Source organism: Myripristis murdjan, chromosome 22 (genome assembly GCF_902150065.1).
Source record: "Myripristis murdjan chromosome 22, fMyrMur1.1, whole genome shotgun sequence".
NCBI classification, from domain to species: Eukaryota; Metazoa; Chordata; class Actinopteri; order Holocentriformes; family Holocentridae; genus Myripristis; species Myripristis murdjan.
The window spans coordinates 15,496,225-15,568,313 of NC_044001.1; the positions used below are offsets into that span (position 1 = coordinate 15,496,225).

General features: G+C 40.9%; 3 protein-coding genes across 4 annotated transcripts in view; 2 read left to right on the forward strand and 1 right to left on the reverse strand.

Annotated features, from left to right (window-relative positions):
* The first annotated feature begins 11,122 nt into the window (after positions 1-11,122).
* Positions 11,123-13,380, forward strand: htr1b (5-hydroxytryptamine (serotonin) receptor 1B). 2 transcript variants are annotated; one of them, XM_030044705.1, is made up of 2 exons: positions 11,123-11,146; positions 12,358-13,380. In XM_030044705.1, the coding sequence occupies exons 1-2, from the start codon at positions 11,123-11,125 to the stop codon at positions 13,378-13,380; spliced, it is 1,047 nt and encodes a 348-aa protein (XP_029900565.1). The 2 variants fall into 2 exon arrangements, with proteins under 2 accessions (XP_029900565.1, XP_029900564.1); XM_030044704.1 differs by lacking the exon at positions 11,123-11,146 and having other exon boundaries at positions 12,247-13,380.
* Positions 13,381-31,135: 17,755 nt separating this feature from the next.
* On the forward strand, positions 31,136-53,493 carry impg1b (interphotoreceptor matrix proteoglycan 1b). The gene is made up of 19 exons (XM_030081760.1): positions 31,136-31,522; positions 34,662-34,877; positions 36,073-36,239; positions 36,744-36,772; positions 37,374-37,408; positions 37,935-37,981; positions 38,697-38,846; positions 40,022-40,080; positions 40,446-40,639; positions 40,779-41,210; positions 42,408-43,063; positions 43,535-43,624; positions 48,177-48,396; positions 48,923-49,133; positions 50,671-50,856; positions 50,954-51,137; positions 51,821-51,904; positions 52,207-52,225; positions 52,817-53,493. The coding sequence occupies exons 1-19, from the start codon at positions 31,456-31,458 to the stop codon at positions 52,834-52,836; spliced, it is 3,066 nt and encodes a 1,021-aa protein (XP_029937620.1). The 5' UTR covers positions 31,136-31,455; the 3' UTR covers positions 52,837-53,493.
* Positions 53,494-54,422: 929 nt separating this feature from the next.
* myo6b (myosin VIb) overlaps positions 54,423-72,089 on the reverse strand; it is a 43,202-nt gene continuing 25,535 nt past the window's right edge. Inside the window, exons 21-33 of the mRNA XM_030044730.1 lie at positions 71,760-71,890; positions 71,044-71,121; positions 70,750-70,879; positions 69,371-69,461; positions 68,427-68,577; positions 67,162-67,370; positions 66,952-67,030; positions 63,607-63,767; positions 63,434-63,484; positions 60,361-60,464; positions 58,716-58,850; positions 57,022-57,240; positions 54,423-56,188 (exon numbers count right to left, since the gene is read on the reverse strand). Coding sequence (XP_029900590.1) covers positions 55,989-56,188; positions 57,022-57,240; positions 58,716-58,850; positions 60,361-60,464; positions 63,434-63,484; positions 63,607-63,767; positions 66,952-67,030; positions 67,162-67,370; positions 68,427-68,577; positions 69,371-69,461; positions 70,750-70,879; positions 71,044-71,121; positions 71,760-71,890 — 1,739 coding nt within the window. The 3' untranslated portion in view covers positions 54,423-55,988. The remainder of the gene's footprint in view (positions 56,189-57,021; positions 57,241-58,715; positions 58,851-60,360; positions 60,465-63,433; positions 63,485-63,606; positions 63,768-66,951; positions 67,031-67,161; positions 67,371-68,426; positions 68,578-69,370; positions 69,462-70,749; positions 70,880-71,043; positions 71,122-71,759; positions 71,891-72,089) is intronic.

Here is a 72,089-nt window from a genome sequence, read left to right on the forward strand (position 1 = left end):
GGGCAGCGTGTTCCCTCTTTGGTCATTGTTATTGTCTTCTGTATTTGCTCTTTGAGCCAACGCAGATTCAAGGTTACACTGCCCTTTGTTAATGTAGCCCATTCCTCAACAATAAATCAACATAACTACAAAACGAACCCATTACAAACAGCCGTGGATGACATTTAAATTCAGTTATAGTTGTGAGAGCTTTTGAGTGTGCTCAGATCACCTGGCAATGTAATGAGAAATAACTACTTCTCTAGTGTCATAATACTTAAAGCCACATTGTACGGTTGTACAGCCTCTCAAAGTTGGACTGCTGCAGCAAGACTAAAGGTCAGCTTATTTTTGGATGTCTGTGTCTCTTGCTTTATTTTGTGGATGGATCAGAGCTGCTATCATCATTCTAAATCTGTAGAAGGCACTGCAACGTAACTCTGCACCAACACTGAGCAGTTTCCAACAGAGACATCATTCCTGACAGTCACTTTTTGAGTTACATGGATTTCTTGATCTCTGTTATATTACATAGCTCTGGATAAAAATGACTGTCCAATGGTGAAAACCCCCCAGGTCAGCAATAGAACCAAATTCCAGGGAAACCCAAAATTTCAAGGAAATCCATTTATCTGTTTATTCATTTAGATATCCTGCTGACAGACAGACAGACAGACAGACAAGATATGCAAAACATTCATGATACTCCCTTGGTGGAGGTAATGAGGGGGATGATAGGGAAGAAATTGTTTGTTTTCTTTCGCATTTCCTTTATACATCTTTGATCCTCACTTCAGCTGCCTCAAAAATGCAGACTAATCTGGGCGATTTACTTCTACTCAACTCACAGATTCAAGAATAGTTGGGCTTTAACTCATAATTAGTGTTTTGCTTATCATATCACTTTGTCCCAGCAATCTGCCATATTATGTTTAGAAAGAGAGACAGAGAGAGAGAGAGAGAGAGAGAGAGAGAGAGAGAGAGAGAGAGATTCAGTGCTGAGCTCGAGCTGGGAGTGAAATCACTATCAATCAAACCTCACATAACAACACAGCATTTTGAAAAGAGCAGATAAGCTTACAAAAAATTACAGGTCCTAACGCATGATGACAATTGCAATAGCTCATTAACAAAAACACCAGCGTATGATTGAATGTGATGTGCATCACCGCATAAAGGTCTGCATTTTTTATTCATGAACCAGTCTCATCAGCCTTCATGGTTCACCAAATGAACCCCTGTCATCTAGGCATCCTCCAAGGTTCACGGGGAGGTTGCATACAAGGGGCAGCATGTGAAATGTGGGTCAATGCTGGGATAGGTGGAAGCAGAGGCTCTGTTTACGGCCAAAGTGCAGGTTGAGTAAAATGAAAACGCAAGACTTTAAGAGCTTACACGTGAGCCACTTATTCAGCCTGCGCTCATGATTATTAGATATAATGGTTACAGGTGCTTCACCTTTTAAGCTGTGAATCATCGTCAGTTTGTATCATTGTTAATCACCCATTAGTCATCGCCAATGCAGGAAATCTCAGTCAGCTCAAGCTGCAAATCATATCTACTTAGTTTGAGTGGATACAATACACATATACTCCCGCGCAACCACAGTTAACACCACTGCATATGCTTCATAGACGCATGACACATGTGCTTTCCAAGTTTTTCATGTTGACACTGCCGGGAATACAGACAGTGCTATGTACGACCAGTGTCACCAAGAAACCGGTCTGGCTCATTAAAAGTGAAGTGGGTAGCCTTGATGTGCAAACGGCTGGCAGGGGGTGCTGCACAACATGCCACAAAAAATAAAAAAGAAATAAATAAATGAATAAAATAAAATAAAAACTAGTTAAAGTTGGACTCTGATGCAGTTGGACACAGTGGCTGACATAGTTAGACAGATGGCTTTGTGTTTGTTTTCATACTCGAGACACATATGTTGGCCTCGGCTGGCTGCTACTTTACTTGGACTCTTCTTGTCATTTGATTTAGGATTTTGCATTGCCTATTAATTTGTTATTCTGTTGCCAGGCTTGACTACACGACCTTTAAAAATGCCACATAGGGTACAGGATGAAATAAAAGTTTTCTTTAAAACATAGATATGGCTGTACTATTTGTGGGTGGTGTGAGGATACGCATTCAGTGGTGGAAGAGTTTGTACTTTAAGCTTAAGTCCTCAAATCTTTTGCTCTTCTCTCTCTCTCTCTCTCTCTCTCTCTCTCTCTCTCTCTCTCTCTTTTTTTTTTTTTTAAACCCAAAAGTGCTTAAATGGTGCTTAAATGGACAAGACAATTAAAAGCAGTAACACTACTTAGAGAAACATGTTTTAACTCATGGAAATCACAGGTCACGGTTACAGATCGACAGTGGCTGATACATAGTGAAGAATACTTCATGGAGCCATGTTAATGAATGAAGTCAAGTTCAACCACAAACAGCGCTCATGCATATATTGATATCAGCTTTATTCAGCCTCTGGAGAGGTAATAAAACCCTTTGTCCGGTGAAGTATTGTTTTCTACTGTTTAGTGCTCCACTGGAGTCCAAAAGCACTTTCTGGTATAGATCCTCACTGCAACAACCTCATCATCATCATCTTTTGGGATGAGTAAACTTTCAACACCTCAAACTCCAATGTATTTCTGTAGCTAAACCAATAAAGTGGGTCGATTTCCGCTATCCTTGATGGAAGTGGGATTTTGTGGCTGGTCAGATGAGAAGCATTTCACCAATACATCATCTGCTCAAGTGCTCTTGTGCATATCATTCTTGAAATGCAGCAGCGACTCCAGCCAACAAGCTTCAACTAGATATCTGTATTTCTATCAGTGAGATGGTGTATGCATAACTAAAAAAAAATGTTACTAAAGTGTATGTAAATTTGTGGCATTTCTGTGAAGGTTGCTGCTGACACACAGAAAGTGATACAAAGCTGAACATCAGCTTTGTCCCTCTCCTACCCACTAACCGTCCTTTTCGCACTCCACTGGCCATCACCCACACCAGTGCTGATGTGTGCTATTAGCACTTGTCTGTTCACAGAGGATTAGACCAATCGCCTCCTCTCACCATCACTCTCTCCCTTTCAGCACACAAACATACTCAAACACACACACACACACACAGCATGTGATACACATATGCATTACACACAAATGTAAGTAGGCACACAAACACTGTGCCTCTGTTCTCAGCGGCTTTAAAACCAGACAGGTTTTACCTCCAGGAGGGAGTAAATAAAGTGTCATCTCTCACATGGATGCCTACAAACAACCTGAAGTGAGTGCTCTGGTGCCAGTTTTCTGCTAGAGGCACTGGCTAATAATGACCATTTTTTTCTCTGGATTAGCAAATCTTCATACATGAGGACAGGATACTCTTCATTTCCTCACATTTGACAGTAGATATGGGTCATGATTGTTGTGAATCCTGCAGTTAAGAGTCATTTACAGCTAGTTCCAGTCCTGTGAACCTCCTCAGTGACCTCACACCTCATGTAGAGGTACGAGCACTAAGACTTTATGGATATGAAAGAGCCTAAAGGCTCCCGTGTCTCATCATAGTCTCATCCTGCAACAACATAGGGTAAAAGAGAAAAAAACAGAATAGTGGGAGACGCAAGTGGGAGACCCCTAACCTCTGAATACTTCTGGACATTCAGGGTCATGCTATATGAATAACTATATGAATAAATATGATACTATACTATATGGAAAACAAGAGAAACTGAGTCTGTCTGGCAAGGTGTGGCAGTGAAATTTTACTTGTGTAGGCTCAGTAATATTAAACTGCCAGACCGGGGTTGACAGGTTAGGTGGATTCAGTTACTGGATGAACTGATGTGCCTCTCAAAAACAGTTGAGCTGTCTCTCTGGTTTTTACATTGACACTTATGAAAATGCCTATAAAACCACCTAAAATTTTTCCAATTATAGGATACAACTAACATGCATACAGCAAATTCTAAATATCTCATGACAATATTAAAATGCATAATTGCCATTATCATGACCAAAGACATACCAAGAGTGTTTGTCCAACTAGAACATGTTCACAAACAATTCAATGACTGCTGAATTTACAAATTGGGTGATATTTGATATTTAGTGATATTTGGAAGTCCGCTGAAAGATTGATTTGCATTATGCAACAAAATCTCACTGATTCACACAACAATATCACCACAGAATCATTATCAAAGCTTAGTAAATCAGTTCTGTCCTTGCTTTCTCCTGGGCAAAGTGTGGACCGGCTCCAAAACTTCAAAAGTGCTGATAAGACGCTTAACCTAGCTCCAGTGAGTTTTCTACCCAACCATTCCCTTCCTAAATGCACTCTCCCACTTCCAGTCAAACCAGAATTACTCTGACCTCAGTGAAAAGCACAGACCTGTCTTCCATCAGCAGACCACATAATTCATTTCCCATCTGTCACGTTCTCTTTCGGGTAATGAAATTCAACTTTACGGAATGTGAGTCGACCGGGGTCCCACCTGTGAAAAGACTACCCATCACGCCCGTCAGCCCACCCATGACCCTTTCTCCAAGATAATGTCGAACATAACTTTGTGTTCAGCTGAAACGCCCTACAAAACACGGGGTTTCAACTTGATGAGGCAACCTAAAACTTCTCTCTATAAGGGTTTCCTTGGTACCAGAGGTTGAATGTTTAAGCGTTCTAGATGCGACCCACCTCAGCTGAAGCTCTTATCACAATATGCAGACCCGGGGTCTCTTAAAATGGGACATAAGCCCTCCAAAAAGTGGCACAGTCCCATGCATGTGGTGGCTCCACCTAATTTGAATGATCATTAGATTTGGAAAGTTCAAACTCAAAAAACACCAGTTGTAAATAGAAGCCAATCTCTCTCCTGACACATTTTTAGCAGGAGGCCTTAGAGAGCTGATTGGCGGAGCAGAAGGCACCATATGCCATCAGAGCAGACCGGGACGTACTGCAGTGGGAGAGGCTCTGCAGCTCAACATTTGTGTCCTATATTTGACTCTCTCATTGTACTATGAAGCTGCTCTCAGGTTATAGTAGATGATGCTGTGGAAATGACAGCTAAATCATTAGTATGTCCAGCATGATTTAACTAAATTAATATACCATATTTCCACAAGCAGACTTGTGCTTTGCCATAAATTCTACCTTTTAAGAAAGTTTATAAAAGGTTTGCACTGGACGTCATTTGACTGAGTGGTGTTTCTAATTTTTCTGTCCTCATGTCCTCGTGTTTTCTGCCCCCCTCATGCATTTATATACAGTTTAGCAACATTCATCATTAGTTTACCATCAAATCAGCCTTTCCAGATCGTCAGCTAACACCATGTAGCAAAGCAAGCTGGTTAGTCCCAGTAATAGTAATAGTAGTAGCTTTATTTGTACGGTATTACAAATAATTCTTACACGACAAGCCATGACATGGGACATTTGATTTTGATTTTTGCATTGCCACTAATATACAGCCTAAGCACATCTATAGTTTGGAACCCCATAGAGTGGGTGGGTCGCTAGTTTGATTTGATGGCAAGAATACCTGTTATTCAGATAAATATACGTGAATGTGTAAATGGTTTACACAAATAACCATTTTTAAATTCAAAATCATACCAGATGTGAGTGCCAAATATGTTTATTTATTAAAGTTTAGCAATATATCAGCTTAAATTATTGGAAAAATACATTGAATCTTTTCATTTTTGACCCACTCATGGAGGAGTGTAGGCTCTGATCACTTTTGTATCTGCAAAGGACACAAAAAAATGTCTTTTTGCTGCTATAATGTGATTCTGTCTCCCTGCTCTGTGTTCATGTGAAGATCACAGCCACACAGCTGTAGAGATGAGATACTTTTAGGGTGCAGATTCCAAACATGGATGACCCAGCTGCTCAGCTTGGTCATTTCTCCCATGTCTCATGTCATAAACACTTGGATTGGAACAAGCCATTCCCTACAGTGATGGGTTTTGGGTGGGTGGGAGGGAGGGGGGAGGGCGGTGGAGGCATCTCACATTCCATCCACACAACGAGGGATCTGCCCTCATTTGGGTTTGGCCTATTTGGTGTCAGTTGCTACAGCTGTCAGTTATCAAGGATAGCAAGCGCCAGCCACAATAACAAAAAGGTCACCCCAAATATTTATTAAAAGAGCCCCTGGTGAGTCTGACTTCAAACAAGTGGAAAGAGTGTCTGCCTGCAGTGTTTGTAGAAAAGCTCTCTACTCTGAATTACATGCTTATATAACTTATCACCTTCATAAATTGCCACCGTCATGTTTAATTTGAGTGGAGATCCTTTTTTTTTTTTTTTTTTTTGATGTAAAACCATTTTCCCAAAGGTCTTATGTGCATAATCATACTCAGAACCCTGCACAAAGCAGACATGAAGAAAAGAAAAATCATCTAAGATGCTTGTGCCATTTGAAGCTTTACATTTACGTCCTCAGATGTCTCCCACTGCCTTGCAGTTGGTATTGTACACTTTCTTAAATGCTGTCATTTTCCCTGTTCTCGTCCGGGAGCAAACCCATGGCTTCTGGGCACCAATTTGCCATTTACTGACTGAACCATTCAGGCTATGTCACAGCTTTCTGAAACACATTGGAACAAAGATGAGGGTGGACTTACTATCCAAATGGCATAATTACCATTTTCCTACCAGGGATTCAATGCTTATAGTAGCAGTGGTGTACTGAGAAGGCTACACAGAGATAAACAACAGCAATTTTGAGTCAGTGAAAGAGTATCAGCTAAAAGAAAGAATAAATGGAGGATAAAAAAAACCTGCAGATCATCATCTCCAACATAATGTTTCTAACTCTGATTGGATTCCTTTGATAACTTTTTTCTTGTCTCCATTATAAGTTAGCTTTACCTCAACGTGCTCTCAAGACCAAAATGAATTTCTGGACCCTTATTTTTAGCATTCATGTATTATTTCTCACACCCTAAAGAAAAAAATCATATAAGTCCTGTGCTTGCATGTGGTATAATGTGGTGACTTTGAGGCTTGCTGGATACCTTATTACCTGACTAAAAATAACACTTTCAGAGCCAGTGTGAGATTGGATGTAGCTTGCTACTGTGCTGCACAGCAATGTATTTAAAGATGAGGGGAGATAACAGAGACAGAGTCAGAGAAATTGGCCTGCGCTGCTGCCACTGAACTGGGTCACCCACGCCAAGGCGTCTTCACAGAGAACAGCTCAAAAACAACAAAACAACACATTAGGACTCTCCTAAACCTGTGCCTACAATGATTTGCTATGACAGATTGTAAATCTACATGGATTGTGCATCATGTAATATATTAAATGACTGTTTTGCATGTGTACGGTTGAGTGTTTTCCTCTTCTAATGTGGCCAAGCCAATGCAGCTTCTGTCAGAGGGGGGCTTTTAGATCCTGAGGTCTGAGTTTACAACATCGGCTCCCGCTGCACACAGCGCCTAATGAGAGGAACGGATGTAAAGGAAGGTGGATGAAATGTTCTAGCCCACCTCATCTTGGCCAGTAGACACTGTGGTGTGTGTCTGTATGTCTGTGGATTTGCTTGTCTGTGACAAAAAGAGAGAGAACAGGAGAGGTTTTGTGTGCAGTGGTAATGGCGTCTGTGCCCATGTATTCGTTGTGCCAGACAATCATGATCAGGCAAGGGGGGCAATCATGAACTCACAGCAGGGCTTGTTTCACACAGCCCTGCCTGAGGAATGTCTGGTGTCTGTTGTTTCCTGCAGGGGCATCAAAGTGTGAAACAATGGTCTTGGGGATCACTGTTCACAAAAAAGCAAGTTTAATTCCGCCAGTTTTAAGCAAGTTAAGTTAACTTCCACATGCAAGGACAGGCTCCGGCCCCCTGAACAGGAATAAGCAGGTTTGAAAAATGGGTGTATGGATGGATGGATGAAGTTATTTTCCCCCAGGGGACTTGCAAACTACCAAGGGAAGCAACAGCACAGAGCAAACAGAAGGCTCCTGCACACTGTCGTCTTACTTGCATGGAATTTTACTAACAAACAATGTTTCAGTCCTCAGACTTTCATCAGGTAAGAGGACAGTGTGTGGGAGCCTTTCGTTTCCTCTGATCTGCACCATTTCTCTGACGCACACATCCTCTTGTAGGTGTACATAAGCCTTTTTTAGCAGTAAGCAAAAGATCAGTAAAAATTTAGTCACTTTGTTTACACGCACACAAGAAATCAGATTATTGCGAGTAACTGGGTTATGGCAGGAAATCTGGTAATGTAAACCCCTGTACACATATGCTCCTCCAGTAATTGTGTTTCCTACCTGCCTGATGTTCCCATGACTGTACTACTGCTGACAGCGGTGCTTCAGCCAACTCACATCTGGGACGAGCACACATCAGCCAGCCTCTTGTGGGGATTTACAGGCAGCAGATGTATTTATCATTGTCTTATATTTCCTATCAGAGGTAATGTAGACATGCAATTGTAAAGTGAACTTCAATGATCGCATAGAACAGTTTCTACTCTACTGAACTTTGTACTGTGCGTATATATATATAATGTTTATCCAGACAGTTTCCTGATCTGCTCCCTTTTCCTCCACATGAGCACACGTAAATCACAGAAATCAGAGAAGGGCTTTACATGACCCAGTGATCAAGTTTCTTCGGTAGTCTACCTGTGTTAACCAGATTCCTATTAATCCCTTGACCTGATTATAGAAACTGCTTCTCCCATTTAAATGGTGTTTGAAAAATCAGAAAACACACGTGGCAAATAAGATGTTTACTAGAGTGCAGGGAAAAGCCAGGAATGATAGCTTTCTGCCACAGAGTCCATCTCTCACTCTCAATTCAATCATTTTTGGTGGAGGCAGTTTCTGGAACAGGAAAAAAAAAAACAGATTGTTAATGATTTTTTCCAAAGGTGTTAAAATGTTTTATATGTGTTATAGATTATTATAGTCTCATAAGGCCCGTTTCCACCAAAATGTTCCTGGTAGTATTTAGGGGGCAGGAGCTGCTACAGGAACGTCCTCTCGCTCGGCCCTCTCACCTGCCGTGTCTCCACTGAGAGGGCCGAGTAGGAGGAAGGTTCCTGCAAAGTTACCGGGCAGTTGTGTGACCATGAACGGGGTATCAAAATGCGTGTTGTTAGCGTTAGCTAATGTCCGCTAAAGCTAACGTTAGTGTCCCTAAAATGCCGGCTAAATATATATATAAGATATTTTTCGGGGCCGCTCAGAGTCCCTACCCCGAGGCAGGGCCTTTTTTTAGCCCCTGTAAAAGTTCAGGAACTCTCTCCTTCGGGGTAGCTCCGGCGGTGGAAACGGGCCTATAGAGGAAAGATTACCAGGCTTCTTAATATTCGCTCTGCTCAGAAAAGTCTTGCATGGCTTTCTAACTGATAATGAAAAAGGCTTTTTAAGGAGTTTGACCTTTTGATGCTAGTGCACACATGTGGGTAATGTGTGCTGCCATATCGGTGTTCACTATGCACTGGCATAGACATTAGAGAAATAACAACATGAGATACTAATATTCTGGAGGGATTAGCACTATAATTTAAACTATAAACTATTACAGTTTAAATTTAAACAAAAATGAGTGGAAAACAACTCTGTCTTTGAATGACTTTGAGGGTTGATATCGTTTTTCCTCCTGAAACTCTTATAAGAAGTTTAGATGACTACATCATTAATTTTGACCTCACTCTTGTTTTCAATGGCAACTTCTAACGTTTGTAAGTGAAATTTTGCTTCCTGTATAGAATCCAAAATCTCTGTACCTTCCTGGTCACCTCACCTTATTGATCTGCAGTCACTGTATGTTTTCCTTCATACTGAATATTTTTCTCATGAAGCGCAAATCAAGCATGAGGAATGACTATTAGCACAGGAGCAAGCAGTCAGTGCACTCTACAGGAAAATGCCTCAAAGCAGAAATACCACAAATAGAGAAATCTGCAAGAGAAGAGAAGAGAAGAGAAGAGAAGAGAAGAGAAGAGAAGAGAAGAGAAGAGAAGAGAAGAGAAGAGAAGAGAAGAGAAGCTGTCCATGGTCCTGAAATATCAACTACTTATTTCATTCTTTAAGGTAAAAGTTAATGTCTATAAAATATATGGAGCAGAAACAACCATCCCCAGCTGTCTACACTTTGATTGTTTTATTAGACATTACCTCCCAGGGCATTATGTGAATAAAGCACCCATTCAGCAACCAACAATTTGATTTTTCTAAACAGGCCTTTCAACAAATCATTTGTTTATACAGGTAAACTAGGACCAACAATTTAGAGCCAATTGAAACTGGGTATCCCTGCTGTGAATCCCCCGCCTACTACTGTTAAGTTTGACTTTGATTGTTACTTCTTAAGGTAATAATACATGACTTTTCTTGAGTGTTTACCAGAAATACTGGAATGGGGTGATGAGGGACACAGCATGAAGACTACCACGACAATTTTTCTTTCCTATTTTTGATGCATCTATCTCCTGTTTCAGCCAATCTTTTAGCTTTCTGTTGTGTGTACTACTCTGCTGCTAGTTTCAAAGTGACAATGAAATGCCTTCAGGAGACTGAAATGTATGTGTACAGGTATTATCCTTCACAATGTCACAGTTTTTCCTTTGTTCTTTTTAAACTATGGTTGCTGACATTTTTGTATTAGCAGACATTCCTTATTTGCTATTAATTTCATCTATACAAATAAAAAATTGAATTTGTATCATCATTTAATGGGAGTGATATTTCTGTCTGAGTCCTTAATCTGAAATAAGAAAAGAGAAGAACATTATGAAGAAGAATTGCATTTCAACAGAAAAGCAGTAACATCATAATTTAAAAATATAGATAATCTAGTTTTCCACACTGCAAGGTCAGAACACCGAGCTGGGCTGTGATAGGGTGACAAATAGAAATTAGAAAGATGAATAGCACACTATCTCAGACACAAGTTCATGTCACCTGACAAATTTGACACCAGGTGAGAACCACTGATGCAGACAGGTGGAGGAGTAAATCGGTAGAGAGCATTTTAGATGCACATTTGGACAACAGAAGCAACAACACAAGTAAATTTCAACTAAAAGTTTGAGATGAGACAATGAATAAAAGTAGTGGAGCAGGTGTGATTGCTATTGCCATTGAAAAAAATGGACCCAGACTAATTACATGGAGTCATTTCAATTCTTCTCGGTTAGGTAAAAGAACATTGTCCTGGTGTGTGTATGGGTGGGTGGGTTCATAGACTGCATAATTTATACCTTTCCTGACTAGACTAAAAATCAATCTATCTCACGAATATCGTTAGGCAGTTAAATATACTGTTACCTCATTGCAACCTCATGAAGGCGACGAATAACCCTGGTATCACACATTACATGAGAATGAGAGGTTCACAGCCACATGTGTAATGTACACACCATGGTGTGACTGCATGTCAACTACATGACAGCCATTTTCACACATGAAAGGTGTGGAAAGTGGCAGAATTCAAGCTGAAATGACACTGTTGTGTCTCAGAAATTATCATTAAGAGTGTCAGTGCTGCCTTATGGGCCTAATTCAAAATGATATGATGTTATGCTTTGGGCAAAAGTTGTGATAAAGGGACGGGAGCAGCAGAGTTTGAGGGAGACATTTTTATTCAAATCAACCCCCCTATAGATGTTAATGTGGCAAGAAGGAAACACTGGGCACTATGACCCAGCAGATAGCCTCTTCAGTAATACACACACACACACACACACACACACACACACACACACACATTGTGATCAGTGCAGCTTGTTTGATGTCAGGGATGGAGTCTATATAAAACCAAGTCTTGGGGTTGGCTCACTATTCAACCACAGGGGGCCTGAGGAGACGCAGCTCCGGAGAACTTCTGCCCTGCACGGATTATCTATGACATTTTGCCAGATGTCTGAGCATCTGCAGGACGCACTGCTTATCGTTTTCATTCAAGCCAGGACTGTCTCAATCGTCATGTTCAACCACAGTTAAGAATTGTAACTTTTTTTCCTTTTATGGCTAAAAAACGGAAAAGTTTGGGTTCCTGCGTGTGAAATGGATATTTACTTCGCACTTTTCTGCATCTCACGTATTAAGTGTTTCCTCAACGGAAGAAAATGAGGAAGAAACGAGTTCATTTCTTTTCCAAATTGGTAGTCATTTTTCTAACCGGATGGCACAAATAAGGAGACGCCGTGGAGATAAACAGTCGCATCAAGAGAGAGGGAATCTCAGAAATCTGAAAAGTTGATTTTAAATATGAACGCAATTCACTAAAAGTGATGGAGGGCTCCGGTCAAGTCGAGCAAACTCAGACGCTGAACACAACTAATGACACGTATAATACAGATCCATCAACGACGGACGAAAGCGCAGAGAGTCTCGCCTACCAGATCACCCTAGCAGCGATTCTCTCCGTTATCACCCTTGCCACCACTTTATCCAATGCATTCGTCATTGCAGTCATCTCCCAATCTAGGAAGCTTCAAACTCCGGCGAACTTTTTGATCGCTTCCCTCGCCGTCACCGATCTACTGGTGTCTATTTTGGTGATGCCCATATGTGTCCTGTACACGGTGATTCACACCTGGACACTGGGGCAAGTTATATGCGACATCTGGCTCTCCTCAGACATAACGTGTTGCACTGCGTCGATTCTCCACCTGTGCGTAATCGCCTTGGATAGGTACTGGGCCATCACTGACGCGGTGGAGTACTCCAAAAAGCGCACGCCGGGACGCGCAGCCGGGATGGTGGCTACAGCCTGGGTCATCGCCATCTCCATCTCCCTGCCTCCGCTCTTCTGGAGGCAGGTGAAGGCGGAGGAGCTGACGAGCTGCAGCGTCAACACGGATCATATTTTCTACACCATCTACTCCACTTTTGGGGCGTTCTACATCCCCACCTTGCTGCTTATTGTCCTCTACGGACGGATATACGTCGAAGCGCGCAAGAGGATCCTGAAGCAGTCCCCCAAGAAAGTGGGGAAGAGACTCACCTCGGCGCACCTGGTCACCAACTCTCCAGGATCCGTGGCGTCCACCACGCCTCTGCAGTGCGGGAGACACGACGTGCACTTCAGCGACACCGGGTCTTCCGCGAGTGAAAACCAAGTGAAAGTGACAGTGTCAGACGCACTTTTGGAGAAAAAGCGCATTTCAGCAGCCAGGGAGAGGAAAGCCACAAAGACACTGGGGATAATCCTCGGCGCCTATATAGTTTGCTGGTTACCGTTTTTCATCTACACGCTGGTGGTGGCGACATGTGATGCATGTTTCTATCCCGAGTTATTTGACTTTTTCACCTGGCTGGGCTACCTGAACTCCCTGATCAATCCCATCATTTACACAATGTCCAATGATGACTTCAAGAAAGCTTTCCACAATGTTGTGCGCTTCAGATGTTGCAGGTCGTGAAAATATATCATCACTTTTATTTATTTATTTATTTATTTATTTATTTATTTGATGACTTATTTTTCATCATGAAGTGGTGAGAATCTTATGGAAGTTTAGAATAGTGAGGATACTATAATAAGACGTAGATCAAGAGACTGTATCTAGGACTTAATTAATAGCCAATTTAATGACACAAGTCAAAATATATATATATATATATATTGACAGATTTGTCATGACATGCTGAAGCTGCGTTGGTCCCATGGTGGTTGGTCCCATTAACACGCCTGAGATGAGCTAGATCTTTAAGCAGCAGAAACCATAAAGATACACCACTGGCATGGCATTAAAGTCAAAAATATGTTTTTTTATGTACTCCCATAGAATTCTGTTGTTTGTTAAATGACATCAGAATTGTTTTGGCATACACTGAATGTTTAAAAATCATTTTGAATTTGAAAATTCATAGATCAACAGTATGTCTTGTATTTTATGCTATGGAGAAGTGATAAGATAGGTATGTACTTTGATCATGGTCAGAGACTGGTTGCTTCTACCCCGTACGTGTCATATATCTTTCATTTAAGGCATAATAATGCAACTAAAATAACCTGTCTGCTTGCTGAACCAGGCAGTAAGAAAAGATTCATATAATATCAATGTCAAACAAAGAAACAGGCTGTCTTTATTGTAGGTGATATTTGCCCAATGGAGCTGAAAGCTGATGACAAATAAGTTCAATTTTGCTGAGCAAACAATGCATTGTTTTACTATGTGCGTGTGTATGTGTGTGGGTCTGTTTGCTGCTACATTTAAAGTGTATCTGTGTATGTTCTTGTCTGAAATGATTTGCCATCTTGTGGCTACAGATTCATGTCTCGCCTTGAATAACACAATATAGAGCCTGGCCTGCAGAGATACAAAAATAATGCTGGGGATTTGTCAGTATTGATATGTGAAATAAATTGTTCTGGGAAATGTTTGGAATTTATCCTTTCTCATTCAGAGATGCTGTGCAATAAATGCTTTCAAGGATTTGCCTGGCACATTTGTTTTATGAATGGTTTTAGCTGAAAAAAAAAATCACACTTTTTAAAATATCCTGTATATATCAGTTACAATGTGATCAGGGCTAAAATGATATCTATAACTTAGGGTTTACAGATGATGATGACTGCAGCATCCTGTGGTCAAAACTGTCTGGCCAAATGCTGTACAGGGCTACTCTCTCATTATCTTTGGCATTTTAAAGATGATTTGCAGTGTTTTGACAGTTCTCCCCATCAACAATGATACATGTACTATATCATGTTATGAAGTGTGACATTTAAATGTAATGAGATATTAAATTAATAGATCAAAACATAGATTTATTTTGATTTGAGGAGAATGCATGGATCAGTTGACATCAGCATCTCTTCCTTTAAACTCCCCGAAGAAACTGCAGTGATGTGGTGGTGCTGTTTATCAGAGAGGATGAGATAAGTCATGGTTAGGACTTTCGCTGAGTTGCGAACTCTCCACAGCCCTCTAATCTGGCCTCTGTACTTTTGGGCCCTCTCTGCAGCCTGCCTGCCTGCCCATGAGGACATGATCTATGCCTGGTCTTGGGCTGCAACAGTTCAATAAGTGATGAGGGCGGCAGAGGAAGGAGGCACCACCAGGGAGATGCTCTTCTGGCCTGCTCACGCACCAACAACTTCACAGTGAACACACACGGAAAGGGCTGCTCATACTGTCACACACACACGCACACACACACAAAGAGGTGCTGAGTGGTGCATGCATGGATTTTCACATGGCTCATCATGCATAAGAGATGCCACCTGAGCAGCCAAACATTCAAATATCTTCCAGGTTTTTTCTCTGTGGCTATATGGCAGTGTCGTCATATTCATCCCCTGATATACTGGAGCAATATATGAAGGCTTTGCCTGAAGTGTTGATATTTTCACAGATATTACTGTTTGTCTTGTAAATCTTCACTTTTGAGTATGGAAGATTTAGCGGATTTAAAAAGAAACCAAGCACTAAGTCCTACAAAGGACAATCACAAGTCCTCAACCAGTCAGAGGATTTTGTGAGGCTTAAAATTAATCAAAGAACAGCCATAATACAGCACAGCAGAATGTGAAAGTCCCAGAATACAGTGATAAATGGTACAACACATTATATTTAATTACGTATTACATAAATTACATGTGTTATGTTCGGTTAATTTTATTCATCTTAACTGTTGAAGACCTCTCCTTTGAAAAACACATTTTTCATCCCATTGGAACTATTTTGGTTAAATATAGATTAAAGGTGCACAATGTAAAACTGAGGACCATTTAGAGTCAAATGACAAAACCCCCCATAGAATTATCACATAATTTATCAGTGAACCTTGCCGATGATGAGGAAAATGAAGACGCAATCATCAAATAATAGGCTTATTCCACTTTTTCTTAGTTGAGTCACAACTCACTTCGTCCCCACTTCAGGCAATTTTGCATGCAGTGCAGCTTTAAATTACATAAAATGAGGAACACAATGCAAATAAAATGGGCATGCTGCTCTCAAAGAAGACAAGTGTGAACACAGAGGCACCATGGTACACTGTGTACTGTGACTGACCTCAGAAATACATTACGCATGAACATTAAGCCTTCCACCACAGCACTACATGTAGTGCAGCACAGCAGCACGTACTGTAGGTGTCACACAGACCTTTTAAATGTGAGGAGAGGACGGTACAGAGCACGGTTCGCCCCATAATGGACCGAATGAATATTTCAATGCAAGAAGATTGGTGTTGTCTAACAAACACGGTTTATAAGTTTGTGTAGCGAAAGAAATGTTGCATTGCTTATTTACCATACACTACCACAAGCTGCAGCGTGGTGCTTATTATCACGCTGTTGACTCTGGATGATAACAAAACGCTATTAATTACACATCATCTTTTTCCTATATGTGTGTGAGTGTTTTGCATTTCTGGTTTAGCATAGGAGTGTTGTGGAGTGAAGGGCGCTGCTGTTGTATGAACTAGTGAGGCTGAACACAAGGATAATGAGCCTATAAAATATTCCTTCAATGAATGTAGCTTTAGTTAACAGCTTTATTGCTTCACCCTTTCTGATCTAAGAGGGTTCAGCGCATTCATCACTTCAAAATGAAGGCACAAGGTCTTGGCTGTTGTTAATAAATTACCTTACCAGTGTGATAACAATTGACCTTGGCAGAAAGGAAAACGAGTCAGCAAGTCGTCCATTAAAGCAACACTGGAATGTAAGGAGAGTGAAGATAAATGACAATTAGAGATGGGCGCAGATATGAATATCCCAGACAAATATAGACAACAATCACCATTCTAGCATCAGTAATGATCATTTTGAGCAAAATCCTTTCAGTGCATGCACTCTCAAGACAAGAAAGAGTTGGTAGGAAAGTAAGAGTTCCCATTAAAGATTTAACTTTGACATTTAAGTCTGACATTTTCTTGCAAATGTATCTATGCAGATTATCTGTGTTTTGAAATGCTGACTGATGAGTTTAAGATGTCAGTTATTTACCAGACTAGATGTATAGTGTTTGGAAGTGAAACTATTTCCCTTGCATTGCATGGAAGGTCATTGCACAGCGAGCACCAGTGATTTGGATCCATTCATCTGTTTACACTAACAAATGTAAGGGAGTCAAAACTGAGCTGTTTCCAAATGAGTATTGTTTTCCACAGCTGAATGCATCATATGAAAAATGTTTGTCTTTAAGGTGAATATTCAATATCCATTGGGAGAGCCATGAGTCTTGAGTCTACCTTCACCAGTGCCTTATAATAAAAGTGTGACAGCTCAAATCAAGTTAAAACTGGAATGGCTGATTGCAGGTGGCACCGTTCGCTGCCTTATTTCCATCCCCTAACACTTATAAACTCAGCCGCTGTGACGATAAACTGGGCTAAACTTTCTATCCAAGGTGAACACTGATTGTGTGTATGTATGTTTAATCACATGCTTTCTCCTCCACTCATTGTTTCCACGCTTCACAGCAGAGCTGCTGTCATCATGCAAGCAGATTTCATGGCTCCCAGCAAAGCGAGGCATTGCGGTGGAAGATGTTAGCTCTACGGCTCGCAGCGCTCTGCAGTGCTCTTTGATTAGTTTATCCCAGAGCTCACCTATGTTTAATATGTTTCTCTACTGTTCTGATTTGTAAAATGAGACTCTCTTCAAGAATCCAATTTAGAGGAGAGACAGTTCTTGGTTACCTTTAGGAGAAAAAAAAAAGATTAAGAAAAAAATCATGTCCATAGAGGAAAAATAATCTCTTTTTGTGCTGACGATTCATGTGACCGGCTGTGTTTACACATGTGGGGCCATCACTGTTGGAGCATAGTGCATCTATCACACTTAAAATCCATTGCGCTTTGACATGCAGTATATCCTCATTAACTGCTAAGTAAGTGCTAAGACAGTCATACATACGGATGGTTAAAGAGATGTGCATCCTGCTGAGAATTTGTCTATCACTATAATCAGGCCACCTTAATATGCATCAGTAGTAATTGGTGCTCAATTACCCAGAGAAAGAGATGGGTGTACACTGCATACCTGCATATCACTGTTGTTATGTTAAAATAATATTTTGACAATTTCTCTTGGTTTTTGAGAAGCTCACATTTTGGAGGTGTAATTTTTTCCCTGAAAGCAATAAGATGAGTGCGCTTTATCAAATTACATATTATTCTCTACCATGTGTTTACTAGCTACAATAAATATACCGTTTTTTGGTGGCACCAGTGGAGAGACATGTCCACACTTCAGCTAGAGAGCCAAATGTTGCAGGACATGTTACACTTGCATTGCCGAGCTACCGAGTCCCATCTTGCGTCAAAATAGTGCACACACTTCAGGATGAGGCAATGACGGGAGTTTGCACATTACAGGACACTGCACAATCGCAGGAGAGCCTGACTTCAAATGGGAGCTGACAAGATGTTGCAGACTTGTAGGTCTGGCCTTGTGGGACTAGAACCAGCAAGACCAAAAGCCCATAGGCCATTAGTGCAGATATTTAAGTTGGGTTAGGTTAATCGGAATTACAAAGAGAATTGGAGGTGTGACATTTTATATAATACAAGGTGCAATCATGCCCTCTCTCTCTGTTTGCCTGTTTGATTTGCAGTAAACAGAGTGATGACGTACGCTGCTGCAGTGTAACTGGCCAATGTGACATCCTGCCTGGAATCCTCTCACACTACAAGAGCACCAACAAAAATATCAGATATGTTTGAAAATAATCCCAGACAGTCCCCCACTGCAGCAGGACATGAAATGTTGACCCTCTCACACTATGCAACCAGCTTTGTGCCATCTGGGATTGGCTGTGTGCGGTATGGTGCAGAGAATATATAACATTACATATCACACACACAGTATCTATATACACTATATTGCCAAAAGTATTCGCTCATCTATCCAAATCATTGAATTCAGGTGTTCCAATCACTTCCATGACCACAGGTGTATAAAATCAAGCACCTAGGCATGCAGACTACTTCTACAAACATTTGTGAAAGAATGGGTCGCTCTCAGGAGCTCAGTGAATTCCAGCATGGTGCTGTAATAGTAATGTAATAGGATGCCACCTGTGCAGTAAATCCAGTTGTGAAACTTCCTCGCTACTAAATATTCCACAATCAACTGTTAGTGGTACTATAACAAAGTAGAAGCGATTGGGAACGACAGCAACTCAGCCACGGAGTGGTAGGCCACATAAAATCACAGAGCGGGGTCAGCGGATGCTGAGACGCATAGTGCGCAGAGGACGCCAACTTTCTGCAGAGTCAATAGCTTGAGACCTTTAAACTTCATGTGATCTTCAGATTAGCTCAAGAGCAGTGCGTAGAGAGCTTCATGGAATGGGTTTCCATGGCCGAGCAGCTGCATCCAAGCCTTACATCACCAAGCACAATGCAAAGCATCGGATGCAGCGGTGTAAAGCACACCGCCACTGGACTCTAGAGCAGTGGACACGTGTTCTCTGCAGTGACGAGTCACGCTTCTCCGTCTGGCAATCTGATGGACGAGTCTGGGTTTGGTGGTTGCCAAGAGAACGGTACTTGTCTGACTGCATTGTGCCAAGTGTAAAGTTTGGTGGAGGGGGGATTATGGTGTGGGGTTGTTTTTCGGACGTTGGGCTCGGCCCCTTAGTTCCAGTGAAAGGAACTCTTAATGCTTCAGCATACAAAGACATTTTGGACAATTTCATGCTCCCAACTTTGTGGGAACAGTTTGGAGATGGACCTTCCTGTTCCAACACGACTGCGCACCAGTGCACAAAGCAAGGTCCATAAAGACATGGATAAGCGAGTTTGGTGTGGAAGAACTTGACTGGCCTGCACAGAGTCCTGACCTGAACCCGAGAGAACACCTTTGGGATGAATCAGAGCAGAGACTGCGAGCCAGGCCTTCTTGTCCAACATCAGTGTTTGACCTCACAAATGCACTTCTGGAAGAATGGTCAAAAATTCCCATAAACACACTCCTAAACCTTGTGGAAAGTCTTCCTAGAAGAGTTGAAGCTGTTATAGCTGCAAAGGATGGGCCCACATCATATTAAATCCTATGGTTTAAGAATGGGATGTCACTCATGTTCATATGTGTGTGAAGGCAGCTGAGCGAATACTTTTGGCAATATAGTGTATCTCTGTTCAGCATCTCCGCTGATCTTCTAGTGAATCATGAATGAGCAAGACAATGAGCCCCGACTGAGTGTCTGTAACTAAACTCAAAACAGCAATATGAGTCCTCAAATCAGTCTGATTTAAGGACTTTTATTGCTGTTTTTTTTTTTTTTATGTCTGCTATAACTGAGGCTGATTCATTACCATTTATCTAAAACAGCAACCGCAAATGTAGCTGCAAATCTACTTCTGCTAATGGCACTAACACTTTGCAGAATCTCTCCATTACTTACTGAGACACTCAGGCCACAAAAAGTTCACTTAAAACACCAGTCAGATGCAAGACTGCTCCATAACAAGGAGCTGGTGTGTGTCTTATCCAGGGCGGGGGTTGGTGCTGAACTTAAGATGCCCCTGCCAAAACTTTATTCATCCTGGCTTAAAAGACAGAGTGGAGATACTGCTGCATCAAGAAGAGAAATGTAGATCATCATATAAGATAATTCTCTAATTTGCATGTACCAACACACATGCACTGATGTATTATTTCAACGGATTGGTGGTGTAGAGGGGTTTTATAAGCTATTATGATTGGCTGATCAGCTCTAATTCAATATTAATCCTCCAAGAAAATGATCAGGTGAGACCCTGGCATTTGTAAGTGAAGTTAAGCTGTCTCATAAATAGCTGCTTTTGCACTGGCGAGACATTGCTACCTCTGAGACGCTCACTGTCCCAGTGCCGCATTGATTGTTCAAGCTGAGCTGGTCTGAACCAAACAAAGAGGGCAAACAGAGTGTGTGTGTTTACCAATTCCTGTTGATCCTGCAGGAAGCTAAGGTTGTGCTCAATAGCCAGTAAACCTTATGTCACTTTATGCCTGTTATGCCGCAGAGAGGGTCGGACGAGCTCATACACACACATCCCACCCACACACAAACACACACAAACACACACACACACACACACATACAAATGCCCCTGGTTTGAGTGACATATGCTATAGTTAAGGACAACAGTCAGATACAAGTGATTTTTCGCATCGTAATTATTGCATACATTTAGCCGCACTGTTCGTTAAATGTCAAAGATATTATTAGAAGATATCTACCCAATAATAAAGAAACACATTAGGGAAAAAAATCATCACACATAGATGGCATTTTGTCTAACCAGGAGCCTTGAAGAATATAAATGAGGGTTTTCCTTGACCTCGGGGATAATTTACATATTGTCTATTAACCTTTTGATATAAACCATGAGAAGCTGCATTTATTTAAACCTGGCTAGGATGTTTGTAATTCTCTCTCTTTTCATGAGAGATAACAACACAAAATGTCACTGGAGCTATTAGCATGAAATTTGTTTGGTAAAACTTAATTCTGCCCCTTTTTCCAGTCACATAAAACCTATTAGACCCCCCTTGCTCCTTGTCACTTGCTGTATTCACAAGGTGCTTTGTCTTATCAGGCTCCCTGTCCATGTCAGACACTGGACACTGTCGGATGTTCCGACTCAAGTGCCATTTACTCAGAATAGCTGTATATTAACCTTACACTTGCCCCATACCAACCTTTCCTATCCTTTGCTTTCCTTGACTCTTCCCATGAGGGTCTCTGACCTTCTCATGCAGCTCATGCAACTGCAGGCATGTCTGCTCCTACCTGCCCGCCCTACCAATATCATATATCCTCACACACTGTCCCTCTAAATGGTAGTACATGTACAGTAGTAGTACATGAGTCCGAAACTGACTAGATGGTGGCACTGTAATTATAGCTTTTAAAATATTTGAGTTCCTAAAGTTTAAGTTTGATTGGCATGACTGTCATTGCAAATATTCATCTGAATTTGCTGGGTATCCATCATAACTGTTGCAATGGCAGTTCCACGATTTTTAATTATTTTAATGGCATAGCGTTAAAGGAACAGTTCAGCCAAAATACAAAACAAAAATATATTCTCATGTACCCCTTGTGCATTCTATCCATTCATCCTTCCACCCTCAGTTTACATTTAGGGTGGATAGATGCAGTTTGTTGGTGTTATTCACCAAGAAATGCTTGCCAATGAAATGCTTTGCCCTTGAGTGCTGTGGATTATGTCAGGTATCTCTGTCTTTATTGAAAGAGTTGTTGTTGTTGAGGATTTTCAATTTCAATGTCAATTTTTGACAGTTTGAGTCCCACAAACAAATACCCATCCAGTGTGATTTTATCGTGGTGAAGGGAGGCAGAGAAGATTGCACAGAAATCTCACTAAATCACAGAGGAAGTATCTGGTTGGATATCAACCAATGGAAACGGGGACATAATGTCGTTGCAGTTTGTCTAATCTTCTTGAAACTTGGCTGATCGCAGAGCCTTGGGGTTTAAGCCATCTTTAAACAAACCAGTAGGAGGCACCACAACTGATACTTAAAATTGGGTTAAACCAACTTCATGATGTTTTTTTTATGAATGCTAAATGGCCAAATTATATTAAGAATATGAAGTTGGGTCATGATTGATCAGCGTTGTCATGCAATATCGCTAAATGCACAATAAAACTTACCATGGTTGCCAGACTCTGTTTTAAGTTTTCACCATTCCTATCATTGGACCTCTGACATCTTCTGTTTCTTTATTTTGCCATTAATGCTTTATCCTCACCATTGACAGCCATATTTTTAAACAATATTTTTTTCCTGCAGTGCTCAGTAAAGCACTTTGTCACAAGCATTTTGTACCTCATGAATAACTTTGACTTGATTTGATATGATGAGTAGGGCAAAATCATTAAATACAGGTGCACAATGGCTTTCCTTTTAAAAAATGATTCCTAAATAAAATCATTAACAGTCAGTGAGTGTTTGTAGATTAACACAGTGTATGATAGTTATTATTTAAACTATTTAATGACAGGTAAACTAGTTTTCTTACATATCTGGATTCTCTCACAGACAGTGCAATAAGTTTATGACTCTGCTCAATTTATAAGCTCAATTGCGACTGCTGAACATCGACAGTTTCCATAAATAAGCAACACCATTTCAGCCCAGTAGCGAGATTCTCATGTTGTGAGGAAAATGAGATCCGCAAGCCACAGAGCAGGTCTCTCCTCTCTCGGTGATGCCACTCTGACATGATCAGAAATATGTCTGATCCAGTTCATCTCAAAATACCCCTGCCCACCCACACACATAAACACAAACAAACACAAACACAAGCACGCAAATGCGTACACAAGAGGGAAATGCAACAATCTCCTGCTTTGCCTAACTCAGAATTCATCCCATTAATTTCTGAATTTATTTTGGTTATAATACTTTTTGTTACTTATATGTGAGTTGTACCTACTATATTATGACTAACCTCATCTAAAGGCATTACAACTCCAGGAGGTATCTGTGGCCAGTGCAGCTTTGACAAGTGTGTATCCTGCAGTGGATTAGTCATGGCTGCTGTGCTGCGTCTGTCACACTGCAGTCGGCTTTAAGCAGGTGTGGAGCTGTCGAACAGCACAAGCTCGGTGACACTTCATGTACCTGGACGTCCCTGATGGTCTGTCAATTGGCCTGACCTCTGCCTCTGCCTCTCCCCACGCTCTGCCCCCCCTCCATACCTCCTTCTGAATCAAGGTTCATCCCGCTCTTTTTCTTTTTCATCTTCTCCTCCCTCCGTTCCTGCTTCTTACTGAGTTGTAACCCTTGCTCCCTGTTCTCTCCCTCTCCTATTTCTATATTGCTTTGCATTGACTTTTTCTTCCTCTATTCCCACCTCTAACTCCTCACTCTACTCTTCTTGCTCTTTCTCCTCTCCTCTGCTCCCTTTTCTTTTTCTTTTTTCTCCCCTCAGTCTCTGTACTTCACTCTGACCACCCCGACTGTCTCCCCCACCGCTTCATTCCCTCCCTATCAAGTAAAATAAAGTCTGCCTAAGAAGAACTTTGATAAATGGGCTCCATTTTACCGGACGCCAGGAGCCACGGATCCATCTCTCACGTACCAGCATGAGAATGCAGCCATTTACCGCTTCTTCAGCACAGACAGCTGGAAGAAACCCTCCTGAGCCCCTCTGAGGGAACACAAAGACATATGCGATTAATCTCCACAATTCAAGCTGTCAACTACAGAAAGCTTTGGAAATTTCAGAGAACATTTTACCGGCAAAACTCATCACAGTGCCACATGCTTTATTTAGCTTATGAGTGCTCCTGTCATCACCTGTATCAAGTACATCTACATATATTGTGTGACAGGAGTCGGTCAACATAGGCCATTTACTGATGATCTTATTCCTTCCAACACAGAGGAATCCAACTGATGCCAATATTTCATCATATGCCTAATATGCAGGCCAGTCAATCACTATTTCTTTAAGTGAGATTTCCTTAGTGTATAGAATTATGCCCTCATTGCCTATTCAGGACTGCTCCGTCCTTAATCAGTGCTGGATATTGCTCACCATCGGGGATATGAAGTGTCTGCTTATACTTTGTTGATCTGCAGCTTTGACACATAAGCTGTTATCTTGCTCATTCATCCCAGGTCTTTTGAGGTTTGAGAAGCCCACTCTATCTTCCCTGTTGTTTTGATAGGCCTTGTTAGGCAGGGTAATTGTCCGCACTCTTCCTTGCCTTATGCGATTTCATCTTGATGAAAGTGTGATGTGATTTTGAAGCCTTTAAGTGAGTTAAGGGTCATGATGTACATTCATGCATTTTAATGCAGGCCGTGTGTTTTTCATTTCCAGGGCCACAAACATCACTAGAGACAAATTTCACTTTGAGCGTGGGACCAAAACTGTGTTTTGGTCCATCTCGGAGCATCGATTACTTAGCTCTGACTAATTTCTTCTCCTCTTCCCTCCTTTTTCTACAGCAATGATTTTGCTGCTTTTTCTAAATGGAGACAATCCTTTTTCTTTGATTAGTTGTTAGATGATAGCTGGGGAGGTGAAAATTGCATTCTGTGTATCTCTTTGTGGAAGACACAAAAGTGTGAATGAATCTGTTAAAAGTGTGAACAACTTTATTATTATATATTGAAACACACTGCGAGAACACTGTTAAAGGCAAGTTTTTCTATGAAAATGGATTACTAAGCAAGCCATTCTTCTGTAGAAGGAGAGAGGAAATAATTTGTCTTCATATAAATAGGTGGAAATTTTTGTTTATCTTCCATAGAAAAAATATCTATATAACTCTAAATGACTGCAGTTAATTTGCTGATTTGGGGCTTTAACCGGTTTTATAGATTCTCCACTAGGAAAACATCTTAGTCTAGGAAATGTATTCCATTTCTCTGAAGCTGAACCGATATTGTAAACACTGTGATGTGAGATGAGCTCCAGTCAGGTGGAACCGGTGCATGGTGTTGGGCAATGTACTGTGGTGGCAGTGACACAGAAGTCAAATGTCCAGAGTGCAATACTCTATTCTACTCTATTTTTTACAGCTCCTTGCATAACATAATACGCTATGCTCATATTTTGTGGCTATACCTGTATTCAGGTTAATTTTCAGAGAGTAGAGAAGAGTAGATGTTATAAGGAGATGTCGATTTCCATTTTCAAGCATGAGTTTAAGTTTATGGCACATTAAAAAACAACACCTCACTGTACAGTACTGACTGATATGATGGTTAAAATTCACAGAATATAAGATGGCAAATCACCATCCTAAGATATAGAATTGCTATAATTTGTGTTGCACAAGCACTGAGGTGTAAATCATCAGTCAGCACATGGTAATGAAATGAAATTCACGCTCTGAGAAGGAAACTCAAATATTGAAATATGTAGGCACCTGATGAAGTACACACTCAGAAAATGAGTCATTCAGTATTTGGTTTAAGGTATTTCTCACCAACTCTAAATAATCCATCTACTGAAAGTTTCTGACTTCAGTTCTTCAACAGAAATAATTGACTTCTGCATTTTTCTGAAATACGCGGTGCAATATGCAATGCATTATTAAGTGCTTAGAAAATAAAGTGGGTCATGCGTTTTAGGCAAAAGTGGCTTGGGAAATAAGAGGTTTATTTCTCAATGAGTTATTTGTACTATATATCTGCAGAGACTGAAAATTACTTTCCTCCTCACTGACTTCAAACAGTTGTGCTTTTGCCTCCTGCCGGGACCATTAGACATGCTGCCCTCTGTTGGTGTCTCAGCACACTGTGACACACTGTTGCACAACAGCATGCATGGGGAGCGATCAAACCCTCTGTGATCCACTTAAGTGCCGGGTTAAGACAACTACCGTTGACTTGTAAGAGTCAACAAGTCAAATAAGGTCACTGGTAATGCTCTAAAATGATCTTAGAAAAAAAAGGAATACAATTCAGAACAGTTGTTGGGGAAACAGCAGACATCCTTCAACTGGAGGACCCAAAACTCAAGTGTGTCCCGTTTCAGCGAGCGTGGCCCCTTGCCAAACTGGTCCCTCCCCACTCGTCCTTCAGCGCAGAGTGAGACTTCTCAGGGAGTCACGCTCACAGCTGTAGAGGAGGAGGGCATTAAAACCTGGGGAAGCTCCAGAAGGCCCATGTCACTCACCAGCTGAATATGAAGCCGTCATCGCCATGGATACCAAGAGATGCATCTCTCAATGTGCTGTTTATTTTATTTTTTTCAACTTTCAGGCTTCATTCTAGGGCTACAAAGCTTCCCACTGGCTTTACAAAACAGTATCATTCCTGAAACAATGCCCATATGCTATAAGATAAATTTTGGGTGGTTTTAATTTGTCTATTAAACATGGTCATTTCAATTTCCATGATGTTTGAAGCCAAGTGAAAAAGGCTGTATGGGTAAACAACATTTGACAAAGTCACGGCAGCAAGACTGAGCCTACATGTGTGTGATGTTTCCTCCATCCTCCTGCACGTGCACTGTGCGATGGTAGCAGAAATGTGAGTCGGCGCTGATGCACACTGACTCTTGGAGGGTTTTACAGCTGACTTCCACTCCTTGTTAATTGGTTGATTTATTGGTTAATAGGCCTACACCATGGCAAACACTCCACACGAACCTGCAAAGGAGGAGTAAATAGGGTGAGGGTGTGCTGAGATTGAACCCGTTTGCCTTGCTCAAGTGTCCTTTGGCGAGACACTGAAACCCTGCCAGGCCCAGCTAAGCTGTTCTGGAACTAACCTTGACCTCTGACCTCATGGAGGAGAGTCTGATGAAACGATGATCTCCCCATGGGATTGACTGAAGCACCACATTGCATCAATTTTTGCTCAAACAAGCCTCAAAGATATAGAAAAATGAAACCTGTCAACCTTAATCTCCAATACCTAGTGCAAATGTGGATTGATGTGGTGCACATGTCATACAGCCCAATAGTTTTCCATGTCGGTACGTTGCCAGTATTTTTCATCACCATTCACTGGCAATGCAAGAGTTAAAAAGTGTTTACATCACAGACTTTACAGCTGAGTGGCTTTAATCTAGAGCCTACTACAGGCACGTACACTCACAGATTATGCAGGACTAAGAACATCCACACAAATGACCTTCAAGGTCAAGATCAAGGTAAACTTTATTATTCCAAATGTCAGAAATTGATTTCGTCATTGAAAAAAAATCCACTATAAATTTTAATTGTATGGGGCACAAATGACTTTTTGTATCTGATTTATTTTATAGAAGTTTAGATGTTCTTTGGTCATGGCTTCAACAAAATTTGGGGAGAAAAAGGTTTTTCAAGATCTGACATCAGTGTGCAGTTGTTTGACTGACATGGTGAACTTGGTTGCCAACTTTGTCATGCATTGCAATTCATCGTGATTGTGAGCATGCATGCTACGAAAACATGAATGACCCCCAATGACAGTACGCTTTGCAACACACATGTACAAATCAGCTGTCATATGAAGTCATCAATCTTTAAACAGGCCAGTTTCTGCAGAAAAACCAGAACAGGTCACTGAGCTGAGTTTGGCACATGCAGTTTGACATCATATTAGCCATAGTACTATCACTGCTGCAGGTCCAGTAGAGTACTAGAGTGGATCACTGATAATCAGCCCAAAGTGGATTTTCCCAAAGAGGAACATTACGACAAACATCACTCTAATATTAGACTGCAGCAGCCCGCTGGCTCTCGTCTTCCCTCGCCCTCCAGGAAAGGAGAAACTCGAGCTGGGACCACGATGAAAAGCAATGATTTTATGTGTTATGTCAAAATGTTTGGAAATTTATTGTGTCTCAGAGTTGTGCTGCACTACTTGTACTACTTGTACAACACAGATGAATTAATTTTCATGACAGAATAAACCTTATATGCAGTAAGGTGGTATTAATGAGTTCACTTTTTTATATAATTTGGCAGCATCTTTGATGATAAAGTATTGGTACTAACAGCTGTAAAGTTTTTTAGGTTTTTCATCAGTTCAGTTCATAATCAGTGTTCCCACTACTGTAACTTTTGACCTTTTTTTTTTTTTCCTTTGCTTCTCTGATTGTGAAATTATGGTTTCTGCAGATCCTGGTTTTCTTTGTCTGCCCAGCCATGGTTGCTATTTTTGTTTAGAGCAGCAAATGTAAAAGCTTTCATGAACTGGATAGAAGTTGAATCGCTATTGTATTCTACCAGTTGGCAATGGAAAGCATCAAAATGGTGACTATTCTATGAATATATTGCAGATTATCAACTCTGAACAATAAAAAATGAGATGGCACAAACCCTACACAATCTATGTTTTTATACTCCATATAAACTTTTCATTGTATTTTTCCAACATGCAATTCAGAACATTTTCTCAATCTCGCTCATACAAACATTTACATACACATGTACACACACATATGCACACACACACACACACACACACATGCACACACACACACACACACACACACACACACACACACACACACACGCTACATGTAGGAACAGATGATGGATGTAATAACAGCAGACTTGTCTTTTGTTGTGCCAGATGAAACACAGAGAGATCCTTTCTCTCCCTAATGAAATAACCACCTCTGACAGATGGCAAGTGCCATGTTCCCTCTGTCACTCTGTCTGAATTTCATCCTGGTACAGACAGACAATAATTGTTCTCTCTAGCAGAATATCAACCTGACTCATATTCAACAACATAAAAGCTAACAATAAAATTAGTTTATTAGTAAGATTAGACTGATCCTTATCCTTCATAAATTCTCTTCAAACACAGTTGTGACATCTGTTTTTACCAGAATATACATTTAATTTTGTCTGATTAAATGCCCAAATTATTGTTAATCCTCACCCTGAGCCAAAAACCTAATCTTGACTTTGACCTGTTTTGTGACCTTGACCCTGATCTTTAAGGAAACCATGACCTAAAACATTAAAATAGCCTTGGGAACAGAAGTGGAGATCATCAAAGACACGAAGCGCACTGTTGTTGTAAACACATTTATACAATAATTTAAAAATGTAGTTACTTTTCCCTGCAGGGTGTGAAGTCACAAAAGGAAGTCAAGGTCAAGAGGAAGGGAATATTCTCAGCAGAAATCAGATATCTCCATATTACACCCGGCTTTCTGCTTTCTGTGGTGAACTGTAGGGATTCATTACAAAAAGTCAGTTCACCAGTGACTAGTATTCACCACTCACAGATTAAGCGACAACAGATTACTGTATCACAAACCCCCTTTGGTGGATTATGTAATCCTTGAAGAGGCTTATTCACGGCAGTAAAATGTTAATGGATATCAACAGCTGGTAATCTTCACAGTGAGAGGTGAGGGTGCAGAATTAGAAACAACCAGTACTTTGATAATGAGAGCCATGGATGCCATCACTATGGCCACTACTTCCATCATCATCATTATCATCATCATCATCATAAGAACATTAACAACAGACAGGCATGCAGAGGAAGACTATCCAGATTGCTTTTCCATGACTTTTACAAGTAGAAGAGAAAGTGATGTGTATCTATCTAACCCTCTATTATCTTTGTGGTCAGTTTGACTCCATTGAATGTTTAAATATATCATTATCACTGGGTTAACATAAAATCAATAATGATGATATGTTTTCAGTGTCCTGTACACATTTTTTATGCATCAGGTCTATTTGACAAAAGGCTTTTTTAGCTGTATGAACCATATAAGAAATATCAGTATTTTACATAAAGTTTATTTGTTTTGGATGACAATGAGGGACTATAAAATGGCAATTATAGTCCACAAAACATAATCATACCTGTAGTACTGTGAGAACCATTGATAGATCATATGACGTGGGAGGGAAAAAACATAACTCTCTAATGAACTTTGAAGGTAACAGGAGGGCTAAACTATCTTCATGTCAGATGAGAGAAGAAAAACCTTATTCAGGGTGAAATAGGAAGAAAAGCAAAGTAAAAAGAGACAACATGAGGAAGGCAGGGAATGTACAGTATTGCTGTGGATCTAATTTGTCCTCCAGCTCACAGGCGACAGTGGGGAAAACAGAGGAGGGTCATCAAATAGTTTGTCTTTCACGGCAAACACACGGGAGAGGGAATACATGTTGTGCTACACGGTTTAAATTTAGAAACCAATCAGGATTCGGACCTCTCAGCAGTCAGACGTGAGGCCTTCAAAGGCTGAGCTTGGCCGTGCAGCCGGAGCAAGAATGAAGTGCATTGTTTGACTGGGAGCTGGATGTACAGTACAGCCCAAGTCTGCAGGGCTGACCTCACTTGGCAGCCAGAAGATTTGGCCTGGAAAGCAGGCAGGGATCTGCTGTGGGCACCCAGGGAGAGGGAGCACAAAGAGGGCTGGAGACATGGCAGACTGAGAGAGGAAGACAGAGACAGCAGAAGATCAGAGAGAAGACAGACGGTGATATGTAGCTGCAGAAAAAGAAACCACTGACAAAGGTGGCTAGGTGTCAGTGAGCGAGTTAGGGGGCAACTGCGGGGTGAGGCAGTCTTGTCGAGGCCTGTTAGCAGATGCAGAAGCTGGTTCAGCTGACAGATGAGGGTCCAGAAGGTGGCTAACAGGATGAGGCTAGGCGGCCACGTGGCCCCGCAGGGATTACAAGCAGCAAGAAGAAGGTAAAGAGATAATCCTTGAAAACGGAGCCTGCTTTTTTAACCTCGTCACTGACTCCCGTCCAAAATTCCATCCTTCCTCCCACTTTTCTTGCTCTACCTCTCCTCCCTCCCTCTCCACCTCCCTCCGCTCAGCCATCCATGCAGGCATCTCTGTTGTCTACTGGGATCAAACCAGCATCCAGGAACTAACTCAATCTGCTGCTGAAGACAGGAGTGGATTGGATCCCTTTAGGGCTCTGTGCTAATAAGCAGGAGACTTTGGCTGCACTGATGAGGACACTTCTGCAAACCTCTCGAATCGGCTCGAGATAAAGAAATTCTGGATTTTATTGTTGTTTGCAACAGTGTCTATACAAATGACAACTCTGGACTTGAAAACAACATAAACTAGTCCACCATGCTTTTGAAGTCAGGACTACTCTTTGCTTTGTTTCTGTTTACCCTCCAAGCAAGTCAAATCAAAGGTAAGATCGCTGCAGGAGGGATGTAATTGCTGTTCATATATCCGAGTTGTTTTTTCACTCATTACCTCTTTAAAGTGATTGGAGAAAGAGATGCCTTTTGTTTCCACCCAACTGGCTGGGGTATTGTTGCATGTGTGAGAGTCAAAGCCAAAGTAATAGCAAATGAAAAAAGTGCCACCTCTAAAACTGACTTGAAATTACCATAGCAAGTGCCAGATGTTGTCATTTAGTAACTCAATCAATGAGACAGTAAAATGCTCCACTGCATGACAGGAGATCTACAGAGGTGGTGATCCACTTGACCTACACATAGTCAAGAGCAGCAGGATCATCCAGTTAGGAGTATGTGTGTGTGCGTGTGTGTGCATATGTGTGATTGTGTGTGTGTGTGTGTGTGCGTGACTGTGCAATTCACAGAACCTTTTCTGCAAACTAAAAACTGCAAGCTCCTCCCTTTTTGTTTAATACAGATCTTTATTTTCTATTGTTCAACCATGTCAAGGAGAGCTAGCAAACCACTTTAAAGCCATGAATATTCACTCTGAATAAAAACAACGGGGTAATGCATTAAAATAAAGGCACTCTGAGCTACATGTAGATAGCAACATTTGATCAACTGCAGCATTTGCATCAGCAGTGGCGGTGTTGTTCAGTGTGATGTGCCCGGGTGAGCTCATTATCCTGGAGGAAACAAAAGCTATTCTGTTCCCAGTGTCGCAGGACGCTAATCTTTTCTGGCTTGTAACTCTGCTGTGAGGCCCTTGTGGTTGCACTGGGCATTAAAGGCCCATTCCAACACTCACTCGTTCAGCTCAGGCCCTCGTGTCTGTACATGTGCAGATCAGGCTTCAAACTCCCACTCAGTTTTTGTCCAAATTGCACGGCTGTTACCGAAAACACACACATGATTAGGCAAGATTCCAGGCCCACGAGTTAAGGCTGAAGTGTTTGTAAGGTGAATGTTTGCAGAGTAAATGGGGCTGCCTGACAGCCATTACACCAGGGTTTAAACGGGGTGAAAAACTGACTATACAACTACAGGCTACAATGATCTGCACTCAGTGCCCACACATCTTTTTTTCATTCTCTTGGTGTTGGGTCAAATTTGGCAATGGTGAAAACAACATTGCACTCTGTACTGTGGGTGTTCAAATTCATGTGTAATACATTTTTTGTTCTTCTGGCAGTTTAGATTTTTGTTTCAGCTTTTTTTTTTTTTTTGTGCCCAATTTCCATTCTAATTTTAACTAATAATAATTGTAATTATAATATCGTTTCCAACTGAATTCTAATTCTTAAACAATCTGTTGTAATAGTCGGCACAGCAGGCATGCATAATCCTAATTAACAGTTTTCAGTTATAATATGACTGCAAATACATAAATTAACACCTGACAACATGCTCCCTCCTGACACCCATTAAATGCGCCAGTATTATCCTTTTTCTGCTTGTCCTGAATTGTACAGCGTTCAGGTGGGACTGCCTAGTGATGTCTGTGTGCATGGACCCAAGATCTTCAAAGTTTCAGAGGTTGATTCCCACAACAAGTTGTGTCACTGTGGTCAAAAATCACAGTAACTGTTAACATTCATTCATACACAGTTCTATTCTGCAGTATCGTATCCCTCCATTCAAATTCTGTTTTTAATCTACATAACACCTAGAAAAGGTTTATTTGAGTTTATTTGTCAGGTCTGATGAACCGCCGAGACTTTGTTTTGAAGCTGAGAAATCCAGGCTTATTGTGTTAAGAAGGAAAGAATGAACGCCTTTTATCCAAAACAGCCTTGTTCAGTGGGGCGCCTGACTTGTGTTGCAGCGTGGTATAACTTCCTGTAATGCCACAGCAGTATGACTGACCCTGTTTTCATTATTGAGCCGATCAGAAAATTGGGGCAAACGTCTGCATGATGTGTATCGTGTTTCATGTGCATTAATATGATGAATGCAAATGGCCCTGTCCACAGAAATAATCTCTCTGTTCTCGGAGGCCACACATCGCCAAGTGTGACACGGTTCGTTTTCATTAGCCACTGAGATCCACCCATTATTTTAAACACTTTGAGGTTTGCAGAGCGCGCACACACACACACACACACACACACACACACACAATCTTTTTCAGCTCTAATCTACATTCTCACATCTCCACACATTCACACTTGGGTGCTGCCCGGTGCAACCTCAACCCTACCTCGTCTGCCACTGAGCCGCTTCGTCGGGGGCAACTGGGGGTCAAGCTGCCCAAAGGCATCTCTGCAGCAGGAGAGTGTGTTACTCATTCACTATCTCCACACATCTGCAGACTTCCCCGGCTTAGTCATATAAAATGACAAACTTCCTGTCACAAATCAGCATCTCTAACCTTCAGGCTGCCACCACTGTCACACTGTGCTAAAGCCTGCGAAACAAAACCACAGCTATCAGACAACACTGACTCTGGAGCACAAATCGTTTCCACCCTAAGGAGACAAAAACTCACACATCTGATGAATTTGTTATTGAAAAATCGAATCATACGGCCCCTCTAAGTAAGGGATAATTATTTTAATTGCTAGTCTGAGTGCTCTCCACAAGCAAAGCCAGAACAAGGCCTGAAGTTCACGCAGAGGTCTGAGCAGCTGTCATGAGGTTATGTCCCTGCTGGAAAAAGTATTTGCAACTTCCTGACAAAGATAGGAAGTCACCTTGTGGATTTTTTTTTGTTTGGTTTTGTTTTGTTTTGACAGATAATTTTTACATCTCATAGATAATGTGCTTTGCAATTGTAGATAACATGTATTTTCATTTGCGGTCATGCATAAAGGCAAGAAATCACTCATTATGCCAAATAAACAGGATTTGCAGTTGCCCCATAATCATTTAACATATTTAATGGCACAGTTTTTTGTAGCTGTTTGTATCACTGTTATACTGAGGAATAAGTACAAAAGCTATTTTGTGTAACCAATCAGATGACTGTGAATTATCACAAATTCTTAACACAAACACTTAATTGCACTAAGTGATAACTCCTGCACAGCATCTCAGCTGCTGTGTAGGAAGCCCTTACATCTCATATGTTTGCTGTAACTGGATGTGCTGCATACTGTAATAATTTCCCACAACATTACACTTTCTCTCTGATTGCCTCTGCAGACCTTCATGAACATGGTTTTTCCGGACTCAGGGATGTCAAGTACAGGCACTTTCTGGAAGCTTCCAGACCTATCAAACACACCACCAATGTCAGAACAGCGCAGGAAGGCCAGCGCACGAAAAGGTCAGCGGTCTTCACCACTGGGGTCAAAGTCTGTCCTCAAGAGACGATGAAAGCTGTGATCACCAGCCATCGGGCCTATTACAAGCTCAGAGGTAAAACACTCACTGTTAGCAGAGGTTACAGGTTAATACAAGTTAATGCAATGATAATGTCACTCTCTGAAACTGATAATTACTTCACTGCTAATATTTATTACTGCTTTTAATTTTAGTGCTGGACTTTTATTTTTCCATTATGGCATTGCAAAATGTACTTTGATGTTTTTAAATAAATGAAAATTGAATGGATAAACTTACAAATGGTGTTTTATACAACTAAAAATTGCATGATTATCTAATGTGGTTGTCTAATGTGGATTATATCTATTGTTTGTCTTTGCTCATAAACTGCTGAGAGTCTGAGACCAGGTGACATTGAGATAAAAATGCAACAATACTTCAAAACACTTCAAAACAATGAAGTTTCATGTAAAAGTTTCAGTGCACCATGCTTTGTCACAAAGCAACAAACAACTTAAGATACAAAGCTGCTTTGCCTTTTACAGTTAGTCAGTATTACATTACATTACATTACAGTACATTATGTCATTTACCAGATGGTTTGTCCAAAGTGACTTGTCGTAATTACATTTTCTCAGCAGTAGTCAACATATTGTTCCACAGTGGCTGCTGTGCCATATGTTTTTAAGCTGCTGTAAAATTAGGCAGATTTAATGGTTTATTGGAGGCAATCAAATTGCTGCAGGAATGAATCTGTGAGAAAATGAATTTCCCACAGGCATCAAGATATTGGACAATGTGGAGCTTGTTCCTCACTGAGGCAGATAAAAACTAGCTTCAGGGGGTCTTGGTGCTGATTATTTTAATATTCACAAAAATGTCATGGACATGCAATGACTTTCAAATATACAATTTGACATTTACTGAAACAGATTGAGCTTTATACATAACCACCCTGTTTCGAGGCACTCCTAATATATTAAATACATCTTGGGAGTTTGTAAAATCAAGTTTTTATAATGCATTATATCTTTTGTAGAGACATGCTGTGTCTTCAGAAGTTGTTCCAATAGAAAATGGGCTAATTTTATAGCTAATAGACCAACCCACTGCTTAATGCTAATTGAAATATCAGCAATGTTTATCATCAGTTATTACATTTCTTTGTCTTTTTCTGTCCAATTTTTCCCTTGTTGCTAACTTGGCGTTGATGTATGGATATGATATGATATGATATGACATAGAAGAATTCACAGAGCATCCACCAAGTGATGTGATATCTCTGCAGTTTGTCAGGAGGCAATTTGGGAAGCGTTTCGCATCTTCTTGGACAGGGTTCCTAACTCAGACGAGTACCGCGCCTGGGTTTACACCTGCCAGCATGAAAACCTCTGCATGGACGACCTGGCGCTCAACTTCAGCAGCTCTCAGGAGCACCTGGATTTGGTGGCCAGGGTGAGTGGCTGACCAACAGCAGCACTAGTGCTTTTAGAGACGGACCCACGGCACTTCACATTAAACCATATTCATACTGCATGGGCAGCTCTGTGTTGTTGTAGTTCAGGTTAATTTGTTTTAGTTTTTTTTTTTTTTTATATAGACTTTTATATAGGGTTTATGTGTATTTTTGTGGAATCTTGGTGGGAATATGACACTATTTGTGCCTTTTTTAATATACTCAGCATATAGAGTTTCTTTATGCATGAAATGTCCTGTATAAGTAACTTTGACAAAAATATGCATGGAAGTTTACAAAACATGTCGGAGCTGATTTAGAGCTTCCTCTTCTCCACATAATGGCACTGGCCATTTGCAAAGCATCACCGGTACAGACAACAAACCAACATGGATCTTAAGATGTTCTGATTCACACCATAACAAAAACTAGTTAAATGAGAAAAATGCTATTTCAGAGGCCTATTGTGCAAAGTTTCTGACATCTTGTTTCTTTATTTCTAGAGAGTAGCTGAACAAGGCGATATTGAAGGGTAGGTACCAAAGAAATGTTTTGGTGAATATGTTCAGTCTAGGTTCCTTTGTTGTCATTGCTTTTTAGATACATTAACAACAAATGTGCTGCTGTTTTTTCTGTTTGTTTGTTTTTGCTTTAGTGCAAAGTGGTCAAATAACTGCCTAATGGAAACAGCTATTAACACTTCTTCTCCAAAAATCAATCATGAAAGCCAGAGTTTCACACTTACTGTAGCTGTGAATTTTCACAAACTCGACCAGTTTATGTCTGGACTAAAAAGTCTGGAGGTCAACATAAAAAAGGACTATCACTCTCGAGCATGCAGATGCTTGATTGATCGACTGATGGTTAATTTGTCAGTGGTGGACCAGAATATTTCATTTGTGCCTCCAAAAGGGTAAAACTAGATTTCAAAGCTGTAACAGACAGGTGGGCAGATGACAGGTGTGTTCAGCCAAAATGTAAACACATTACCAAGCCAAGGACACTGGGTCAATGTCCATGTATAGTTAGCTATAATAAATTTGAAAGTAGTCACTGTATCATTATAATCATAAGATAAAAATAGTTGAAAAAAAAAAAAAAAAATCCTGACAAATCCGTGTGTTCATTTCCAGACTTGAAATTGGGACCCCGGGGCCAGAAAGAGAATGTAAGTTAATGTATATCCGTGCATCAAACACATGATTTATAATGAACCTCTCATGCATCAGTGGTCTTGACCCCTTGAACTCTGATGTTTCCTTAAATTTCCCCTTAAAAAGGTTCAAAGTTACATTTTTTTTTTTCTATATTGTGCGACAATGTCACATATTCTCTATCGGCTGGTTGCATTGAGTTCATTGAGGCTACATCATCTTATACTGAGTGAAATATTCAAACCCAACATGACATTTTTCGATGGCTGCACAAGTAAATCAAATAGAAAATGTTTGGATGTTTTTGTGCATCATTTTATACACATTTCCTGCAATTACGCTGCAATTTAGCAGGACAGGTTTGATATCTGATGAGACACTGAGATCTCCACTAGAATCTAAAATAAAGTTCAGTGGATTTGACTAAAGTGTGGCCATGCAGCATGCATTTATAATGACGTACCCACCACTGGGAGCTGCAGTGTCGAAGAGGTTAACTGATGATTTTAATGAAATGAACCTAACCTGTTTTTGTCTCAGGTACCTGGACTCCCCCGCTGATTCTCCTGCCCACTGAAGCAGGGGAGGTGAGTTGGCATTGGGAGAATTTTCTCAGAAAACTCAGGGTTATGAGCTCATGTACAACTCAAGTGATTTTCTTTCGATGCTTTCATTTCCGTGACAAATACACCTCCATTTCTGTAGATATGAGTCCCTGCCATGTGCTGAAAACCCACTATATACATTTTAAAGGGAGATTTTAAAAACAGTTTATTTTCATTTATTTTTTCCCCACCTCATCGTGTAATTTATCAATCCATATACATGCAGTTTCTGTGTGATTTGGTGATGTGTCCAGTCTCTTGCAATCTCCCCTTTCTCCCTGCACCCCAATACAATCTGCCCTCAAATTAGAGGCGGACAGATAAAGTGCCAGTATCCTCTGGCAGGAAATAGTCCCTGACAAAACTTGTCACCAACAGGGGCAGTGGATTATGCTGGGTATCTGTCTTATTGTTATTGGAAGGAGCTGTTGCTGCTGATTTTTTCACATGTAAATTTTTGGCGATTTGTGCACCACAAAACAATACAGGGGAGATAAAATACACTGGAAACTTTGCCAAATCACACAAAAACTGGATCTGGCAGGAAAGCAGGACTTTTTGTTTTGTATTTCGGATGAGTTGTGCCTTGCTTTCCAGAATCTTATGTCATATGCTGAATTCATATTTAACAATAGGTGGAAAAATGCAGGTATTATTGATAGTAATTGCGATGTAATTTGATCTTGTTGTTTGCCAGATACAAGAGGATGCAAACCTGATACCAGAGAAATATGAGGAGCATATAGTTGAGTTCAGTGTCACTGTGGTGGACCCTGGCTACAGTGAGTTGCTCAGTGACCCTGGGGCTGCAGACTACCACGTCATCACACGAGAACTCACAGATAAGGTGAGAGCCACATGTGAGTCATCCCGTCACAGATTTCCAACATCATCCATTATGTACAGAGCCATAGATGCTTTTGAGAAACACTGCAAACACTACAAACCCTTTGTAAGGTGGTTGATCCTTCCTGAGAGGAATACAACAGTGGAATCACACACCATCTCTTCTAGATAAAAGCTGCATATATTACTCAGCTTCACCATGTAACACAATAGTTGCTTCATCACAGTTTTCCTTTCTTGCCCTCCTGAAAGCAAAATGCTCTTCCTTGTCTCACTCTGTACTTCCATGCTCCCTATTCTCCCTGTAACACAAAGCTATTCTTAACCAGCAGCCGAGCCATCATGTCTTACAGGAGTCATTATCTCAATGTGATTGTTGTCTTCTGCTGTGTTGTGTTATTTTGTGTAAAACTGATTAAACAGCTTTAAGAAGCTTTAAGGTGAAACCCAAGTGACTTTAGATAAGACTTCTAAATGATTGCATGCCTGGAGTAGAAAGATCTAATCAGATAGATTATCTGTGAGCAAGATGGCAATAACTTATTACTTATTTTACTATACAGTAAGTTTTCAAATTATTTATAATGATGTAAAACATAAAGATGTACTATGACCACATACTTTTAGACACATGAATTAGATAGGTTAGTTCATTATGGAAAAGGCAAAAATATCCGGTGTGATCACCCAGAAAGAAATGTAAACAGTATTGCACCAATTAGTCTCATTCTAAGGACTTTAAATCCTGGGTGCCTCCGTCAAGCTTGCAAATGTGGTTGAAATTATTCCTTTGTTTGACAATAGCTGTTACAGTGCTGCTAAAATCCCAATGAACTGGAGTGTGAAAGGAGCTTAAGATCAACAAAGAATAAATCCAAGAAGATATTGTCAGATCCTGATATGTAAAACTCTGCAAAGATAAAACATTTAGAACTCATGAATGATTCACAGTGAAGATGTAAATGTATTCCAGCGCGATAAAGAAGCCAAAGTAATAGTATCACAAGCATGCCGCATGTTTAAATCATGTAGCTAGTGTTATATTGTTTTAACCCCCTGTTGGTTTTCTTGGCATCTGTTTTATTATGCTTTGAACACTGCATTACAGGGAGACTGAAGAGCACATGCTGATACGTGCACATCTTTTTCATGCTGACTTTGTTCTTCCTTTTGCAGATGCTCCAGGTTTTTGAAAAAGTTCCAGGATTTAAAGAAATTCGTGTCCTGGGATTTCGGTAAGTTTAATGAGGTTTTAATGTGAGTTTGAAACAATCAAGGGAGAGAACTCTCACTACATTTATTAAGATACTTAATTTACTTTGGCACAGTGACTTACAAAAAAAAAAAAAAAAAAAAAAAAAAAAAAAACAGCATACATACAGTATTGCTATTATTCACTCAGAAAGACAAAATACTAAAAATAAATCACTTATACTTTTCCCCTGATACAAATTATTTTTCACTGCTTATATCTCAAAAAAAGAGAAGGTGATAATATCATCCCCAACAATATCCTCTTTTGGGACATTTCACAGTCATCAATGTCCACGGAAGTTTGTGTATTATGAGTTTTGCTTACATGATTTATTGTGTTGATCAGATATGAGGATGCATCTGTGCGTTATGCTGTGGTGTTTAATGGAGACACATTGCTTGGTGATGAAGCTGAGAGTCTCATGGAGCCAGGCGGCGAGACAGATGGGAATGCACCAAAACTGAAATACATTGTGGCAAATGCCTTACAAAAGGATACATCTCTGCCCTTGGACATGCAAAGTTTAAACTTTGAAACCGGTAAGAATAACATCACATAAATATAAAACAGAGTAAAAAAAAAAAAAAAAAGAATTCAGAGTAGGATTTAAAGTTGAATGGCTTTTAAAGTATATCAGTGCTGACACATTAATTTTCAAAGGCAACACTCTCTTTTCAGTGACCACAATTTATCCAGTCGCAGAGCTCAGCATTAAACCTTTAGAGAGTGATGCATCTGAGGACATCGTCACACAGGCCACGGGAGAGGACGGTGTACCTACAGAAGGTTTCTTCCCCACTATGGCAGCTGTAGAAAACTCCTTGGAAACTTTCACAATCAAACCAGAAACACCAACCTTTGTGCCTTTCATCCCCAACGTTCTCCCGGAAGCCACTGTTGGAGTCAGTGAGGAAACCCCTGTAATGGCATCTGTAGAGGAGGAGTCTGCAGAAGATACTCTTGAGGAAGACAATAATGTTATGCCACCGGTCACAATGATGACAACCAATATAGAGCAGGAAGAGGAAACAGTGGCAGAAGTGGAGGACATACTACCGACTGATCAGGATGGGGGACATGAGGCTGAAGCTGAGGAACCGGTGACAGAAGGTAAGGCTACTTTTGATTTGATCTATACACAGAAATTTAAGATTGTGTCTTTGAAAAGTGACAAGATACTTACTTGCCTCTAGGCTGCAGTGCTTCAGATTATATAATCATGACCCTGACCCAACCCTGACCCTGATCCCAACCAAAAACCCGACCCTATTTTTACACCTAACCCCAACCCTGACCCTATTCCTAAACATCAAAGTTCCCACTTTTACCCCATGTGCAATCTATTCATCCAGGCGTGATTTGACAAGGTTTCTGGTCTGCTACAGTCTTGCCTTACTCCTACCACACCAATACAATTGGGACTCGATAGGTATTTGCTTCAGGAACTCAAACTGTCAAAAATGTATTTGTGAAAATGTTAACAGCAACAGCTTTTCCCCAAATTAACAACAAAGCCATAGCCAACAACAATCCACTGCTGTTGGGGATACTACAACAGGAAGTGGTTCCCAATCTTTGATCCAAAGGGTAAACAGAACGCATTTCTATAGCGCTTTTCTCGTCTACCGACCACTCAAAACACTTTACAACATTTGCCTCACATTCCCCCAATAACACACTGATAGCAGAGGCTACCATGCAAGGTGGCAAACTGCCCATCAAGAGCAGTTAGGGGTTCAATGTCTTGCTCAAGGACACTTCGACATGCCTTCTAGTGGAGCCGGGATTGAGCCAGGAACCGTCTGGTTACAAGACAACCACTCTAGCTCCTGAGCCATGCCGCCCGCCGAGGGCTATGTATCATGCTAGCCCTTCTTGTCATTGTTTTTAGAAAAAGCTGCTCCTGTTGAGTTTTCCACATGTAAATTTTTGATGGTTTGAGTCCCACAAACCAATATCCATTTAGCCCCATTGTATTTGGGTACCAGGACATAGGCATATCCATGGAAGGCTGGAAACCTTGCCAAATCACACAGAGGATGAACAGACTGCACTAGAAGTAAGGAAAGTAACTTTTCTTTCTTGTATTTTTGGTGAACTGTTCCCTGCTCTTAAGATTGCTGGTCCAGACTGCTTTTCACATAGTCAGTTCTCACCTGAGAGTCACTTTCTGCTTTAACAGACTAGTCACCTGGCTGTGAATTCAGTATCAGTGTTAAAATATCCAAATAAAGTGTGACTATTATTTTGACTTATTTTGTTCTTTTTAATCTCTATATTTAACCAGATTCCTTTCTTTTATGGTAGACATTCCCATACCACCAGATGATGTGGCAAATAAGGAACTTACAGAAGACAGGTTGAATGAAGAAGACCCCCAGCCATCTGAAGACTTGGCACCTACAGGACCTACTACTGATGTTAGCCCTGCTCTGCCAGAGTCTACCAAGCCAATAGGGACGGAGTTGTCTGACCCAGAGATTGAGGCCCCAGTCTTGGTACCATCATCTGACATGGATTCAGTCCAAGGGATTGAGCCAGAAATAGAGGAGCTGGATGTTGAGCCTCTACCACCACCCACAGAGAGTGGCGAAGACCCTGAGGATACAGATGACGTGATGCATAGTGGAGTCACACCAGTCTCGACGGACCTTCCTGCTGAGAACGTAAATATCCAAGAGGATGTACAGCAAAGTGAGAACGGGACAGAGGCAGAAGTGACAGAACATTTGGAGGAAGCCAGTGGAAGTGGATTCCCCTCGGAGTCTGACGAACGGCCATACGAGTCCACTGCAGCGCCGGCCATGAGACAAGTTAGCACCCCTCTGATGGCAGCAGTTGACAAGAACAAGGAGTTAGTGGTGTTCTTTAGCTTGAGGGTCACTAACATGAGGTTTTCTGATGACCTGTTTAACAAGAACTCCCCTGAGTACAAATCACTGGAGAATACTTTTCTTGAGCTGGTAGGTACACAAGCTTTTGTGCTTGATATCTTGCTTCTGCATGCCTTATTCTCATACTTGCTTTTGTAGCCCTGAGCTGATTGCATAAAACATCTGATAAGCTATTTGGTGCAATATGTAATGTTTAAGTTTGGTTGTAAAAGAAAACTGTGAAGCAGAAAAACATGAGTGTAGCTCTAAGAATGTGCTCTAATCTGAATTTGTATGCGAGTGAGGATGCACTTTATTGTAAGCCTTATCCTCACAGCTGCTATTTTTCCATTATACAAATGAATTTCAAAAAATAAGACTAAATCATGATGACTTAACATTATTTCCTCAGTCAAGAACACTTATTATAAAGTAGGATATGGCATTATCAAATGGGCAAATTCATGATCAAATCAACAGTATGCAAACCCTTTAATTTTCAGAGGATTCCTTTGTGTCAGTATTAAGAAAAAAGCTGGTCAAATATTTTGTTTCACTTAGACACAGCACTCTGAGCCCAGAGACTCGCCAAACCCTGGAGCTTCCAGTAAATCTGGGCCTAGGAGACAGACGACCTTAGCCTCCATACCGGTATTCTTTCCATATTGGAACTAACATCTCTCATGCCTCAGAGCATGACCTTTCTATTTCCAACCTAACCTTTCTTTATGCAGTATCTAACAATCTGTGCACATCTAATATTAAAATCCATAAAACACTTTCTAATTCACTTTCATCCTGTGATTAGAGATACTAGACTAGACTACTTATTTCAGCAACTGCTCCGGTTTTCGATGTTTTGTCTTTGAGTTTGGTCGAATGTTGGTGTTTGTATTGTGCCTTAAGTCTTTGCATTGTTGCAAAACTTGTTGGACTGACTGTTAAGTTCTGTTTTTCAGAATGTCATTTGTCAAATTTGTTTGAAGAGATTTATCTAGTGTTCTGAGGGAGTGTGTGGAAGTTAATAGCTTTTATGGATGGGGATGTAAATCGCTTAAGCAAAGCACTTGTCATTTGTTCTGGCATGAATGGTGTAGATGTACTGCCTCCTTTTGACTTGCTGAAGTTACTTTGTGTCATCATGTAGCATGCATAGATTACTGTATGATCTGTGTTATGGGACTGTATGTTCAAAGTTATGTGTACAGTGTATGCTTCCTTGAGCTGTCTCTTTGAAAATGAGAAATACTTAATGTGATGAAAACCTTCAGACACAGAAAATCTAGTTAATATAGTTATGCATGATCAAAACCCAAAAGTTAGTTTTGTGAATCAGCTCCTCATAATTGTACTATAAATATAGTACATTTTTTTGTGAATATTTGTGGCCTTCAAGTAAAAAGGAATGAGTGAGTGAATGAATGTTAAACCCCCTTAACCTTTGAGGGAAATAATGTGGTGTAGGGCTTAGTAAATCTGCTATAAACCAAAATAACAAGCGATCCACAGCTTCATGTATTTAGTGTTGCTAAAACTGTATTGCATTGTGCACAGCAGTAACACAACTAGCCCAGGGTGGTCCGAATCATGGGACCTGGTTGTGCCTAAGTCGGGCGCAGGCCTCTGAGGTTTCTGACTTGGAGTAAGAAGCTTTAAGTAAGACTGGTTAGTGCAAGCACTATACACATTGTTCTATTAGTGGCTCCAATCTGCTTAGCACAACATCAGTTGCCTGGACATCTGTATGTGTGCTGCAGTGATGCTGTGTGAAACCGAGTTTTCAGACTACAGATGCATGTATGGTCAGGGTATTTTAGGTTTACTTTCAAAAGCACAACTAATTAAAACAGATCAACTTGTGCTGGAGGTTAATTGGTTTTGCAGCTTGTGAAGAATAATAAAGTCATTACTGTATATTGTGTATGGAGGCAATGTGAAAAATCAAGGGCACCATTCGCATCAGTATGTTTGATCTACTTCTTGCCCTAACATTTGGCAGACAGGCTACCCTGCAAACTCTTCCCCCCCAATAAGACTTCAAAATTTGCCATAGTTGCTGGCAAGAAGGTGAAAATTGTGTTCTTTAAACCTGCACCCATTAGAATACAACAAAGAAAGAAGCCTCAGTTGACATCCCTGTTTAGTTTCAAGGCTTACCCTGAGGTTGACCGAGGGAACATATTTTTAGGCTTGCTCAGAAGTGCCTTGTGCTTGGTGTTATGTAAAGGCCTCAGCCTCAAACTGCGGAGATATATCAATACAAATTGGATTGCCTGCTCGCTGCAATGCTGAGGAACAGAGGGAATGTAAGCTACTAGGAGAGGTGGGTTTAGTTTTCCGATGAACTGCCGTGTAAAGGGAGTTAGAGTCTTTCTGGGTAAAGATAAATAGCTAATGCCATATTATATTTTCCGATTTTCTCTTTAGATTTGCATTATAGCAGAACACATGGATGTCAAAAGCTGTGAGTTTAGCTTTACATGTTATGCATTTTTTGGTATTATGATTTTTGCAGTCTGAATTATTATTTTCTCAGGGGGGGTCTCTTGTGGATTTATTTTAAGACTATTGTCATGGCAGATATAGCAATAAACCATGGTGGCCCTGGATCAGGTAATAGAACAATAAACAGCGTGATTGCACAGTAACAAATTACATATTTAAGAGATAATAACACATTATAGATTTAGTTTCTTTACTTTTTGCAACAAATCAGAATGCGCAGATACTAAATTGCAATAATAAAATTAAATAAAACTCCATCTCCAATCTTAAATGGTTGCCCAAACTGGGGATCTGCAGCTCTCCTCATTAACCAGTATATTTAGTTCTGTAGAATTCTTTCTGGCAAAACTAATGTGGTCAGAAGTTTGCACTGGTAAGTATGCACAAGTATTCACCATGTGTATTGTCAATAATTTATTTGGAATAGTGGAAATGTCGTCTTTTAAATGGGCTATTTACATAGAGAAGTGAGCACTTTTATTAAACTGACATGGTGTTATAAATTGCTGAAAAATACGAGGGGTGATCTTAAACAAATGTCAGCTAATGTCCATCACGTAGCCCATTTAAATGGACATACTGTAATGTTCTGTTGGATATTGGACCCCATTTGTGGTATAGGTTCACTGTCTACCATATATAAACCATTAGCTGGCAATTCCCATTTCCTTTTATCAGACCCTTTTATTACTCCTGTACCTACTGGTTTGTGAAGCAACCAATAACATTGGACATGGAGGTTTAACTTAGCCATTTGCTAAATTGAAACATTTTTATAACAACATAATGTATATTTTAGTTTTTTTTTCTTTTTTCTTTTTTTTTTTTTTTTAACATTTTATTTTGCTATTGGAGATCATATCAGAGAAGGGATGTTTCACCAGGTTTTTCCCAAACAAGAACCAGTAGATACATGCGTAACCTCAGGAGAAGCATGAGCCAGTTTGTCATAGACTGTGAGTGTGGCTCTGTCTGTGCTGTGCTGTCTGCATAGTATAAAAAGGCTCTTGTACACAAAACTCTAGTGGACCATATATGGGCGACAACGGAGACTGTGCTTCTGTTGTTTGTTAGTGCACACTAGGGACTGTGTTCAGGTTTGTTGTGAAAGGCTGTGCCTTTGACCTCGTGCCAGGCATTAGAGCTATAGGTTGGTGGCTAATCTACAGTAGCATGTACCTGTTGACGTCCTGCTGCATTAACATTCATGGATGACCAAATTACATGCCCTGCCCAGCTGTACTGTAGGTCGCAACCCATTTTCTTGAGATGTTGGATTCCCCTCTCCCCCCCTTCTCTCTCTCTCTTTCTCTCAGAGGCTATTAGCTAAAGGGATCTGACCCCAGTAAACTGTCTGCCAGTGATAAGTGAAGTAGCCGGATCAGAGCTGAGCTCCTTAGGGCCTCTTATCTCCCGCTTTACAGCCAGGCATGGAACAGGACAGCTAAGGCATCGTAATCTCCCCTCCTCACACTGCGTTGGTTTGATGCTGCCTTGCCTGTAGTGAGCGCAGGTGGATGAAGGAGAACAGTTCTAATCGATAAACACCGATGTCGTCCTGTTACGTCACTCGCTTGACTTCCACCCCAACCAAGTATCACTGCTGTCATCAGTCCATGTCCACAGTCTTTATTGAACGGCTTCTCGCTTATCAGATTAGCAAGTCATGGCTGCTTGGGAATGAGATTATTTACTTAAATACAACGGAGTGGGGAATTGTAAGATACGGCTAAAAACCTGGCTGCACAGATGTGTTTCTGGCCAGGTGTGAGTGATGTGCGGCCGGGGAGCTCAGCGTAACACTGAGATACGGCCGAGGGCCAACAAAAGTGCATTCGTTACTGGATCAGCATACATTACTTTGTGATGGTTTCATGGACTAGAGATAACTTTGTTGTCTTTTTTTTATTATTTATTTTTTTTAGTTCTTTTGACCTTTTCATCATTTATTCTCCAAATCTTTACTGACTAGATTTAGTATACTCTCTGTTCTTATACACAAATGCCTCTAAACCCAATCCCCATTTTACTCTGGATCTAATAATACTGACATGTAATAATTACAGGATTTCATGCTTATATAAAAATTTAATCATCTACTATTCAAAGTAAAATGTGACCTGAATAATTAAAATGCAGCAGTGCTATGACAACCTCAGCCCTGTCATTGTGGAAGTAAACCCATTGAATTAAATGTTTCTCTGTCTCTTCCAGCTTGCAATTTTCCTCCTCCTGTTTCCTGAGTCTTGCTCTCAGGAGGACACAGATCCTTACTGATTTGCTTGAGTGAATCCAACTTCACTTCTTAGTTATCGACTTTAAACTTTTCAATTAAAGATCTCTGTGGAACTCTTTGTCCTCCCAGGATCAAGAATGAAGCCTTATTCACCCCATAGGATGAAATCAATCATTATTTTAAAACGGCTTCCTCTGCACTCCGTATCCCATGACCCTGCACCAAATGAAATGTTGTTGATCTCCTTAGTTATTGCAAAATCAATTTGTCATGTTGATTACTATAGAAACATACAGCAAAATTGCAAACTATTCTATTCAGTGAGAAATGGCTTTACATAAGCAATGACTAAGTATTAATTTTCAATGTCTGAAAGGAATAGCAGAGTGACTGATTAAATAGGGAAAAAATAAGCATTAGTGCTGATTACAAATTAATTTTGCTCTGCTTTCCCTTCTCCAGCTACTGCCGTATCTACAGTCCAATTTGACTGGATTTAAGCAGCTGGAAATCCTCAACTTCAGGAATGGCAGTGTTGTGGTAAACAGCAAGATGAAACTGGATAAGCCGGTGCCGTACAATGTGACAGAGGCTGTGCACTGTGTGCTGGAAGACTTCTGTAATGCAGCATCGAATCGACTTGATATCGAGATTGATAGCCGCTCCTTGGACGTTGAGCCAGGTAGGATGCTTCGGCCTCACACATCACGGAGTCATCACTATCTCTTCAAAACATGCCACTATTGTCAATACTTGTTTTTGTGCCTCTACAGTAAAACTTCAGCCACTTGCACAAGGTTACAAACAGTGCTAATGCATTTTTCCTCATGAAATATGGCCACTTTCACGTTCTTTACAACATGTGGACAAATGCATGCATTATCTGCACTTGTAACTTGTGCTGATTCATTTCACAACACAAGGTCAGAGCATCTGTTCTGCATCTGACATGCATTCCTGTGCCCTTTTCAGTCTGCTGATATAAATCTGATATGTCTTTTCGTATATGGATGAGCTCATCGTTGTGTACAATCTCATTAACCACACCTTACTGAAAGTGGACATCCTCATTCACATCAATCACAAACGCCCTTGAATTTCTCTTCTGAAAGTGACAACGCCAGACAGGTGGACATTGCGTTAATGCTAATGAGCTATCTTCTCTCTCTACTGCCTCCTCCTTTCTCCTCTCCGTTATCTGTTTTCAGCTGACCAAGCAGACCCCTGTAAATTCCTGGCCTGCAATGAGTTTTCACGCTGTGTTGTAAACAGTTGGACGGGCGAGGCAGAGTGTCTGTGTGATCCTGGCTACAGCACGGTAGACGGCACGCCATGTCAGAGCACCTGCACCCTGCAGCCTGACTACTGCCTCAATGGAGGCCTCTGTGAAATAATCCCAGGGCACGGAGCCACCTGCAGGTCTGCAACAGCCAACGGGCAAAAACACTGATAAACTGCATGACTGTGTTGTTGTTGCACATGTTTATCATGTAGAAGAAATAGTCTTTCTTTTAGTATGTGTACACGGCAAAGAACAATGCATAAAATCTCCACCTTAACAAGTCATTTAGTCTCATATTCAGTGTTAAAATCAGGTTTTTCTTAAATAAATACTCCAATGTTTTGGGCAAAACACCTTTTTTCCAACTTACCCATACTGAGACAAACTGTTCAATGCTATTTTCACCTCAGTACATTCAGTGGTTCAGTTCCTATGGGTAGCATTTTGTGTTAGCTTAGCATTCGTTAGCCTAGCTCTGTCAAAGTGAAAAAATAAACCTTACAGCTACTTCGATGCTGTCCTGTTTAGACACTGTATCGTGTATTTGAAAATTAAAATAAGTGAAAGTGAATGCAGCTCCAGTCATGTCTTGCATTTTTCTGGAAAGTATAAATATGTTGAAACTAGAGTTCTCATATTCTGCCCGAACCCGACCCCACCCGACCCGACCCGACATTTTCGGGTCGGGTCGGGCCTAAAATTTACGTGAATTGGGCGGGTCGGGTCGGGCTTCGGGTTCTGTGGGGGATTTTTTTTTTTTTTTTTTTTTTTTTAAATAAAAAAATTGAATTATGTGTTCTGTTATTGATTATGACGTTTCATTTTTATGTGACTGGTGGAGAGAGTGAGAGACTGGATTGGATTTGGAGGCTAAACTTTCAGTGACAGACAGACAACCAGCTGTGCGTGCGCAGCGCAAACAAGTGAGAGAGAGAGTTGCAGCAGTATCCCGCTGTGCTGGCAGACTGCAGCAGGGACGGTTTTTGCTATGGGCAGTGCAACTGCCCAGGGCGCAATCTGGGGGCGCACGAGAAAAAAAAAAAATCTCCAGTTTTCTAGACTACCGTATTGACCCGCACATGCCGCGGCACCATCAGTCGGCATCAGGCGGGCCAGACGCGGCACCGTCCGATACCGCGCCCACCCGTCAGGTCTGCCGGATCTGACAGCTGAGCTGCCTCATGCTGGCCGGTGCCACGGCCGGCTCGCCTGATACCGACTGATGGTGCCCCGGTGCCGCGGCCGACCGGCTCTGCTAAATAATGGCGAATTTGGCGATTTTTTTTTTGGGCTTTATCGGGCTGTCGGGCCTAAAGTTCGGCTAATTAGTCGGGTCGGGTCGGGCCTCGGGCTGGCCCAGTCAGGCCCGGGTCGGGTCGGGTCTTAATTTTCAGGCCCGATGAGAACTCTAGTTGAAACAAGGCAGAGTAAGGCAGACCAGCCCACTAACATGAAGAAAATGATACTTGATTCAAGGAAATTCATGACACAAGTTGGTTAGAATTGTCAACAAGTAGGATTATCTTATTCCACTATCAGATTTTTTTCCACTCGTTTGAGGAAAAACAAGGTTTTAAGACTGAACATGAGACTAAATGATTCATAAACATGAAGGTTTTAAGAGGAGTATACAGAGTGAGTCCCTCTAATCTGATTTTCTCTCTGTTGTTTTAGATGCCCTGTAGGTAAATACTGGCACTACCATGGAGAACGCTGCAACGAGCTGGTGTCAATGCCGGTGGACCCTCCGCTAATAATCATCTGCCTTGTGGGGAGCCTCTGCCTTGTTTGTGCTATCATTGGCATTTTGATATTCATAAACAAGAAATGTGTGCGGACCAGAAAGGCTGTGACTTTGGTGTAAGCAGCACCTTTTAATCTTTTTTGTTGTTTTAATCTGTGCGCAGTGAAGTTGTTTGGCATTTTTACTCACAAACCAATCTTCTTTACATTGTAGGCAAACTCATGCTCCCTATGCCTTTGAGAATACTTTGAGAGAGAACCCAGTTTTTGAAAATGACGATGGTGTCTTGACTCAAGTGTCCACATTACAATGTCCTTCGAGTTCAGCGTCCTCCAATTCCCAACAGTCTGAGCAAGACACGTTTGCCTCAATTGAAAATATACATCTAAGTATTGAGGTAATCTGTACTGTACCGTACAGCACAACTGGCTGACTAAAAATACTAACCATGAACATTCATCTAATATGTCATCTAATTCATTCTTTGAACTAACATCATTTAACAAACTCCTCTCAAATCATTAACTATGTTCTCAGCCCCGCATACATCCTTTTGTATTTGTATTTTCAGGAAATTATATTCCCCATCAAGGAAGAACAAGTCTTTGATCTATCTATTCTTGTAGATTTTGATATTTCTAAATTTGCTTACATTGTTAAAATGATCATTTTAAAATTCCAGAGGTATCATAGTCGTCCGGTGAAGATATGAGATTAAAGCCAAGGGTGATAGCTGAATCAATTTTCACACACACACACACTCACGCACACACACACACACAGCCCTTGCACATTGCATAGTGCTCCCGCTCTTACTCAAAAAACAATGCAGTCAGAGTAGCGCCGTCACATAGATCAAGTTCTCGGGGCACCTTCATAAGTTGCTCAGAAACCGTCGTAAGCACAGTTCAGAGATGTTACAACTAGCTGTGGTGTAGTCCAGTAGCTGTAGAGCGCCAACTGCCTTCCATTGGAATAATACTTCCTTATCTGTTTTCTCACCCCTTTGAAATGCTGCTGGTGATCTTTAAACGATCCGCACTGTAAATAAGATATGCCCGTCTCCTCCTTTCTCCACAGATCCCCAGACAGCTCTACACAACAAGATCAGAAAAGTTAGTCTCTGAAATGGTGGACTTCCATCACTGCATACCGCACAATGAGGTAAGGACCAAAAAAAAAAAAAAAAAAGAAAAGCTGGATTTATATTTCATGCTAGAGCTGATATAAGAGAATAGCTGAACTGATAGAAGCTACCCATGCACTCAAGGAGAAAATAGCATATGAAAGAGTAATATATATTCAGGGATAGTATTTACTGAATGTACAAAGTGCAATGGGGCGTGCAATACCTTAATTCAATAATCAAGAGTTTAAAGTGAACCATCCAGTTTGGTTTATAAACAGCATGGTGTTCCTGTGATGCTGCTGAATATTCAGTTATCTTTATGTCAATTTTCTTCTAGCTCTATGATGTATGTAAAGGTAAAGCACTTGTGTCTGTGGCCTAGTTTGATTTTTCCCTCAAACCAAATCACTCTTAACTGTTGTGTACTCATTGATTCTAAGTTAACCTGACTTCAAAGATAAATAAGCAGAATGAAACATGGGGAAATCAATATTATAACCTTAAAATTGTTCACTGATTCATGAAATAAAAACCTTAAACATGTAGTATGTAGCATGAATAATGGGTGGTAAATGTTAATTGATGATATGTGACTATGTTTACAACTGTGAAAAACAATTCCATTTTGCTTTGAGTGCCTATCTGAGTTTGCCTAAATCAAATTATTTTATGGTAAATGATCTTTATTACTTGTAGGAATACTTGTGTTTTGTCATTCATACTGAATATACAAAAATATCTGGGACACTTGTTTTTGCATGAGGTGAGTCCATGTGAATGCCATTATTCCTTGGTGATTGGCCTCATTAAATCTAAACCAATCACAAAGGAGATGGATTTATAAGCCTGTAATTCACTGCAATTCAGATGTCCCTATTTTTTTGTACACTCAGTCTATAGCTCTACATTTCATGAGCTATTCTGGTTTTCTCTCTTGCCTCCTCTAGACGTGGCACCCACCAAATGAGTACAGAACATGTTGTCTTTTAAGGGCATCAGATAATGAATGTTTCGAAGTCACAGTGCTCTGATGGCACCCGGTTCGTCCGAGGTCCGGCCAACACTGCGACACAAGGAGGGAAAGACTTCAGCTGCTTTTGAACTGTATTTGGGACACCTCGGTCTCCACGTGCTGGGAGCGCACTCACAGTGCACCGGAGAAAATGTTGAACGTGATTGAAAAATATTGTTCATAGTGCTGGTTGTGTCTTGTTAGACAAAAAAGCTGTGGATATTACAATACAAGGTGGACTTAGGTTGTCTTGTTAAGTGGACAGTAATATTTATATTGTATATTGAACAGTAGGAACATTTCCTGTATACCCTTGACAAAGGTTGTTCTTTCCTCACAATGAGGTATTTATTATTTACAAATTGATACTCATGGTGGTATCTTAACTGTAGACTGCACAATGCTGTATATTGTTTAATGCAAGTCTTGACGATTGTTGTTTGTCCCAAAAAGAGAATGAATGTATAAGCTGTTACTGTGTATTAGCTGATATGTTTGATGTAGGCGAAAAAGTAGAGGTGCAAATATTGGCTGCTATATTTCCATCAATAGAAAAAAAAAAAAAAGTCTGTCCTATTTTAAACAACTACATCCACTAATCATTTTGTGTTTTGAGAGCTTGGTAATGACAAAACACACATGGAAGATGGGGGCATGTTTTTTTTTTTTTTTTCTTTCTTTCTTTTTTTTTTTTTACACCTTTTACATTTGAGATCAAAGAATAAACTGTGTTTTTTTTTTTTTGCATTAAAAACGTAACACGCCTTGTTTCTTTTATGTATCTCGCTGTTCAAAGCAACTCGGTTCTAATTGGACCAAATGCATCATGTTCAAAGGATTTTTACTGACGTGACAAAGACTTAGGTTAGTATTCCAGCACCACATTTAGCCATCTTGGTAGGATCAAAAGTGAGTTAAATCGCAGTCACATCTACTCAGCATTTATTACTGTTAATTGCCGAATGTTGTTCCTTGATGTTAAGTCGCCATAATGGCCTAAAAGTATGTCACCTTTATCTAAACTACAAGGAGGACATCAGCAGTACATCAGCCCTTGTTCTTTAATTAATCTGCCCAGTTATCTCATTAGCTGCTGCTGGCAGTAGGAAGGCTTTTAAGAAGTAGTGACCATGGGCCAGTTTCATTGCCAAGTTTAGGAATTAACCCCTTGAACTCTCATTTCCCCTTAAATTTCCCTTTAAGCGGCTTCAAATTTCTTTATTTTTTTGGTATCTGGTGCTTGCAACACTTCACTGAAGCTACATCACACTTATACTGAGTGACATTTTCAAATCCAAGATGCCATTGTTTTATGGCAGCACCATTACATCAAATAGACATTTTCCTGAATCACATTTTCCTGCAATCCAGCAGGACGTATTTGATATCTCTGGTACCTTGGGACCCGCAGTAGAGTTTAAAATGTAAGTTCTATGGATATGAATAAAGCTCAGGCCTTCATAATGAAAAACACCATCAACAGTGCCTTAGTAAAAAAACATTAAAAAAAAAAAAAAAAAAAAATCAACAACAATAAAATATATGGTGGCATACATTTATTTTCTACTGTATTCCAGTGCAAGGACCAATATACAATAGAAGATTAAAGAGGAAACATATGAAATCATCAGTTGTAGTCATCAATCTTTCACTAAATGAGTATGAGATATGACTATGATTGTCATAATACAAACAATGAGATGACTGACATGGTCCAGCACTTAAGACACAAAGAGGGGTCGGGGGGGTCAAGTACTCATCAACATATTGTGAGAAAAAAAAAAAACACGCTGTCACACACAAAAATTAACTTGCTGTCTGTAAAACGACCCAAACCCTCAAGCCAGCAAACACAGTGTTGATAACAAACTTCTACATTCCCCTCTTATCAAAAGAATAATAAAAAAAAGTTAAGGTTTCATTTTCCATTAATGCCAGCTGTTTACAGAGAGTGCATTCATTTTCTCTGAATAAGACAAAACTTTCTGTGGTGCCACCGTGACCCTAACCTGGATTAGCAGCAAGAAAATGGATGGATGGATGGATGGAAAGACAAAACTGAGATGCAAATCAATCCAGCACTGCTTTGAATGTACTCACCTTTCTTAAAAAGTGCATTCTTGTGGCGAAAATACATTCTGACACTATTTTATTTTGTGTGCAGTAATCAAAAAGAAGAAATGCTGCACAGGATTTCTGTATCATTTGATGCATGTGTCATGTCATAGGTTGAGTGGGTAACATCAAAATACATCTAATATTATTTAGTCACTGCCTCTGCAATGCATGCTCTTCTATTGTGAAAGCATGATAAAACTAACCTTTAAGTAGTGTACTGACAACTCAAGAAAAATGCTAGCTCATGATTTATTTCTCTCGATTCCACATGATCTGCAAGATACATGTGGACAATGCACATTTAAATCATCTAAGATGTAGTACTGAATAGCAATTACATTCTAAATACCCAAAAGACCATAAAACACAACTTGAAAAAGACCAAGATTATTCCACACGGTTTCCAAAAGCACCACTAAAAGTTTTGTTCCTCTAAAATTAAAATACTTTGTACCTATTCCAGTCCATTAAGGATTTGATTTAACAGCTAGATGGACTACACAAAGTTGAGACTCTCTTGGGGTAGTGCAGCAGTATTGCAATTTTAAGGCCTCAGTGTGGGATATATCATTCAAGTAGAGATTAAGAGTAAATGCAGATTCTAACTTTCCACCGATAAGGTGTTGCACAGCAAAATAAAAACAAGTAATAATAATAATAATAATAAAAAATCAAGATAAAAGACATACAGGTATGTAAAAGTTGAAATAATTCAAAGAACAAAACATGGAGTGTCTGTAGTGAGACTGTATAGGAAGTGCCTTTCCCTTTGATTGCTTCTTTCCCATCCTACAAACCACAGGCACACTCTACTGTATGAACTGCCTTTGTATGTATGTGTGCACCTGTGTGTATATACCTGTGTATGCTTGTCTATATGTTTCCGAGTAAGTGTGTGTGTGTGTGTGTGTGTGTGTGTGTGTGTGTGTGTGTGTGTGTGTGTGTGTGTATGCCAGTTATATGTCAGGATGCAGGCTGAGCCCTCAGTTTCACTTGAGGAGACTCTGCAGCATGGCAGTAGCGTAGGTCGGGCGGGCCTGCTTGTTCTCAATGGCGTTCCTCAGGTACTGGATACCGTCACAGCGTTCCCAAATTTCCTCAAACTGTCTTGGTAGGATCTCTGCCCCCCTCTTCCTAGTCAGGCCCGTCTCCTCCAGACTCAGCTCACACATCTCCATATCATCTTTGCCTGTTTGGAGAAGGAATATGGGAATTTATAAAAATGATGCAAAAATTAATGAGGAGCTAGACCTAAAAAACACATAATCCTTCGCAAGAATGTACACACAATGGCCGTACCCACCCACTTCAATTCACCCTCCCACACACTTGTATATCCAGCAATACAAACATGATTTGTGAGACATATTTCCCTTATGATACGGACATATGCACAAATGTATGTGTGCAACATGCCAGAATACAAACCACAGACTTGGGAGGAGATGGGGTACTCGGCCAGTTTCCAATGCAAAAACAGTAACCATGGAGGCGCAGTCAACACAAGACATGCTATCAGCCAATCACACGTTCAGATTTTGCACAGCCGCATGACAACAACGCTGTAAGCCGTGACAAACCTTTGGCCTGCTCAACACTGCAGACCTGATGCAGGTAAAAATATGATTAAGGTGTTTTTGAAAGAATCTCTATTACTCATCTACATGCCTCACATAACTGTGTACTGTTACCAAGGCAACTGTTACCAACAAGTTCTGTGAAACAGCAAAATGTTATAATCTTGCTGTTTCTTGGGGCTGTGGGTAGTGCATTTGTACAAGCCTCAGTGAGTGGGGAAAAAATGGTGGCACTAATGACTCCAGAACATATTATATCACTCCATGTTGATTACAATTTGACAGGGTTCTTGAAATGCAAATGATAATACATGTCAGAACAGTAGATACAAGCAACTCTCCTTTCAAAAAGACAGGGCTCTGTTCTTGTTTGTGGCGGTTTTACTATGCAGAGGTGTTTCCAAGTGCCCCGTCTTTAAAGTGTCTACCTAAAGTGTCCCCCTACCTGCCACAAGCACAATGGGGCGCTTGTCTGGGTGGAGCTCCATCTGTCTGGCTATCCAGGGCCCATCGAAGTGGGCGTACCACCACCCCTTTTTTTTATTCTGGGGGTCCTTGTACTGGTCGGCGGGTCGGATGAACGGGATGCGGAAGTAGCGCTGCTGGCGGTTCATGGCCACTTCCTGATGTTGGGCAGTCATCGCAGGAGCTGGGTTCTGTTCAGCTGCAGTGGGACGCAGGGTCAGGAAGTCATCATTGGAATTTTTAGAACTAGAAATGGCTAAAGTTTCTGAGCAAACTAAAAATGTGCTTTCCTAAATTGCCAAACATGTGGCTATGTGCTGAACTGCCATTCCCTTTGCAATGCCCATTGTAGGTGGTGATTAGTTTGATTTGTACCAGTTGTAACAGTATAACGTTGCTATGATATTCAGAGTGATTGCTAAGTGGTTGCTTGGATGTTGCCATGGTGTTCAGAGTGGTTGCTAAGGGGTTTCTGGGGTTTCACTATGGTGTTTGGGATGGGTGCTAGGTGGTTGATATGGTGTAGTGTTCTGGGTACTTGCTAGGACAGTGCTAGGTGGTTGCTATGGTGTTCTTGACGGTTGTTAAGGCATTGCTAGGCGGCTGTTAGGGCATTGCTAGGCAGTGTTTATGGTGTTCCTGATGGTTGCTATGGTGTTGCTAGATGGGTTCTATAGTGTTCTGATGCTTTCTAGGGGGCTTCTAGGCAGTTGCTATGCTGCAACCTGCGGCCCATCATTTGTTCTTGGAGAAACGTCATCTCAGAATACTTTACATGTTCTGTTTACGCCACAGTGCACAGTGAGTGGGGCAGGAAACAAAGTATAAAGCTCTCAAACCATAAGAGATCAAAAAGGACCCAGAAATTTCCCCCAAGTAAATACTACAGGGAAAAGCCAGGTAAAGCAGCTTTTAGCCTCTTATGAAATAGCCTTGACGAGACCCCTGCTGCATCAACAGAGGCAAGAACAAGATCCAAATGCAAGGCAGAAAAATGGGGCCACTGCTGAAGCTTTCAAGCCTTCATATCAAAAGAGAAGTTAGAGTAAACATGGTGAGAGTAGCAGTGAATCTAACATTCCCCTTCCCCACAAACCTCAATATTTGCACTCAGGATGAAAAAGTATGGAAATGAAGGCAAATACAGAAAACCCTGCAAGTTTTTCAAGCAACTAAATAATGTGTTTGTGTGTGTCGGTGTGTGTTTGTGTTGCGCAACACCATGCTTAGCTGAGTCGAGAATGAAACGAGCAAAGGAGCGAGCTGTCATGCTAGCAGGCACTGAACCTGACAAGGCATGGCTGGCAGCTACTTGCTAATTAGAACAAATACTTTTGACAGAGCCAGATGGAAGGCAGCCGCACTTTTAGGCCGTGGTGTTTCATCGCCTAATTGAATGTTGGGAAACACAGGCAGGTTATTTGTGTAGTGGTCATTAATCCCTGCCAATGAAAGCGAGAGACAGAAGCAGTGAAAATAAACACTTGCCACCTGTAACCTCATGTGTGGCGCGGTGTATGTGTGCATGTGTGAATAGTTATTCATCTGTGTGTACGTCTATGTGGTGCACGTGTGTGAAAATACTGATCTGCTGTCATTTCCACATGACAAACTGTGGACATAATGTGTTGATTTTTGAACTTGAGGGAGAAGAAAGATGAAACTTCAACGAACCATAGTCTGTGACAGATTTCGGAGCCCTCTGATCACTTCCATCGTCATTGCGTTTCTTGTTCTTGGACTTCCACGCGTGGTAGACCTTCAGACGGCGGTGGAACTCCTCTCTGCAGGCCGCCAGCAGCTCAATATCTGTCCAAACAGCAGAGCATCAGTCAGCACAAAAATAACTGCCACAAGCATAAACCAAGACCAGTCAGTAGATCTCCATGGGCAGAGATTAATATCACTTGTATTATTATTCTTTTTTTTTTTTTTATCCTGTGTTGGCTGATCTTGAGGCTATTTTCCTTACATTCATTTCCAAGAATAGACACAATATCACATTTTATCACTTAAAATGATTTATTGTCGGTATAGAATGATGGATGGTTTCATTTGCATGAAAAACACATTTTAAGCTATCATGTTAGTACAACTTCAAATCCTTTAAAAAAACTTTTGCTGATTTTTTTAATTGGCATTTTTTACCCATTTCAAGGGACACTGTAAAATTCTGGTCAGTTTGAGTGAAGACCTTTTAGACTCAATGGACAAAAACAATGAATAAGAACTAAATTTAATAGCTGAGTCTACATGGTTCTGATCAATGGCCTGTCTCAGTGATAACTTATATACTTGTTCTATCTTGTTCAGTCTTAAATACTTACTTTTAAATATTTAACATATTTAAGCACAATCTAACCTCTGCGCCTTTTGTAAATTATTTTATTGAGAGCTTCAGTATCCTTTAAATTAATTTCAGGTGCAATTCCAAACTCAAAATATATCAAAACAGAATAATCTGGCTTCCAGTATGGTTTTTTTTTTTCTTCTCTTTAACAAAATACACACAGAACATCGAAAGAATACACAGACTGCAAAGAACGTGAGGCTGTAATCAGAAACACTTTAAATACTGCTGTTCTCTATCACCACCACCACAGTAAAAGGATTGCACAAATTAGCCAGATGTCCTTGGACTCCCACAGGGGACAGCAGAGTCCTTAACACCAATCAGAGCAGTCTATACAGTGACTATACAGAAGATGCTGGTAGGGGAGGCAATAAAGCAGCATCTGGACTATTTTACTGTTCATAATAACTACGAAGAGGTTGGCTGGGAAACGGCTATACAGGCCAGAGGTCTGCCATCTTCCCTAATAGTGATAATTTCCTCCCACCACCACTAAAAAGGCGCGAGGCTGATGAGCTGCAGCAGCTGCAAGACGATGCTCCGATGCTCAGTCTTTTTAGTTTCTTGTTTCCACCTTCTGTCCAGCTGCAGCCCGCGGGTTTTTAACAGCCACTTTGGCAGCTCCAAGAAAATTACAGAGGGGAAAGTGACATAAAATCTAGATGGGAAAATTATCTGTATGGGCTGTGCGTGGAGAGTGATGGCACACATTTTTGGGTTTAAAAAGGTGAGGCAGAAAACATGAGCCAATGCTAAATTATTAACCGTGAGGCTGAATAAATAATGTTGGAATGGTTGGAGGGTGTAGAGGGGTGTCATGCATTTCACCAGGAGTTCTGCCACCTTGACTAGTTTTTGAGCGCTGGGTCAATCTGTGTGTGTATGTGTGTGCGTGCATGTGTGTGTGTGTTCTGTTTATTGAGGTGGCACCGTGCCGAACTCTTAGATGTGTTTGGGAGTTCTCACCGCAGGACGTGTTGATGACATCTCGCAGCTCAGCGTACTTCCACTTGCTGAGGTCATACTTTTTCACACCAGCAGCAGCTTTGGTTGCCTGCACCTGAGGACCTCTATAGCGTTAAAAAAAAAAAAAAAAGTAGAAGTGAGTGTATCTGTGAGAGAGAGAGGTGAAGGCGTGTGAGAGTGTGGGGGTGACAGAGGCTGAGGGTGTATGGCTAGCTGTTTTTTTTTTTTTTTTTACAACTGTGTATGATTCATATTGTACTGCCAGACATGTCAAAGTTTTGGAATCGACAGCGTGAGCAGCTAGAGCACCTATTAAATCCGCTGACACCCTCTGTCATCTTACTTGTTGTTGGCTTGAGTGTCCCTGGAAAACAAGATCAAGCCTCCACAGCAGATCGCTGATGGTAAAGCAAAAGCTTTTGATATGCAAACACACTGGATCTAATCATTTTCAAAGTTATTGAGGTGGGAAACAATTCAACACTCAAATTAGATTATACTCTAAACATAATATTATTATAAATATGAGAATAAATAAAGTACTGTACACTGACCAGACTGCCATAAGTTTGGCAGAAAATGGAAACAGATGTCTCACTTCTTACATTGTCTCAGCCACTTAAATTCACATTACAGGCTACTCAGCAGGGTGTGTGTCCATTCCCCTGCAGTTTATTGCTTCACCTCCACTTCAAACACTATGGAGCATTGCTAATGTGAAACCTTAGCTGGCATTTTGAGTGTTTGTTGCTGTGCAGATCTCACAGATATGAGATTTAACAAAAAAAAAAAAAAAACTGCTACTACTCCTGCTCATTAATCAAAGTGATAGCGCAGTTTAAACTATTCTGCCTCTACTTTTAACAGACTGCTGCAGTCTGTCTGAGCTCATGTCAGCTGCATCTCCTGCTTCCCTACTCAGTAGAGGCTACTAATTCAATAATGAGAGGGATTTACCTTCTCTGCTTACAGTCAATGTTGCTGGGGCTGCTACTGTCTCAGAGTAGAGGATTACGGATCTGCAAATCATCAACCGGGCTTCCGTTGCAATTTAGAATTTACTTGAATAATAAAATGGACTTGGGATCATCATAATTCTGGCTCAGAGGCTTAGCAGCCCAGGTGTGTGTGATGTTGGTGGACTGGGGCTATGGATTGTCTTTTGCTGCAGGTGGGAAAAGGAAGTACTGTAGAGGTGAAGTGAAGGCCAGGATCTTTCTTTGGGTAATAAGAAAATAGGAAGTGGATGAGCTGGGGGGAGGCAGGAGTCAGGGGGGAGAGGAAGAAGATGAGTGGCTGGGTGGGTGGGGGGGGTTATCCTTCAGTCTCAAGAGCTAATCCTATTGGTGGTCTTTAAGCTCCCATGCGGTAGAAGAGCCAGAATGGCCACTGGCAAAACAACAGCCTGTTTATCTGTGTATATATGGGATGGCATGTGCCTAATGTGTGTGCGTTGACTGCACGCCTGGCCTCATGTGCTTAAGCACTCCGGTGTATACATGCAACATGCGTGGCCTTTTGAACTGCTCTCTCTAGCAGCACGGCTCTGGGCGCCATGGGTCACCTGAATCACAGAGATAGTGGGAGAGGAACACAACGTGGCCTCTGGATGCCTGGGCTGACACTGACGAGATTAAAGGCTATAGGAGCGAATGTCAATTTGTGACCACTAGAGGCATGGATAAAGCTTACAGGTGATTATACTGCAGAAAGACTTCTGTTGGCTTTAAACAAAGAATGGCTGGAAAAGTTGAAATTGACAAATAAAGTTTCTTGTGTGAGATGTATCGGGGGTGGGTAATTATGTTGATTTATTTACGATACATTTGGTTGATGGTTGTGATTGTTCATCCATGAGTGAAAATTAACTTTGATACCCACCTAGCCAGATGTTCAGACGATTCATGCACCATTTCTTCCCTAGATCTCACAATACCAGCTTTCAAATCAAAGTGCAAAATGACAATGATGCAGCATTGTTTCCAGTCATACATCACCTACCACATCTCAGCAGTGAGAAAAATCTCTTGGTGTCTATAAGTGTTTAAATACTAATTCTTACAGAAAAAAGGAGACTGAATAATCTGTGCATCTTGCAAAGAAAAACAAGTGTCAACTCAAGTAAACGAAACATAAAATGATCGTTTCTATTTTCATCATGAAATTTTGTCTGTCAATTAATTTCATTTAATTTCAGGGAATGATAATGAGCTCAAGTTTGATTTGAACTGAACCGAAATGCATGTAATTTAATTTCGTTCAAGGAATGCCAGTCTGACATCATCATCTGTGGTGACGGTGGCATTCTGGTGAACGGCTCACAATGCGAGGTCACTGACAGCTGTGAACAAAAAAGCTACTAACACTCTCCTAATCTTTAAAATGACTTAAACACTTTACAATTAGAGGGCACCAATATCACTGATGAGATTTTTGTTAGACACTGAGTACGTTTGTTAAGACCTAGAACAACAAACGATTCTGTAAATTAGACTTTACAGGGTTCACACCCTCCTGTATGCAGAACATGTATCCAACGGGTACTAACACTAAACAAGTGGAGTTAGATTTGTCAGATTTGTAAATTCAATGTATGAGGGAGCACATACATTGTGAAGGCTGTGAGGTTGTGTGGTGCACCAGCGCTGCAAATAACGGATACAGAAAAACCTTCAACAACTGCAGATTAATCAAGAGCCAATCAAGAGCAAAAGAAACAGTGATTCCATGTTGCACATTATAATCCAAGCCCCACTTATGATTTGGCATGCAATCTTCGGCTTGCTGTAACATGCTTATCATCTAAAATGGCACGTTCGATTATTCATGCCACAGACATTAAAGTGGTACATTCCATTTCTGATTTGATGACGGCGCTATGTAGATTTCTTCAAATGAAAAGACTTTTCTGGTAGCTTTGCATTGCTGGTATATTCCTGCATCTATTTGAGGGTGCTGGGAGGTTTAAGACTAAGATTAAGGCAAACAGAGAACAGGAACAAGTGAGTGATTATTGTTTGTGCTGGGTGAACGTGGACACGGGCGGTCATAGAAAGTCATGCTGATGTCTTACATGGCTCTGGCTGAGGCTGAGGAGATAGGGAGACCTAAGACATGCTCATCGCTGGGAGACAACACAGCAACAGGAAAACGTTACACATGCATGCAAGAAAAAAAGTGAAGTTGTTGTTTAGACTGTGTAGTGCACACACAAGTGCACACATGTATCATGGGAGGTTATGGTACCTGCGCAGGCCAGCATCCATCTGACCCTCCTCGGTGATAAGCTCCGCCTCGCTCTGAGCGATTCTCATGGCCAGCTCCCTGTCTCTCCTCTCCTGCTCCAATATGGCGGAGCGCTGGGCCTGCTCCTCACGCTCCAGAGCCAGCTGGACCTCCAACTCCGCCTGAAAAAAAAAAAAAAAATTAATCATGCACGCACATATACATACACATCATTAATCATCTACTCTTATTGTGACTCTATCAATCTAGATCCTGTTTTAAACGCTAAAGCGCTCTGGGTGCCAGACCCTTCATGACAATTAGTGGTCTGCTGTGTGCCCAAGCCTGATTAGACGTATTATCCAGGTAATAGGGCTACTAATAAGGAATTACTGCTCATTTGTCTAGACACAACAAGGGGCACAGCAGACCAACATTCAACAGACAAACATTTTCACAGTAGACAAACTATCACTCGCAACATTGCTTGTAGAAATGACCAAGAACAATTATGAACTCCAAGTTGTTATTTTTTTGCCTTTTTGAATTGGCTTTTACTTAAGACAAATTTTACTGGTGTTGCCATCTCCAATGCTTACTGGAGTCAAGTTTTGATTAAAACAAAGCTTAGCTAAAATAAAATTACATGTAAGCTGATAAAAAGACACTGATGAGGCCCACAATGGATACTTTTCCTAAGGATCTAGAAAGAGCAATATCACTTCAGTTCAGAATATGTGTTATTCATATTGTCTGGGACAGTCTGATCGACAGCTGCACACTTACTGAGGCATGAGAACCAAAAGGCAAGGCTGACCCACTGCATTTGGCTCAGATTTGATCCCCAAACAAGCTTTACTGTATATGTTTATCACCGCACATGCAGGGAATCTACCTTCAGCCCCAGAAAAACTGTCCTTGGACACTGAGATTTTTTTTTAATCCTCTTTTCCAAAATCACTATCAGTGGAGCAGCTTCCACTTCAAAACTGAATGTATGAAAATTGCTTAGGTTCATAAATATTGATTGGACTGTTGTAGACAACAGGAATGCTTCAATTGAGTGGCGTTCGCCTTGGAAAAATGAACAAAACAAAACAAAACAAAACAATCCAGAGCAGGAAGTGCTAGGTGAAATGGATGTAGGATACGTGGCATTAATGGGGAAAACAGCATAATTTCAAGATACAAACATTTTGAGGGGCACTAACCTTTGACATTGCTACAAACAACAAGGAACATAGAACAAAAAGTCATCAAAGTCATAGCAGCGAGCCTTAGAGTCTTATCTGCACAACTCGGGGTAGGGGAAGGGCTAAAGAGAACTTTGCAAGTCGTCTGAGACTCACTGGTCATGACAGCCTGGTGTCAAGTATCTCATCGCCAAAAGGAAAAATGACAGCATGCAAATAACCAAGTGTCCTTTGGTGTGCTGAAAGGGCTTAAGTGTGTGGGCATTGTGATGTACATGTGAGACACACCAACAGGACAACAGCTTTGCTCAGGCCTGGGCCTAAAGGCAGAGGATGGATGGGGTGAAACAGCGTGGTTATGTTGGCGAGTATGCAGACGGTGAAGAAAAAATAGAGACTGACAGAGGTGCAAATGACAATCGGGGTGAAGAAAATAGTAATTTAAAAAAAAAGAAAAATCTGGAAAACTCAAACAGGAGGAGCAGGGGTAAGCTTAGAAGAGGTGAGAGATAATACCAGAAACATAATGAAAAAGCTTGAGGAGAGAGAGGAGTGGAAAAGAGAAGGGAGGGAAACGATACACTGTATCCTGTGATCCTGTGTGATTATTTATCTCTCCTGTGTGAGACAGGACAGATAGATAAAGGTGGCGATACAGGGCAGACGTGAAGCCGGGGTTGGGGCAGATGAGAATCAGAGGAGTAATAACAAAACACGGGCCCAGCACAGACGGACAAAGTAGTTTGGTGAGGAGAAACTCGGCAGGAAGTGGAATCATCAATCAAGAGCCTGTGGGCGCCCCCCTGGGACTCTGACCGGCGTAATGACCCGGCTGCTGCCGCGGGAGACCGGCGAGCGGGTGAATGTTTCACTCAGAGGGGGGGCATGCAGCGCTGGTCAAAGATAGACCGTCAAAAATAGAATACTGCAGAATTTCGGTTTAATCTCACCTTTTTGAAACTTTAATCCAGGCCCAATGAATGAATAAATAAATAAATCTATAAAATAAAATAAAATAAAATAAACTGGATGTGCTTGCTGGCATGTCTTTGTTGAAAAATAAATGAAAAAATAAATAATAAAACAAATAAATAATCAAATAAATAATGCATTTATATTATATTGCATATTATATTTACTTCATTATTTTATTTTGTTATATGGTTACTTATTATTTCTAAAAATATTATTGTTATATTTATACATTGTTTTTGATATAAAAAATACAATGAGCTACATGACTTACTGGAATGCGCGTGTCTAAGGCGGCACTCAACTCTCAGTTTCCAGGGTCGCCTCAGAGTCGGCCTTTCAACACAACAAATTGACTCTTTGCCTACCCCACCCCCCAATCCAATTAATTGTCCATCTAGCAGCTCTAAAAGGATATAAAAACTTCCCATGCCCTACTGCAGTGTATTCCCAGTGCATTTTTAAGAGAATCTGCCTTGTTTTATTGTCATATTGCAATGCCCAATAGCTACGAAAAAAACAACAACAAAACAAAACCACTCTTCGACTCCACCTTCTAAGCCGACTGCAGACGTCTATGTCTGATTATTCCACTTATCGACTTTCAGGGGGCAGCCCTATATATGTCATAAAATAAATAAGTTGGCCTGAAATATTACAATCATAATCATACCATAATTACTGCAACTTATCTTTCAATTCAATTCTGTTTTTTAGACTGCATATTATATGGGCGATAAAAAAACAGAGACCAAAATAAGTCGGTGATAAGGATCGGTTTTCCAGCAACAATACTGTGCATTGTACAGTAGAAACTGACCCGATGAAGATCCCGTTCAGTCTAGGATTAGGATTAAGGCAAGCAACTTGCCTGAATGTGATTATGTTGGCAGGGTTTGGGCTGATAGTTGCCACAGTGAACCCCACGGCAAGGAAACCCAAAGCTCATAAGAGAATACAGGGTGCTGTGAGGTCAGCAGCATTTGCTCCTAAAAATAAATTCATCCTACCTCCAGCAGAAAGTTGAAAAAGAGATATATGTACAAACTGATATTCAATTTACATATGTGGGTTTTCACTTATTTTCTAATAACCTCTGAAATTTCCATCTTGGGCTTCACAGTAGCGCAGTGCTCGTGCACCATGGGAAGAGGAAATGTCACAGTAGCACTCTGGACTAAAATTAATGGGCTGTTCAAACCTGCAACATCTTCTCTTCCTTCTCCCTCCTTTTCCTCTCCTCCTCCTCCTGCTTCCTCTTCAGCTCCATCTCTGCTTTCCTACGGTGTGTGGGGAAAAGGAGAAAAGTGAGAAAAGAGAAAGTTGGCTTCATTTTAGGCTCAGAGACAACTTGTAGCGGCACAAACTTTGACCAAACACTTCCCAAACATCAAGAAGTAATCCCGCTTACAGCCTTCTGTCCTCTTCCTCCTGCTTGCGTCGTTGTTCCTCCTTCTCCCTCCTCTTCCTCTCTCGCTCCATCTCCTCCTCTATGTGCTTCAGCCTCTCCCGCTCTTCCTCCTCCTGTTTCTTCTTCTGCATTGAGGAGAGCAGCTGCTCTGAGCGCTTCACCAGGCCCTGGTACTCCGTGTCAATCTCCTTCCAGGTCATCACCGTCGCCTGAGGGTTAAGAGAAGGATAGCACCGCCACATCAGAGGTCACGATTACCGGGTGTACTCCATATTTCTACAGCCAGCGTCTTACTGCTGAATCAAATCTTAGACTCAAGGTTGTGTCATGGTTTGCTTGGAGCACCGCTGCCTCTATCCACTCATTGTTCCTATAACATTTTCTCTCGTGCAAACTTTCAATCAGAGTTGGACATTTCCAGGAAGTGACGCCCTCTGCTCCCACCATGACTTGGCAGGCACTCCTCTGCCCCACGTTGCTTCCCTCCCTGGTCCGGTTGTGGCAACGGGGGAGATACTGACTGACACTGTGCCTGTCACTGCACGCCACAGCCACCCTGCTCAATTCACGACTATACTTGTCAGGCAATCAGTAGAGGGAAGAAGAGGTCACCCTATTGTGACGATTCATTAGGATGAGTCTCTAACAGTGACACAGAGAGGGATGATGACAAGGTCTCGTCCCCGATGTATAGAAGTCTGAATGACAGCCATTGGCATCTCATGTATTATTCACTCGGCGACGCAATGCCAGGAGCAATTTTTAAGGACTCTGAACACCATTAGTGTCTACAGTGAGGCTGCTAATAAGCTAAGAGGGCTTCATAGGGGAGGTGAACTGGTTTGGAGGAGAGAGAAAGGGGAAGGAGTCCTTGGTGCTTCAATGTCATTCACATTATTCCAACACGGCTGCGAGAGCTCTAATCATATCTGTTGATAGCGTACAGTTAGGCCATGAGGTAAAGCTTTCCAAGAAATCTAAACTATTAGGGAATTCAATACCCAAACGTCTGAACAGGATGTGGATCTATCTGTGATGATTTGCTCCACCTAGACGGTCCAATGAGACAAGTGCTTATTACACATGGAGAGCTGGGATTTCACTAATCAAGTCTGAAAACTTTTCAAAATACCCCCACCAAATTAAATTAATGGAAAGGAGAACACCATCCTGCTCAGTCTCTACTACTGGGGCCTCCATCCTCAAGTGCACTAAAAGAAATGAATATAGAAGCAGGTCTGCTCAAATGACTCCCATGTGCTCACCTTAATCTTGGCCAGGAGAGAGTCTATGGAGGCGGCCAGCTCCTGGACCTGCTTGGCCATCTCCTGCTTGCCCTCTTTCAGCCCGTTCACCACCTCGTTGAACCGCTCCATCCTTTTCTTTAGGTTGCGCACCTTCACCATACCGTCGATGCTACGAGAGTGAAGAGCATACATGTAGGTACACAGGACAGATATGAGTGTTTGAAGAGTTTCATTCCACAAAGAAATGGGGACAAACTCTGAAGAACTAAAAACAAATGGTTCTTTTTACAGATTATTAGGCAGTTTGGGGGATGAAATAATAAGACACACATTATAGACAAAGCTAGTTAATATTTCAGATACTTAAAACCCTTAGGTACTGACTTTATCCCCCTCAAAATGGATATACCACTTGAGGAATAAATTGACTCTTACATTAGATTATATTCGATATTATTAGATAAGAACAGAATAGAATAGAATAGAATAGATTAGAATAGAATAGAATAGAATCCATGTCCGCATGCAAACATGTATACATATTGCCATGACAAGCACAGCACACACTCCAAGGACCATTCCAAAATCTGAAAACCCATGCTCTGGATGAATGCATTGACTAGGGCGATTTTTTTTTCCAGAGGCAGCCCAATACAGCAAGACATACAGTGCAGTATTTTCCAAAAGCAATATAGTGAGACATTTCTCCACAGATGAGCTTTCTAGATTGATTTGAACTCCTGAATGCGCGATGCGGAAAAGCCATCAAAACCCACCAAGCGTGAATCTCTCTTTAAATAAGAAGCACCAAGCACACTGGGTGAAAGAAAGAACAAAAGAGCAAAGGGCACAGACAAACAGAAAATGTTGGGAGAATGTGTGTGTGTGTGTGTGTGTGTGTGAGGGGGAGAGAGAGAGGGACAGAAAGAGAGAGAGAGAGTATAAGAATCAGGACGACTCACCGTGGCTTATGCTTCTTCTTACAAAGCCACATCCGGACAGATTTCTGAATCTTAACACAGGCCTGAGCTCTATAACTCATCTTGTTCCTTACTGTTGAAGGTGGGGTGAGAGAAAAAAAAAAAATTCAAATAAAGGTGTAAACAAATACCTTCTCACACAGGACACACACACACAAACACACACATCCTGATTTTTATTTGCATTGTATCTATTTTTCCTTTTAACACCAGAAGGTGCACATCTACAAATACCGAAAGTGTTACATGGAAAAGGTCCAGCAATTCTCTCTCTAGATCCAAGCAACATTCAAAAGAAATACAGGTATATATCAGCTGATAATATGTGCCTGTATTGGTCAACCGTGTAACACACATACACACACACACACACAAGCACAAGCCTGCACACACACTCAAATGACTTGCAATAATAAGGTAAAGTATTGAAGCAAACAAATGACTAGGTCCTAAAAAAATAAATAAATATGCCGTGGTCTAATATGCGGGAAACGTGTGGTCAGGCAGAGGCAGTCGACTACGATAACAGTAATGTAATATCATTTGATGCTTTTACACAAATAAGCAGATGCCAGCACACACTTTGTTAAATGGTGGAAATCGATAACTTGGCATGGGGTGTAATGGTTCAAGAAACTGCTTTTAGAGTACTATTCTATATTGCCAGGGGTTGCTTTCAATATTCAGAAATGAATGGAAAGTGTGAAACATGATTTACTGCAGCTATTACGGCTCCGTAACACACTGGGTGAAAATGACAAAGCATCTTATACAGGACATATAGTTTTCCTTTGCAAAAATAATGGCCTTTTTTGTTCATTTTTCCTATTTTGGTTCCATTTGCAGCGTTTGTGAGGCTGTCTAATGCACTACAGTTGATACATTGGCTATGAGGTGCTCAATGTGATGCGGCCGATTTTACATTTTTGAGTAATGTGAGATTTTTTTTAGAGGGTTTTAGGGCTGGTGTTCGCTGACTATAAAGCAAGTTGGAACCAGACCTAGTGGCAGATTTAAGGCAGCATGATTGATAAGATTAGACAAGGCATTCCCCCAGGCTCCATGTTAATATATTGCTAAAACATGGATAGGAACTTAAACTGTGGCTTTGGAATCCATTTAAAACACAGACATAACCCAAGCAATGCTAATAATGTTAGTTCATTTTTCAGTGTCTCGGTCATGTGGAAAGGTAAATTAGCTCAGGTGACCTGCAAAGCCTGACATACAATGAGGTACACTGAGGTTTAAATATGCTGCCCTGAACTTTACAATCGGAAATTTTAATTCCAACAGCAAACTGTAAACCTGTCTTGGTGTTTTTGAGGCTGTAAGACATTATTTTAGTCGATGCAACGTACGTTTGATGACAGACAGCGAGCACCACTGGACCTTCTTCCAGCGGCTGCACACCAACCATTTGTGGACCTTCTGCACCAGCTGTGCCAGGTGCTCTGGGTCCGACTTCATGATCTGGTCAAACTCTGCAAACTGGTGCACACGAAAACAAGCACACATTCACATAAACGTATGCAAATTTATGGATGAACATCGGTGTGAGCGCTCCTGTAAATGAGGTGTTGTTGTCTTTATGCTGTGTAAACATTATGAGCTTCAGCGTTAAGGCCTGATTGATGCTGTGCACTTTTCTGTACCTTTCCGGGGCGGAAGAACACTCTGGTCAGGCCAAACTTGTATTCATTGTCATTCAGTCCCAGGGCTTTGAACAAAGCCTGGAGAGGATCAAAAGCATGTTCAGTTACACAACAATACTGTATAAACGGTAAGCATGTAGGACACTGTGCTGTTTACATTACTTAATCAAAGCTGAAATGGGTCAGTGTGGCCTTTTTGCATATGAACAAACCGCACAACTCATGAGGTCTTATTTTAAAGTAGGGGCGTAACTTTTAATTCACTGCATGCACTGATTATAAATTCTGCCAGTTCAACCGAATTAATCTATTAAAATAAATATATACCATCAATCTCTTTTGCCTGAATCAGTGTGAAATGCTTTGAATCTATTCATTCGCAATTATTAAAAAAAAGACCTACTGTTAAGGTGATCTAACAGAATATTAGAAATTGCAACTTTTTATAAATAAAGTATTTTTTATAGAATGAGTAATGTTAAAATAAATCTGTTTGATTCTTGTCCACATTTCAGAGGAAAAAGGCCTTACATTAATGGACATGTTTATTTATTTGCGATAAAAGCACTGATGTGAATCATTGGCTTGAATTGCGCTTTGAAAAACTTCACACCCCTATTTTAAACATCATCATGAGTCTATTATTTGAACCCAGCAGGGCTCACAGTTAGTCTTGACAGTAAAGTACAACATAAGCCACTAGTTGGTCTTCTCACCTTACAAAAGAGCCTTGGATCGAGTCGTGTGAGCTTATCAGGCATGTACTTTTTGTACATGTTGTAGAGCTCGTGGAAGAGGGCTCTGGAGGGGAAGCCCCCCTGCATCAGGTCCAACACCGACACCATGCCTAACCAGGAGAAACAAGCAGGGATCAGACATACGAAGGGCTAAGAAACAGCAACGTGACTGAGGACTTACCTACGGTCAAAGGAACATTGTGGAGATTGTGATTTTAAATAGCTGCAATTAAGCAGAGCTCTGTTCCAATACAGTATACACTATTCTGTTTTATCCCTAACAAGCACCTCATGATTGTTTGATGTTCG

What these genes read in the sequence shown, in the direction of transcription:
- htr1b (XM_030044704.1), top strand. Translation starts at nt 12,247, where the DNA reads ATGGAGGGCTCCGGTCAAGTCGAGCAAACTCAGACGCTGAACACAACT.
- impg1b (XM_030081760.1), top strand. Translation starts at nt 31,456, where the DNA reads ATGCTTTTGAAGTCAGGACTACTCTTTGCTTTGTTTCTGTTTACCCTC. An exon ending in CCCGGGGCCAGAAAGAGAAT is followed by an intron (nt 37,409 to 37,934) that starts GTAAGTTAATGT and finishes TTTTTGTCTCAG; the next exon opens with GTACCTGGACTCCCCCGCTG. An exon ending in ATTCGTGTCCTGGGATTTCG is followed by an intron (nt 40,081 to 40,445) that starts GTAAGTTTAATG and finishes TGTGTTGATCAG; the next exon opens with ATATGAGGATGCATCTGTGC.